Below are 60983 nucleotides of genomic sequence, written 5' to 3' on the forward strand. Positions count from 1 at the left end.
ACAGTCAACACTGTTTACAGTGGGGACGGGGCTTTGCTGACCTCAACTAGGGATGTTGTGAGTCGGTGGGGGGAGTACTTCGAGGAACTCCTCAATCCTACCAACACGTGCTCGGAAGAGGCAGAGTCGGAGAGCTCGGAGACGGGGCCTCCCATTTCTGGGGCTGAGGTTGCCGAGGTGGTCAAAAAGCTCCTCGGTGGCAAGGCCCCGGGGGTGGATGAGGTCCGTCCTGAGTTTCTCAAGGCTCTGGATGTTGTAGGGCTGTCTTGGCTGACACGCCTCTGCAGCATCGCGTGGACATCGGGGACAGTGCCTCTGGACTGGCAGATTGGGGTGGTGGTCCCCCTCTTTAAAAAGGGGGACCGGAGGGTGTGTTCCAACTATAGGGGTATCACACTCCTCAGCCTCCCTGGTAAGGTCTATTCGGGGGTATTGGAGAGGAGGATACGTCGGATAATCGAGCCTCGGATTCAGGAGATGCAGTGTGGCTTTCGTCCTGGCCGTGGAACAGTGGACCAGCTCTATACCCTCGGCAGGATCCTGGAGGGTGCATGGGAGTTCGCCCAACCAGTCTACATGTGTTTTGTGGACTTGGAGAAAGCGTTCGACCGTGTCCCTCGTGGAGTCCTGTGGGGGGTGCTCCGGGAATATGGAGTTCCGGACCCCTTGATAGGGTCCGTTCGGTCTCTGTATGACCGGTGCCAGAGTTTGGTCCGCATTGCCGGCAGTAAGTCGGATACGTTTCCGGTGAGAGTTGGACTCCGTCAGGGCTGCCCTTTGTCACCGATTCTGTTCCTAACTTTTATGGACAGAATTTCTAGGCGCAGCCAGGGCGTTGAGGGTGTCCGATTTGGCGACCTCAGAATCGGGTCTCTGCTTTTTGCAGATGATGTGGTTCTGTTAGCGTCGTCAGGCCGTGACCTCCAGCTCTCACTGGAGCGATTCGCAGCCGAGTGTGAAGCGGCTGGGATGAGAATCAGCACCTCCAAATCCGAGACTATGGTTCTCAGCCGGAAAAGGGTGGAATGCTCTCTCCGGGTCGGGAATGAGATCCTTCCCCAAGTGGAGGAGTTCAAGTATCTCGGGGTCTTGTTCACGAGTGAGGGACGAATGGAGCGGGAGATTGACGGGCGGATCGGTGCGGCGTCTGCAGTGTTGCGGGCTCTGCACCGACCCGTCGTTGTGAAGAGGGAGCTGAGCCAGAAGGCGAAGCTCTCTACTTACTGGTCAATCTACGTTCCCATCCTCACCTATGGTCACGAGTTGTGGGTAGTGACCGAAAGAACAAGATTGCGAATACAAGCGGCCGAAATGGGTTTCCTCCGCAGGGTGTCTGGGCTCTCCCTTAGAGATAGGGTGAGAAGCTCAGTCATCCGGGAGGGGCTCGGAGTAGAACCGCTGCTCCTCCGCATTGAGAGGAGTCAGATGAGGTGGCTCGGGCATCTGGTTAGGATGCCCCCTGGGCGCCTCCCTGGGGAGGTGTTCCGGGCACGTCCCACTGGGAGGAGACCCCGGGGAAGACCCAGGACACGCTGGAGAGACTATGTCTCTCGGCTGGCCTGGGAACGCCTCGGGGTCCCCCCGGAAGAGCTGGAAGAAGTGGCCGGGGACAGAGACGTCTGGGTTTCTCTGCTCAAGCTGCTGCCCCCGCGACCCGACCCCCGGATAAGCGGCAGATGATGGATGGATGGATGGGAGGAGAGGTCTTCGGATGAGAGTGGGTGAGAATTTCCTACCATACAAGTATGGTGGAGAGGAAGCTGTGATTGGCCGACAATAGTAAAAAGCAGGTGAGAAAAGGTGCGAATGTCAAAACATACATGATCAAAACAGGGAGCGGAGGTGTTTGGCTGCGACAAGGTGTGAATGTTCACCCATAATTAATGAAAAACGGGCAACAAGTAGGTTTGAATGCCCAACCATACATCATCAAAAGCAGGAGTGGATGTGTTCGGCTTCAAGAAGGTATGAATGTCCATCAATAATTGCTATAAAACATGAAAGAAAATTTTCGAATATCAAACCGCACATAATCATAAGCGGGAGAGGAGGTGTTCCGCTGCAAGAAGGTGTGAATATCCACCCATAATTACTGAAAAATGGGTAAGAAAAGGTGCGAATGCCCAACCATACATCATCAAAAGCAGGAGTGGATGTGTTTGGCTACAAGAAGTTTTGAATAACCGACCATAGTTTGTAAAAAGCGGGTAAGAACAGGTTTGTATGCCCGACTGTACACAATCAAAAGAGGGAGCGGAGTTGTTCAGCTACAAGAAGGTGTGAAAGTCCGACCATGGTTTGTAAAAAGCGGGTAAGAACACGTTCGTATGCCCGAATATACACCATCAAATGCGGGAGAGGAGCTGTTCGACTGCAAGTAGGTGTGAATGTCAGAGAATAATTTGCAAAAAGCTGATGAGAAAGGGTGAGAAATCCCGACTATACACCATCAAATGCGGTAGCGGAGTTGTTCGGCTGTGAGTAGGTGTGAATCTCCAACCATAATTGCTGAAAAATGTGTTAGAAAAGGTAAGAATGCCGGTCCATACATCATCAAAAGCGGGAGAGGTGGTGTTCGGCTGCAAGTAGGTGTGAATGTCCAGCCATAATTACTCACAAATGGGTAAGAAAAGGTAGTATTGCCAGACCATACATGATCAAAACAGGGAGCGGAGGTGGTTAAGCTGCAAGAAGGTGTTAATGTCCGACTAAAGTTTGTAAAAAGCGGGTAAGAAAAGGTGCGAATGCCCGACAATGTATGATCAAAAGAGGGAGCGGAGGTTTTCGGCTGAAAGAAGGTCTGACTGTCCAACCATAATTTGTAAAAACCGGGGAAGAAAAGGCTCGAAAGCCCGACTATACACCATCAAAAGCTGGAGCGGAGGTGTTCAGCTGCAAGAAGGTCTGAATGTCCATCAATAATTGCTAGAAAACATGAAAGAGAATTTTCAAATATCAAACCGCACATGATAATAAGCGGGAGAGGAGGTGTTCAGCTGCAAGAAGGTGTGAATGTCCACCCATAATTACTGAAAAATGGGTAAGAAAAGGTGCGAATTCCCAACCATACATCATCAAATGCACGAGTGGATGTGTTTGGCTACAAGAAGGTTTGAATGTCCGACCATAGTTTGTAAAAAGCGGGTAAGAAAAGGTTCGAATGCCCAAACATACACCATCAAAAGAGGGAGCGGAGGTGTTCCGCTGTAAGAAGGTGTGAATGTCCGACCATAGTTGGTAAAAAGCGGGTAAGAAAAGGTTAAAATACCCGACTGTACACAATCAATAGCGGGAGCGGAGTTGTTCGGCTACTAAAAGGTGTGAAAGTCCGACCCTGGTTTTAAAAAGTGGGTAAGAAAAGGTTCGAATGCCCGAACATACACCATCAAAAGAGGTAGCGGAGGTGTTCCGCTGTAAGACGGTGTGAATTTCCGACCATGGTTTGTAAAAAGCGGGTAAGAACACGTTCGTATGCCCGAATATACACCATCAAATGCGGGAGAGGAGCTGTTCGACTGCAAGTAGGTGTGAATGTCAGAGAATAATTTGCAAAAAGCTGATGAGAAAGGGTGAGAAATCCCGACTATACACCATCAAATGCGGTAGCGGAGTTGTTCGGCTGTGAGTAGGTGTGAATCTCCAACCATAATTGCTGAAAAATGTGTTAGAAAAGGTAAGAATGCCGGTCCATACATCATCAAAAGCGGGAGAGGTGGTGTTCGGCTGCAAGTAGGTGTGAATGTCCAGCCATAATTACTCACAAATGGGTAAGAAAAGGTAGTATTGCCAGACCATACATGATCAAAACAGGGAGCGGAGGTGGTTAAGCTGCAAGAAGGTGTTAATGTCCGACTAAAGTTTGTAAAAAGCGGGTAAGAAAAGGTGCGAATGCCCGACAATGTATGATCAAAAGAGGGAGCGGAGGTTTTCGGCTGAAAGAAGGTCTGACTGTCCAACCATAATTTGTAAAAACCGGGGAAGAAAAGGCTCGAAAGCCCGACTATACACCATCAAAAGCTGGAGCGGAGGTGTTCAGCTGCAAGAAGGTCTGAATGTCCATCAATAATTGCTAGAAAACATGAAAGAGAATTTTCAAATATCAAACCGCACATGATAATAAGCGGGAGAGGAGGTGTTCAGCTGCAAGAAGGTGTGAATGTCCACCCATAATTACTGAAAAATGGGTAAGAAAAGGTGCGAATTCCCAACCATACATCATCAAATGCACGAGTGGATGTGTTTGGCTACAAGAAGGTTTGAATGTCCGACCATAGTTTGTAAAAAGCGGGTAAGAAAAGGTTCGAATGCCCAAACATACACCATCAAAAGAGGGAGCGGAGGTGTTCCGCTGTAAGAAGGTGTGAATGTCCGACCATAGTTGGTAAAAAGCGGGTAAGAAAAGGTTAAAATACCCGACTGTACACAATCAATAGCGGGAGCGGAGTTGTTCGGCTACTAAAAGGTGTGAAAGTCCGACCCTGGTTTTAAAAAGTGGGTAAGAAAAGGTTCGAATGCCCGAACATACACCATCAAAAGAGGTAGCGGAGGTGTTCCGCTGTAAGACGGTGTGAATTTCCGATCATAGTTGGTAAAAAGCGGGTAAGAAAAGGTTAAAATACCCGACTGTACACAATCAAAAGAGGGAGCGGAGTTGTTCAGCTAAGAGAAGGTGTGAAAGTCCGACCATGGTTTGTAAAAAGCGGGTAAGAAAAGGTTCGTATGCCCGAATATACACTATCAAAACCGGAAGCGTAGGTGTTCGGCTGCAAGAAGGTGTGAACGTCCGACCAAAGTTTGTGAAAAAGCAGTTAAGAAAAGGTTCGAATATCTAACCAAACATAATCAAAAGCGGGAGCAGAGCTGTTCGACTGCAAGTAGGTGTGAATGTCAGAGAATAATTTGCAAAAAGCTGTTGAGAAAGGGTGAGAATGCCCGACTATACACTATCAAATGTGGGAGCGGAGGTGTTCGTCTGTGAGTAGGTGTGAATGTCCGACCATAATTGCTGAAAAATGTGTTAGAAAAGGTAAGAATGCCGGACCATATATCATCAAAAGCGGGAGAGGTTGTGTTCGGCTGCAACTAGGTGTGAATGTCCAGCCATAATTACTCACAAACGGGTAAGGAAAGGTACTATTGCCAGACCATATATGATCAAAACAGGGAGCGGAGGTGGTTCAGCTGCAAGAAGGTTTGAATGTCCGACTAAAGTTTGTAAAAAGCGGGTAAGACAAGGTGTGAATGCCCGACAATGTATGATCAAAAGAGGAGCGGAGGTTTTGGGCTGCAAGAAGGTCTGAATGTCCACCCATAATTACTGAAAAATGGGTAAGAAAAGGTGCGAAAGCCCAACCGCACATGATCATAAGTGGATGAGAAGGTGTTCGACTGCAAGTAGGTGTGAATGTAAGATCATAATTTGTAAAAAGCGGGTAAGAAAAGGTAAGAATGCCCAACCATAAATTATCAATTGCGGCAGCAGAGTTTCGGCTGGTATTTATCAATGTCTAGATAGATTTCAACAAAAAACAACGTTGTACTTTGCAGTAAAAGAAAGAGCCAATCAAAAGTTTTAGGAATCCGAGAATAAGCTTATTTTCATGAGTTCTGCACGATTTCGGATTTTATGTATAAAATGAATTAATTCACTCAAACCAAGTTAAAACTGCTTTTTCATTCATATTTATCAATGTCTAGATCGACTTCAACAAAGAACAACATTGTATTTTGCAGTAGAAGAAAGAGCAAAACTGAAGGATCAGGAATCCGAGAATAAGCTTATTTTCTTATGGGCAAGTGGGAACTGCTTTGTCCTTCATATTTATCAATGTGTAGATGGATTTCAACTTCTTCTACTGCAAAGTCCAATGTTTTTCTTTGTTGAAGTTGATCTAGACATTGATGAATATGGAAGGACAAAGCAGTTTTAACTTGGTTTGAGCAAAGCAATTCATTTTATAGCAAAATCCGAAATCGTGCAGAACTCATGAAAGCAGGCTTATACTCGGATTCCTGAAACTTTAGATTTGCTCTTTCTTTTACTGCAAAGTACAACGTTGTTTTTTTGTTTAAATCTTTCTAGACATGGTAAATATGAAGGACAAATCAGTTTTAACATAGTTTGAGTGAAGTAATGCATTTTATAAGCAAAATCCCAAATCATGCAGAACTCATGAAAAGCTTTTTCTCGCTTTTCACTGCTTTTTACAAACTTTGGTCGGACGTTCACACCTTCTTGCATCCGAACACCTCCACTTTCGCTTTTGATGATGTATATTCGGGCATTCGAACCTTTTATTACCCGCTTTTTACAAACCATTGTCGGACTTTCACACCTTCTTGCAGCCGAACACCACCTCTCCCGCTTTTGATGATGTATGGTCCAGTATTCTTACCTTTTCTAACACATTTTTCAGCAATTATGGTCGGACATTCACACCTACTCACAGCTGGACACCTCCGCTCCCGCTTTTGATCATACAATGTCGGGACATCGCTCCTTGTCTTACCAGCTTTTTACAAACTTTAGTCGAACATTCACACCTTCTTGCAGCTGAACACCTCTGCTCACGCTTTTGATGATGTATAGTCGGGCTTTCGAGCCTTTTCTTACCCGGTTTTTACAAATTATGATTGGACATTCAGACCTTGCAGCCGAACACCTCCGCTCTCTCTTTTGATCATACATTGTCGGGCATTCGCACCTTGTCTTACCCGCTTTTTACAAACTATAGTCAGACATTCACACCTTGCAGCTGAACCTCCGCTCCCTGTTTTGATCATGTATGGTCTGGCAATACTACCTTTTCTTCCCCCGTTTGTGAGTAATTATGGCTGGACATTCACACCTACTTGCAGTCGAACAGCTCTGCTCCCGCTTTTGATTATGTTTGGTTGGATATTCGAAAATTTTCTTAACTGCTTTTTACAAACCATGGTCGGACTTTCACACCTTCTTGTAGCCGAACAACTCCGCTCCCGCTATTGATTTTGTACAGTCGGGTATTTTAACCTTTTCTTACCCGCTTTTTACCAACTATGGTCGGACATTCACACCGTCTTACAGCGGAACACCTCCGCTCCCGCTTTTTATGGTGTATAGTCGGGCATTCGAACCTTTTCTTACCCGCTATTTACAAACTATGGTAGGACATTCAAACTTTCGTGTATCCGAAAACCTCCGCTCTCTCTTTTGATCATACATTGTCGGACATTCGCACCTTTTCTTACCCGCTTTTTACAAACCATGGTCGGACTGTCACACCTTCTTGTAGCCGAACACATCCGCTCCCGCTATTGATTGTGTACAGTCGGGTATATTAACCTTTTCTTACCCGCTTTTTACCAAGTATGGTTGGACATTCACACCTTCGTACAGCGGAACACCTCCGCTCCCTCTTTTGATGGTGTATGTTCGGGCATTCAAACCTTTTCTTACCCGCTTTTTCCAAACTATGGTCGGCTATTCACAGCTTCCTCTCCACCATACTTGTATGGTGGGATATTCACACCCACTTGCATCCGAAGACCCATCCATCCATCATCTGCCGCTTATCCGGGGGTCGGGTCGCGGGGGCAGCAGCTTGAGCAGAGAAACCCAGACGTCTCTGTCCCCGGCCACTTCCTCCAGCTCTTCCGGGGGGACCCCGAGGCGTTCCCAGGCCAGCCGAGAGACATAGTCTCTCCAACGTGTCCTGGGTCTCCCCCGGGGTCTCCTCCCAGTGGGACGTGCCCGGAACACCTCCCCAGGGAGGCGCCCAGGGGGCATCCTAACCAGATGCCCGAGCCACCTCATCTGACTCCTCTCAATGCGGAGGAGCAGAGGTTCTACTCCGAGCCCCTCCCGGATGACTGAGCTTCTCACCCTATCTCTAAGGGAGAGCCCAGACACCCTGCGGAGGAAACCCATTTCGGCCGCTTGTATTCGCGATCTTGTTCTTTCGGTCACTACCCACAACTCGTGACCATAGGTGAGGATGGGAACGTAGATTGACCAGTAAGTAGAGAGCTTCGCCTTCTGGCTCAGCTCCCTCCTCACAACGACGGGTCGGTGCAGAGCCCGCAACACTGCAGACGCCGCACCGATCCGCCCGTCAATCTCCCGCTCCATTCGTCCCTCACTCGTGAACAAGACCCCGAGATACTTGAACTCCTCCACTTGGGGAAGGATCTCATTCCCGACCCGGAGAGAGCATTCCACCCTTTTCCGGCTGAGAACCATAGTCTCGGATTTGGAGGTGCTGATTCTCATCCCAGCCGCTTCACACTCGGCTGCGAATCGCTCCAGTGAGAGCTGAAGGTCACGGCCTGACGACGCTAACAGAACCACATCATCTGCAAAAAGCAGCGACCCGATTCTGATGTCGCCAAATCGGACACCCTCAACGCCCTGGATGCGCCTAGAAATTCTGTCCATAAAAGTTAGGAACAGAATCGGTGACAAAGGGCAGCCCTGACGGAGTCCAACTCTCACCGGAAACGTATCCGACTTACTGCCGGCAATGCGGACCAAACTCTGGCACCGGTCATACAGAGACCGAACGGACCCTATCAAGGGGTCCGGCACTCCATATTCCCGGAGCACCCCCCACAGGACTCCACGAGGGACACGGTCGAACGCTTTCTCCAAGTCCACAAAACACATGTAGACTGGTTGGGCGAACTCCCATGCACCCTCCAGGATCCTGCCGAGGGTATAGAGCTGGTCCACTGTTCCACGGCCAGGACGAAAGCCACACTGCATCTCCTGAATCCGAGGCTCGATTATCCGACGGATCCTCCTCTCCAATACCCCCGAATAGACCTTACCAGGGAGGCTGAGGAGTGTGATACCCCTATTATTGGAACACACCCTCCGGTCCCCCTTTTTAAAGAGGGGGACCACCACCCCAATCTGCCAGTCCAGAGGCACTGTCCCCGATGTCCACGCGATGCTGCAGAGGCGTGTCAGCCAAGACAGCCCTACAACATCCAGAGCCTTGAGAAACTCAGGACGGACCTCATCCACCCCCGGGGCCTTGCCACCGAGGAGCTTTTTGACCACCTCGGCAACCTCAGCCCCAGAAATGGGAGGCCCCGTCTCCGAGCTCTCCGACTCTGCCTCTTCCGAGCACGTGTTGGTAGGATTGAGGAGTTCCTCGAAGTACTCCCCCCACCGACTCACAACATCCCTAGTTGAGGTCAGCAAAGCCCCGTCCCCACTGTAAACAGTGTTGACTGTGAGCCGCTTCCCCCCCCTGAGACGCCGGATGGTGGACCAGAATCTCTTCGAGGCCGTCCGGAAATCGTTCTCCATGGTCTCACCGAACTCCTCCCAGGCCCGAGTTTTTGCCTCAGCAACCGCCGAAGCCACAGCCCGTCTGGCCTGTCGGTACCTATCAGCTGCTTCCAGGGTCCCACTGGCCAAAAAGGCCCGATAGGACTCCTTCTTCAGCTTGACGGCTTCCCTCACCACTGGTGTCCACCAGCAGGTTCGAGGGTTGCCGCCACGACAGGCACCGACCACCTTACGGTCACAACTCCGATCAGCTGCCTCGGCAATGGAGTCATGGAACATGGCCCATTCGGACTCAATGTCCCCCACCTCCCCCGGGATATGGTTGAAGCTCTGCCGGAGGTGGGAGTTAAAGCTCCTTCTGACGGGGGATTCTGACAAACGCTCCCAGCAGACCCTCACAATACGTTTGGGCCTGCCAGGTCTGATCGGCATCCTCCCCCACCAGCGGAGCCAACTCACCACCAGGTGGTGATCAGTTGACAGCTCCGCCCCTCTCTTCACCCGAGTGTCCAGCACATACGGCCGCAAGTCCGATGATACAACCACAAAGTCGATCATCGAACTGCGGCCAAGGGTGTCCTGGTGCCAAGTGCACATATGGACACCCTTATGTCTGAACATGGTGTTCGTTATGGACAGTCCATGACCAGCACAGAAGTCCAACAACATAACACCACTCTGGTTCAGATCGGGGGGGCCGTTCCTCCCAATCACACCCCTCCAGGTCTCACTGTCATTGCCCACGTGAGCATTGAAGTCCCCCAGCAGAACGAGGGAGTCTCCGGTAGGAGCATTCTCCAGTGCCTCCCCCAGAGACTCCAAAAAGGGTGGGTACTCTGAACTGCTGTTTGGCGCATAGGCACAAACAACAGTCAGGACTCGTCCCCCCACCCGAAGGCGGAGGGAGGCTACCCTCTCGTTCACTGGGGTAAACCCCAATGTACTGGCACACAGCCGGGGGGCAATAAGTATGCCCACACCTGCTCTGCGCCTCTCACCACGGGCAACTCCAGAGTGGAAGAGAGTCCAACCCCTCTCAAGAGGACTGGTTCCAGAGCCCAAGCCGTGCGTCGAGGTGAGTCCGACTATATCTAGCCGGAACCGCTCAGCCTCGCGCACCAGCTCCGGCTCCTTCCCCAACAGAGAGGTGACATTCCACGTCCCAAGAGCTAGCTTCAGTAGCCGAGGATCAGACCGCCAAGGCCTCTGCCTTCGGCTGCTACCCAGCTCACATCGCACCCGACCCCCTTGGCCCCTCCCACGGGTGGTGAGCCCGTCGGAAGGGGGACCGACGTCATCATTTCGGGCTATGCCCGACCGAGCCCCATGGGCACAGACCCGGCCACCAGGCGCCCGCTGCCGGGCCCCACCCCCGGGCCTGGCTCCGGGGGGAGGCCCCGGTGTCCCATATCCGGGCAAGGGATCACGAGGTCCAAATTTTTTGTTCATCATAAGGAGTCTTTTGAGCTGTTCTTTGTCTGGTCCCTCATCTAGGATCTGTTTGCCTTGGGTGACCCTACCAGGGGCTTAAAGCCCCGGGCAACATAGCTCCCAGACTCATTGGGGCACGCAAACTCCCCCACCACGATAAGGTGACAGCTCAGGGGGGAGGCATCCGAAGACCTCCGCCCCAGATTTTGTTGATATTTAGTCGGACATTCGCACCTTACCCGCTTTTGGCAAACTATGGCCTTCTTGCAGCCAAACAACTCTGATCTTGCTTTTGATGATGTAAGGTTGGGCATTCAGACCTTGCTTCACCTGCTTTTCACCAAATATAGTCGGACATTCACACCTTCTTGCAGCCGAACACTTCCGCTCCACCTTTTAGTGTTCTATCACACCTTTTTTTTCACCGCATTTTATACATTATGGTTGGAAATTTTCAACCACTCTCATCCGAAGACCTCTCCTCCAGCTTTTGTTAATATATTTGAACTTTAGTTTGACATTCAAACCTTCTTGCAGCTGAACCACCTCCGCTCCCTGTTTTGATCATATATGGTCTGGCAATACTACCTTTTCTTACCCGTTTGTGAGTAATTATGGCTGGACATTCACACCTACTTGCAGTCGAACACAACCTCTCTCGCTTTTGATGATGTATGGACCGGCATTTTTACCTTTTCTAACACATTTTTCAGCAATTATGGTCGGAGATTCACACCTACTCACAGCCGAACAACTCCGCTCCCGCATTTGATGATGTATAGTCGGGCATTCTCACCCTTTCTCATCAGCTTTTTGCAAATTATGATCTGACATTCACACCTACTTGCAGTCGAACAGCTCTGCTCCCGCTTTTGATTATGTTTGGTTGGATATTCGAACCTTTTCTTAACTGCTTTTTACAAACTTTGGTCGGACGTTCACACCGTCTTGCAGCCGAACACCTCCGCTTCCGCTTTTGATGGTATATAGTCGGGCATTCGAACCTGTTCTTACCCGCTTTTTACAAACCATGGTCGGACTTTCACACCTTCTTGTAGCTGAACAACTCCGCTCCCTCTTTTAATTGTGTACAGTCGGGCATACAAACCTGTTCTTACCCGCTTTTTACAAACTATGGTCGGACGTTCACACCTTCTTGTAGCCGAACACATCCACTCCTGCTTTTGATGATGTATGGTTGGGCATTCGCACCTTTTCTTACCCATTTTTCAGTAATTATGGGTGGATATTCACACCTTCTTGCAGCGGAACACCTCCTCTCCCGCTTATGATTATGTGCGGTTTGATATTCGAAAATTTTCTTTCATGTTTTATAGCAATTATTGATGGACATTCATACCTTCTTGAAGCCGAACACATCCACTCCTGCTTTTGATGATGTATGGTTGGGCATTCGAACCTACTTGTTGCCCGTTTTTCATTAATTATGGTTGGACATTCACACCTTGTCGCAGCCAAACACCTCCGCTCCCTGTTTTGATCATGTATGTTTTGACATTCACACATTTTCTCACCTGCTTTTTACTATTGTCGGCCAATCACAGCTTCCTCTCCACCATACTTGTATGGTAGGAAATTCTCACCCACTCTCATCCGAAGACCTCTCCTCCCGCTTTTGTTAATATTTAGTCGGGCATTCGAACCTTTTCTTACCCACTTTTTACAAATTATGGTCGAACATTCACACCTACTTGCAGCTGAATACTTCCGCTCCACCTTTTAGTGATGTATGGTTGGCATTTGCACCTTTTGTTACCCTCTTTTTATACTGATTGCTGAAGATTAAGTTGTTCTTTCTCAAACTACAATTTTTTTTTAATTGTTGAAACTTGATTTGAAGTGGATAAATAAGGAGGACAAACAGTTTTAAGTCACGCTGATAGAAGAAATTAATTTTATAGCAAAATCTGTATTTCGTCATATGTCGAGAGATGCTTATTGCTGAAGAAGTTCTTTCTCATTCTACAAAGTACAACGTTGTTTATCGTTGAAACTTGATTAGACATGAATAAATATGAAGGACAAAGCAGTCTTAACTTGGTTTGAGTTAATTAATTCGTTTTATAGGAGAATCCGAATTCGTGCTTATTTTCGGATTCCTGAAGAATGAGTCTGGTTCTTTCTCATAATACAAAGTTTGTTGTTTATTGTTGAAACTTCATCAGAAGTGAAGAAATAAATGAATGCCTATCAACAAATGTGGGATCTAAACTCTACTGCTTCCTCTAAAATAATTTCTTTTCTCAATTCAGAAATGTGTGTGTGTAAGTCACAACACCCGTGACACCAAAACGGCTTTCTTTTCTCTCTTTTCTCTACACTCTGCACTATGAGCACACACACCAAATCAGAAAGGCTTTTTTCTCTCTTTTCTACATTATGGACTGTGGGGACGCTCTCTCTTTTTTTTTTTGATTGTGTGCCAGGGCGTTGTCTCACGTATTAGATTATGCTTAAGATACGAATGGGTTTATCAGTCACATCAGAATCCATACATATTGATCCTCCCGTAATAAAATGGTCGGATCTTATCAAACACACTTTGTTTCTTGTGACAATCAAGTCAGCGAAACAGCGTATACACGTCAAGACACTGAATCAAGTTTGCCACGAGAACTCATAAGTTTGGCAGTATTGCTCTGCCGTCAGCAATCATACACCCATTTTATTTTCGTGAGACATGTGCAAGCACCTGTTCATCTACTGTTCTATCACTATGAATTAGTGATCTATTATCAATAAAGATACTTCTACAACTACTATCAAAGTATGTCCGGGCTTCTTATGTTGTCAGTTGCTATATATGAATAAGTGGGTAGCTACTGACAAGCATTAAGCATGTCACACAGCCCAAACATATAACATTTCAGGACACACCACACAGTTAACAACCACAGTGAAGTGTCAAAGCCCAAACATTCAACAGGACACTTACACAACACATTCAAATCAAACAGTCAGACAACATACAAGAACATACACCCCAGCCGGCATTGCTCCCTGCCTATTTTCCTACAGCTCACTATGTGTGCGCACACCTTTATTCACAAACTCTTCAACTTATACTCTTTTACCGAAGCTGCTACAGCTCGATTGGCCGAATACCCTTAGATCCTATTTCGGTGAATTTGACATCTGCCTTACATGTAACAGATTAGCGGTTTAGCAGTTTTAATTTAGTTTGAGTGAAGGAATTCATTTTATAGCAAAATCCGAAATCGTGAAGCACTCATGAAAGTAAGCTTATTCTCGGATTCCTGAAACTTTAGATTTGCTCTTTCTTTTACTGCAAAGTACAACGTTTTTTTTTTGTTTAAATCTTTCTAGACATGGTAAATATGAACGACAAAGCAGTTTTAACATAGTTTGAGTGAAGGAATTCATTTTATAGATAAAATCCCAAGAGTCTGCAGAGAAAAGAGAGTGAATGCGAAGTGGACTTTAACACGGCTATGGGAGCGAGCCGAGTGTCGGCTAACCGGGAGAATTGCTTGAAAGAAACGCGACACCGAATGAGCGGTCAGAACAAAGCCTCAATACGGTGTTCCCGTGGTGTTTGTGGCTGCCTTGTCTTTTGCACAGAGTAAAAGACAAGGCAGCCATCGAATAGATTGTTTCTACTTGGTCAGCCGAGGAGCAGGGGGGGGGGGCAAGCGTCTCAACCAAGCAAAGCTCACCAAGTAGGAACAATCGGGCCCTTTTCGATGGCTGCAACACCTGAAAGAGATATTGATGCGAGACCCGATCAAATGCTTTTTCAAAGTCTAAATTTAAGATGACAAGCCGGGTGTTTCTGTCTCTAGCGTAATCAATGATGTCTCGAATCAGTACGAGGCTGTCGGTGAGTTGTCTCCCTGAGATGGCACAAGATTGGTCTGGGTGAATTACCTCCTCTAAAACAGAGGACATCCGTGTCGCTAAAACCTTGCTAAAAAGTTTACAGTCAAAGTTTAAAAGTGTGATGGGCCTCCAATTCTTTAGGTCAGTCTTATAATTTTTTTTATAAAGTAGAGTCACTATTCCCACTCTAAAACTGTCAGGCAGTCGGTCGAGTTTTTCAAAATCTTTAAAAACATCTAAAATGTCTGATGATAAAAGGTCCCAATAGGTCAGATAGAATTCTGCAGGAAGCCCGTCTAAACCCGGAGCTCGACTTCTCTTAAAACCTGTTAGGCATTTTTTAAACTCTAAAGCAGTAAAATTCTGTGTCAAGTGTGCATTCTCTTTTACGGTTTTGTCAACGAATTTTAAGATTTCTGCCGATGTTTCCAAGTGCACTGGTTTCTCTTTGTACATGTTACTAAAAAAGGTATGTACAGTTTCAATCATCTCTTGTGTGGATTTTGTTAAAAACCCATCTTCTCTTTTTAGATTTTGAATACACTCCTTTTTATTTATAACTTTCTTTCTTTTTCACCTTCCTCAATTTCCTGCTCCCTGCTTCTTACAAAAATTCCTTTACTCTTTATTTCTGCTAAAACTGACATTTCCTTTTTGACATCTTTGATTTCTTCTTTAAAGTCTATGCCACACTGATTTAGTTTAAAGTAGCGCTGTAAGCGTTTATGTAGTCCCATCATACATCTATTCTCTTTCCTTTTTTTATGTTTACCTTGCTGTTTAAAAAGTCTGGGTCATTTCCTTCACCATTTCCCACCATTGTGCATGTGTTTTGTAGAGGTCTTGAAGGGTCTGCCACTCTTTATAACATTCCCTGTACTGACTGACTATGATTTCATCCTCCAACAGGGAACAGTTGAGTTTCCACAGACCACTTCCTACCGTCACACCAGAAGGGGGTGAAAGGGTGCAGGAGAGCATAAGGTGGTCTGAAAAGAAAACAGGGGTTAATCTAACATCGGTGGGTGGGCAATCTCTAGTAAAGAAATAATCAATGCGAGAGGCTCTGGTGCCATCATGACTAAACCAGGTGAAGCCCTCCTCTCTGGGATGCATGGTTTTAAAACAGTCAGTAAGCTTAAAATCCCTGCATATGCCCTGAAGTAAAATTGAAGTCTTATCCACTTTAAAATCTACCCCTGCTCTTTTTCTATCTTTCCTGCTCAAGATACAGTTAAAATCCCCTCCTACAACTAAAGGTACTTGCCCTAGCATGTAAAGCTGTATATCTTCTAAAAGGTCATACCTTTCATTTTTTCCATTGAAACCATAAATATTTAAGAGGTTAAAGTCTTGCCCCATAAAATTCAAGTGTGCTAAAAGTGCCCGTCCGTCTCTCACCACTGTGCTACCTTTCACCAGAACATGCGGATTTTTAATTAGAATGGCCACACCATCATTTTTATTTTGATTTGAGCCACTCCATATCGATAAATGGGGCCACATTTCCTCCCACTGTCTATGGTTTTTTAAAAAAGGTAGTCCACATTCTTGTATTAAAAACACATCTGATTTTATGGAGTCTAAGAAGGATAAAATACTCTGGGCTCTTGTCTTTGATTTCACACTTCTCACATTTAGTGTTAAGAAGGTGAGAACCATTAAAAGCATAAAGGAAAGTAGGTATGTCATTTTCGTTTTTCTAAGTTATCCAAACAAATTACACACAGGTTATTTCTTGGGAAACTAGCTCTTCCTTCATTTCTTTAGGTGAAAAGTGAGTAGGGTGATCTATATTTCCTTTTCGGACTCTCGGTGTTGGCCTCTGACGCAATGTTGCATTTAACTTTGAGTCCCTGGGGGTTGATTGCAGAGCTGAAGTTAAAAAGGAGACCTCATTTGGTGAGTCGGAGGGGAAGACTCTAGGTTCTTCCACTGAAGAACTGTCTGAAAGGGACCTAACCCTTCCCCTCTTCTCTGATACCACTGGGGAATCAGAGGCTCAGATGCCGTCCTCTTCGGCTGTTGACCTTCGGGGAGGTGAGTATCTTCACTAGACTCACCTGTCTGCTCTTCCTCCTCATTTAGCGTAGCTCCACCCTCTGCCTGTGAATTCTCACAGACTTCAACACTGAGTGGTGAGGCCTCTACAGGCCCCTCCCCTTTTTGCTCCTCACTTCCAATCCAAGCTTTTGGCGGGAAGTTTGAATTTATTGGGTCAACCTCTTCACTTTGTTCACCAACTGCCACCTTTGGTCCTTCTCTTTGTTGGCTTGACTGTGGCTTTACCGTCTTTAATTTGTTGGCAAAAGATTTAGGGCAATCTCTGAAGAGGTGATTTAATTCTCCACAGAGATTACATTTCCTGCCATTTGGACACTCTCCAAAAGTTTGCCCAATTTCTCTGCTCTTCCCACATAACACCTTGGTACAAGCCTCAACCAGGTGCCCATGCTCACCACACTTGCGGCAGAACTTGGGCTGCCCCTGGTAGTGGATGTAACCTCGGTTTTCAAGGTGGCCAGAGTGTCGCCCACCCGCTGCACTGAGCACTCTTCAGCCCTTTTAAATGGTATAACTTTGCACTCCCGCACGCTCCAGCAAGCACCATTCAAGCAACAACTTTGCACTCCAGCTTCGAACATCGGCACAGTCGCAACAAGTAAGGCGACTCTACTCAGAGAAGTCACTCTGCACAGTAAGAAGATTTCTTTTGCACTGACAGAAAGGGCTTCACCCGCAAAGGTAAAGCCTGCCAAAAATAGAAACAACTCATTAGTGCTGCTCTCCACAGAAATCTTTAGTAAAAGGCGAAAGACTTGTACGTTATGAAGAGAAACCAGAGTACGATTATCCGTCACTGCGGGAGCAGGGCATCAGGCTAGTTGGCATAGCCACCTTCCCCATGGTGAGCTTTGCTTGGTTGAGACGCTTGCTCCCCCCCCCCTTGCTCCTCGGCTGACCAACTAGGAACAATCGGGCCCTATTCGATGGCTGCCTTGTCTTTTACTCTGTGCAAAAGACAAGGCAGCAACAAAAACACCACGAGAATCCCGTATTGAGGCTTTGTTCTGATCGCTCATTCGGTGTCGCGTTTCTTTCAAGCAATTCTCCCGGTTAGCCCACACTCGGCTCGCTCCCATAGCCGTGTTAAAGTCTACTTCGCATTCACTCTCTTTTCTCAGCAGACTCTTGGGATTTTATCTATAAAATGAATTCCTTCACTCAAACTATGTGGAAACTGCTTTGTCCTTAATATTTACCATGTCTAGAAAGATTTAAACAAAAAAAACAACGTTGTACTTTGCAGTAAAAGAAAGAGCAAATCTAAAGTTTCAGGAATCCGAGAATAAGCTTACTTTCATGAGTTCTTCCCGATTTCGGATTTTGCTATAAAATGAATTCCTTCACTCATACTAAATTAAAACTGCTAAACCGCTAATCTGTTATATGTAAGGCAGATGTCAAATTCACCGAAATAGGATCAAAGGGTATTTGGCCAATCGAGCTGTAGCAGCTTCGGTAAAAGAGTATAAGTTGAAGAGTTTGTGAATAAAGGTGTGCGCACACATAGTGTGCTGTACGAAAATAGGCAGGGAGCAATGCCGGCTGGGGTATATGTTCTTGTATGTTGTCTGACTGTTTGATTTGAATGTGTTGTGTAAGTATCCTGTTGAATGTTACATGTTTGGGCTTTGACACGCTTCACTGTGGTTGTTAACTGTGTGGTGTGTCCTGAAATGTTATATGTTTGGGCTGTGTGACATGCTTAATGCTTGTCAGTAGCTACCCACTTATTCATATATAGCAACTGACAACATAAGAAGTCCGGACATACTTTGATAGTAGTTGTAGAAGTATCCTTATTGATAATAGATCACTAATTCATAGTGATAGAACAGTAGATGAACAGGTGCTTGCACATGTCTCACGAAAATATAATGGGTGTATGATTGCTGACGGCAGAGCAATACTGCCAAACTTATGAGTTCTTGTGGCAAACTTGATTCAGTGTCTTGACGTGTATACGCTGTTTCGCTGACTTGATTGTCACAAGAAACAAAGTGTGTTTGATAAGATCCGACCATTTTATTACGGGAGGATCAGTATGTATGGATTCTGATGTGACTGATAAACCCATTCGTATCTTAAGCATAATCTAATACGTGAGACAACGCCCTGGCACACGATAAAAAAAAAAAAAGAGAGAGAGCGGTTTTGTGTCCCCACAGTCCATAATGTAGAAAAGAGAGAAAAAAGCCTTTCTGATTTGGTGTGTGTGCTCATAGTGCAGAGTGTAGAGAAAAGAAAGCCGTTTTGGTGTCACGGGTGTTGTGACTTACACACACACATTTCTAAATTGAGAAAGGAAATTATTTTAGAGGAAGCACTAGAGTTTAGATCCCACATTTGTTGATAGGCATTCATTTATTTCTTCACTTCTGATGAAGTTTCAACAATAAACATTGTTTTATGAGACTTTGTATTATGAGAAAGAACCAGACTCATTCTTCAGGAATCCGAAAATAAGCTCTATTTTATGAGTTATGCACGAATTCGGATTCTCCTATAAAACGAATTCATTAACTCAAACCAAGTTAAGACTGCTTTGGCCTTCATATTTATTCATGTCTAATCAAGTTTCAACGATAAACAACGTTGTACTTTGTAGAATGAGAAAGAACTTCTTCAGCAATAAGCATCTCTCGACATTTGACGAAATACAGATTTTGCTATAAAATTAATTCCTTCTATCAGCCTGACTTAAAACTGTTTGTCCTCCTTATTTATCCACTTCAAATCAAGTTTCAACAATTAAAAAAAATTTGTAGTTTGAGAAAGAACAACTTAATCTTCAGCAATCAGTATAAAAAGAGGTGCAAATGCCAACCATACATACCTAGAAGGTGGAGCGGAAGTATTCAGCTGCAAGTAGGTGTGAATGTTCGACCATAATTTGTAAAAAGCGGGTAAGAAAAGGTTTGAATGCCCGACTATATATTAACAAAAGCGGGAGGAGAGGTCTTCGGATGAGAGTGGGTGAGAATTTCCAACCATAATCTATAAAATACGGTGAAAAAGAATATGTGAATGCCTCACAGAACACTAAAAGCGGAAGTGTTCGGCTGCAAGAAGGTGTGAATGTCCGACTATATTTGGTGAAAAGCAGGTGAAGCAAGGTCTGAATGCCCAACCTTACATCATCAAAAGCGAGATCAGAGGTGTTTGGCTGCAAGAAGGCCATAGTTTGCCAAAAGCGGGTAAGGTGCGAATGACCGACTAAATATCAACAAAAGTGGGGGCGGAGGTCTTCGGATGCAAGTGGGTGTGAATATCCCACCATACAAGTATGGTGGAGAGGAAGCTGTGAATGGCCGACCATAGTAAAAGGCGGGTGAGAGAAGGTGCGAATGTCAAACCATACATAATCAAAACAGGGAGCGGAGGTGTTCTGCTGTAAGAAGGTGTGAATGTCCAACCATAGTTGGTAAAAAGCGGGTAAGAAAAGGTTAAAATACCCGACTGTACACAATCAATAGCGGGAGCGGAGTTGTTCGGCTACTAAAAGGTGTGAAAGTCCGACCATGGTTTGTAAAAAGCGGGTAAGAAAAGGTGCGAATGCCCGACAATGTATGATCAAAAGAGGGAGTGGAGGTTTTCGGCTGCAAGAAGGTCTGAATGTCCAACCATAATTTGTAAAAACCGGGGAAGAAAAGGCTCGAAAGCCCGACTATACACCATCAAAAGTGGGAGCGGAGGATTTCAGCTGCAAGACGGTCTGAATGTCCATCAATAATTGCTAGAAAACATGAAAGAAAATTTTCGAATATCAAACTGCACATGATCATAAGCGGGAGAGGAGGTGTTCAGCTGCAAGAAGGTGTGAATGTCTACCCATAATTACTGAAAAATGGGTAAGAAAAGGTGCGAATGCCTAACCATACATCATGAAAAGAGGGAGCGGAGGTGTTCTGCTGTAAGACGGTGTGAATGTCCGACCATAGATGGTAAAAAGCGGGTAAGAAAAGGTTAAATTACCCGACTGTACACAATCAAAAGAGGAAGCGGAGTTGTTCAGCTAAGAGAAGGTGTGAAAGTCCGACCTTGGTTTGTAAAAAGCGGGTAAGAAAAGGTTCGTATGCCCGAATATACACCATCAAAAGCGGAAGCGGAGGTGCTCGGCTGCAAGATATTGTGAACGTCCGACCAAAGTTTGTAAAAAGCAGTTAAGAAAAGGTTAGAATATCTAACCAAACATAATCAAAAGCGGGAGCAGAGCTGTTCGACTGGAAGTAGGTGTGAATGTCAGATCATAATTTGCAAAAAGCTGATGAGAAAGGGTGAGAATGCCCGACTATACACCATCAAATGCGGTAGCGGAGTTGTTCGGCTGTGAGTAGGTGTGAATCTCCAACCATAATTGCTGAAAAATGTGTTAGAAAAGGTAAAAATGCCGGTCCATACATAATCAAAATCGGGAGAGGTGGTGTTCAGCTGCAAGAAGGTCTAAATGTCCATCAATAATTGCTAGAAAACATGAAAGAAAATTTTCGAAAATAAAACCACACATGATCATATGTGGGAGAGGAGGTGTTCAGCTGCAAGAAGGTGTGAATGTCCACCCATAATACCTGAAAAATGGGTAAAAAAAAGGTGCGAATGCCCAACCATACATCATCAAAAGCAGGAGTGCATGTGTTCGGCTACAAGAAGGTTTTAATGTCCGACCATAGTTTGTAAAAAGCGGGTAAGAAAAGGTTTGAATGCCCGAACATACACCATCAAAAGAGGGAGCGGAGGTGTTCCACTGTAAGAAGGTGTGAATGTCTGACCATAGTTGGTAAAAAGCGGGTAAGAAAAGGTGAAAATACCCGACTGTACACAATCAATAGCGGGAGCGGAGTTGTTCGGCTACTAAAAGGTGTGAAAGTCCGACCCTGGTTTGTAAAAAGCGGGTAAGAGAAGGTGCGAATGCCCGACAATGTATTATCAAAAGAGGGAGCGGAGGTTTTCGGCTGCAAGAAGGTCTGAATGTCCAACAATAATTTTGTAAAAACCGGGGAAGAAAAGGCTCGAAAGCCCGACTATACATCATCAAAAGTGGGAGCGGAGGTGTTCAGCTGCAAGAAGGTCTGAATGTCCATCAATAATTGCTAGAAAACATGAAAGAAAATTTTCGAATATCAAACCACACATCATCATAAGCCGGAGAGGAGGTGTTCAGCTGCAAGAAGGTGTGAATGTCCGACCAAAGTTTGTAAAAAATGGGTAAGAAAAGGTGCGAATGCTCAACCATACATCATCAAAAGCAGGAGTGGATGTGTTCGGCTACAAGAAGGTTTGAATGTCCGACCATAGTTCGTAAAATGCGGGTAAGAAAAGGTGCGAATGCCCGAACATACACCATCAAAAGAGGGAGCGGAGGTGTTCCGCTGTAAGACGGTGTGAATGTCCAACAATAGTTGGTAAAAAGCGGGTAAGAAAAGGTTAAAATACCCGACTGTACACAATCAATAGCGGGAGCGGAGTTGTTCGGCTACAAGAAGGTGCTAAAGTCCGACCATGGTTTGTAAAAAGCGGGTAAGAAAAGGTTCGAATGCCCGAATATATACCATCAAAAGCGGAAGCGGAGGTGTTCGGCTGCAAGAAGGTGTGAACGTCCGACCAAAGTTTGTAAAAAGCAATGAAGAAAAGTTTCGAATATCCAACCAAACATAATCAAAAGCGGGAGCAGAGCTGTTCGACTGCAAGTAGGTGTGAATGTCAGATCATAATTTGCAAAAAGCTGATGAGAAAGGGTGAGAATGCCCGACTATACACCATCAAATGCAGGAGCGGAAGTGTTCGGCTGTGAGTAGGTGTGAATGTCAAACCATAATTGCTGAAAAATGTGTTAGAAAAGACTAGAATGCCGGACCATACATCATCAAAAGCGGGAAAAGTGGTGTTCGGCTGCAAGTAGGTGTGAATGTCCAGCCATAATTACTCACAAACCGGTAAGAAAAGGTAGTATTGCCAGACCATACATTATCAAAACAGGGAGCGGAGGTGGTTAAGCTGCAAGAAGGTGTTAATGTCTGACTAAAGTTTATAAAAAGCGGGTAAGACAAGGTGCGAATGCCTGACAATGTATGATCAAATGAGGGAGCGGAGGTTTTCCGCTGCAAGGTCTGAATGTACAACCATAATTTTTAAAAACCGGGGAAGAAAAGGCTCGAAAGCCCGACTATACACCATCAAAAGCGGGAGCGGAGGTGTTCGGCTGCAAGTAGGTGTGAATGTTCGACCATAATTTGTAAAAAGCGGGTAAGAAAAGGTTTGAATGCCCGACTATATATTAACAAAAGCAGGAGGAGAGGTCTTCGGATAAGAGTGGGTGAGAATTTCCAACCATAATCAATAAAATGCGGTGAAAAAAAAGGTGTGAATACCCCATAGAACACTAAAAGGTGGAGCAGAAGTTTTCGGCTGCAAGAAGGTGTGACTGTTCGACTATATTTGGTGAAAAGCAGGTGAAGCAAGTTCTGAATGCCCAACCTTACATCATCAAAAACGAGATCAGAGGTGTTTGGCTGCAAGAAGGCCATAGTTTGCTAAAAGCGGGTAAGCTGCGAATGACCGACTAAATATCAACAAAAGTGGGGGCGGAGGTCTTCGGATGCAAGTGGGTGTGAATATCCCACCATACAAGTATGGTGGAGAGGAAGCTGTGAATGGCCGACCATTGTAAAAAGCGGGTGAGAAAAGGTGCGAATGTCCAATCATACATGATCAAAACAGGGAGCGGAGGTGTTTGGCTGCGACAAGGTGTGTATGTCCACCCATAATTAATGAAAAGCGGGCAACAAGTAGGTTTGAATACCCATCATCAAAAGCAGGAGTGGATGTGTTCGGCTACAAGAAGGTTTGAATGTCTGACCATAGTTTGTAAAAAGCGGGTAAGAAAAGGTTCGAGTGCCCGAACATACACCATCAAAAGAGGGAGCGGAGGTGTTCCGCTGTAAGACGGTGTGAATGTCCAACAATAGTTGGTAAAAAGCGGGTAAGAAAAGGTTAAAATACCCGACTGTACACAATCAATAGCGGGAGCGGAGTTCTTCGGCTACAAGAAGGTGTGAAAGTCCGACCATGGTTTGTAAAAAGCGGGTAAGAAAAGGTGCGAATGCCCGACAATGTATGATCAAAAGAGGGAGTGGAGGTTTTCGGCTGCAAGAAGGTCTGAATGTCCAACCATAATTTGTAAAAACCGGGGAAGAAAAGGCTCGAAAGCCCGACTATACACCATCAAAAGTGGGAGCGGAGGTGTTCAGCTTCAAGACGGTCTGAATGTCCATCAATAACTGCTAGAAAACATGAAAGAAAATTTTCGAATATCAAACTGCACATGATCATAAGCAGGAGAGGAGGTGTTCAGCTGCAAGAAGGTGTGAATGTCTACCCATAATTACTGAAAAATGCGTAAGAAAAGGTGCGAATGCCTAACCATACATCATCAAAAGAGGGAGCGGAGGTGTTCCGCTGTAAGACGGTGTGAATGTCCGACCATAGTTCGTAAAATGCGGGTAAGAAAAGGTGCGAATGCACGAACATACACCATCAAAAGAGGGAGCGGAGGTGTTCCGCTGTAAGACGGTGTGAATGTCCAACAATAGTTGGTAAAAAGCGGGTAAGAAAAGGTTAAAATACCCGACTGTACACAATCAATAGCGGGAGCGGAGTTGTTCGGCTACAAGAAGGTGCTAAAGTCCGACCATGGTTTGTAAAAAGCGGGTAAGAAAAGGTTCGAATGCCCGAATATATACCATCAAAAGCGGAAGCGGAGGTGTTCGGCTGCAAGAAGGTGTGAACGTCCGACCAAAGTTTGTAAAAAGCAATGAAGAAAAGTTTCGAATATCCAACCAAACATAATCAAAAGCGGGAGCAGAGCTGTTCGACTGCAAGTAGGTGTGAATGTCAGATCATAATTTGCAAAAAGCTGATGAGAAAGGGTGAGAATGCCCGACTATACACCATCAAATGCAGGAGCGGAAGTGTTCGGCTGTGAGTAGGTGTGAATGTCAAACCATAATTGCTGAAAAATGTGTTAGAAAAGACTAGAATGCCGGACCATACATCATCAAAAGCAGGAAAAGTGGTGTTCGGCTGCAAGTAGGTGTGAATGTCCAGCCATAATTACTCACAAACCGGTAAGAAAAGGTAGTATTGCCAGACCATACATTATCAAAACAGGGAGCGGAGGTGGTTCAGCTGCAAGGTGTGAATGTCTGACTAAAGTTTATAAAAAGCGGGTAAGACAAGGTGCGAATGCCTGACAATGTATGATCAAATGAGGGAGCGGAGGTTTTCCGCTGCAAGGTCTGAATGTACAACCATAATTTGTAAAAACCGGGAAGAAAAGGCTCGAAAGCCCGACTATACACCATCAAAAGCGGGAGCGGAGGTGTTCGGCTGCAAGTAGGTGTGAATGTTCGACCATAATTTGTAAAAAGCGGGTAAGAAAAGGTTTGAATGCCCGACTATATATTAACAAAAGCAGGAGGAGAGGTCTTCGGATAAGAGTGGGTGAGAATTTCCAACCATAATCAATAAAATGCGGTGAAAAAAAAGGTGTGAATACCCCATAGAACACTAAAAGGTGGAGCAGAAGTTTTCGGCTGCAAGAAGGCCATAGTTTGCTAAAAGCGGGTAAGCTGCGAATGACCGACTAAATATCAACAAAAGTGGGGGCGGAGGTCTTCGGATGCAAGTGGGTGTGAATATCCCACCATACAAGTATGGTGGAGAGGAAGCTGTGAATGGCCGACCATAGTAAAAAGCGGGTGAGAAAAGGTGCGAATGTCCAATCATACATGATCAAAACAGGGAGCGGAGGTGTTTGGCTGCGACAAGGTGTGTATGTCCACCCATAATTAATGAAAAGCGGGCAACAAGTAGGTTTGAATACCCATCATCAAAAGCAGGAGTGGATATGTTCGGCTACAAGAAGGTTTGAATGTCTGACCATAGTTTGTAAAAAGCGGGTAAGAAAAGGTTCGAGTGCCCGAACATACACCCTCAAAAGAGGGAGCGGAGGTGTTCCGCTGTAAGACGGTGTGAATGTCCAACAATAGTTGGTAAAAAGCGGGTAAGAAAAGGTTAAAATACCCGACTGTACACAATCAATAGCGGGAGCGGAGTTGTTCGGCTACAAGAAGGTGTGAAAGTCCGACCATAGTTTGTAAAAAGCGGGTAAGAAAAGGCTCGAAAGCCCGACTATACACCATCAAAAGTGGGAGCGGAGGTGTTCAGCTTCAAGACGGTCTGAATGTCCATCAATACCTGCTAGAAAACATGAAAGAAAATTTTCGAATATCAAACTGCACATGATCATAAGCAGGAGAGGAGGTGTTCAGCTGCAAGAAGGTGTGAATGTCTACCCATAATTACTGAAAAATGGGTAAGAAAAGGTGCGAATGCCTAACCATACATCATCAAAAGAGGGAGCGGAGGTGTTCCGCTGTAAGACGGTGTGAATGTCCGACCATAGATGGTAAAAAGCGGGTAAGAAAAGGTTAAATTACCCGACTGTACACAATCAAAAGAGGGAGCGGAGTTGTTCAGCTAAGAGAAGGTGTGAAAGTCCGACCTTGGTTTGTAAAAAGCGGGTAAGAAAAGGTTCGTATGCCCGAATATACACCATCAAAAGTGGAAGCGGAGGTGTTCGGCTGCAAGATATTGTGAACGTCCGACCAAAGTTTGTAAAAAGCAGTTAAGAAAAGGTTAGAATATCTAACCAAACATAAGAATGAGTCTTTTCCGCTGTAGAATGCCCGACTATACACCATCAAATGCGGGAGCGGAGGTGTTCGGCTCTGAGTAGGTGTGAATATCCGACCATAATTGCTGAAGAATGTGTTAGAAAAGGTAAGAATGCTGGACCATACATCATCAAAAGCGGTAGAGGTGGTGTTCGGCTGCGAAAAGGTGTGACTGTTCGACTAAAGTTTGTAAAAAGTGGGTAAGACAAGGTGCGAATGCCTGACAATGTATGATCAAAAGCGGGAGCGGAGGTGTTCAGCTGCAAGAAGGTCTACATGTCCATCAATAATTGCTAGAAAACATGAAAGAAACTTTTCGAAAATCAAACCGCACATGATCATAAGTGGGATAGGAGGTGTTCAGCTGCAAGGTGTGAATGTCCACCCATAATTCCTGAAAAATGGGCAAAAAAAAGGTGTGAATGCCCAACCATACATCATCAAAAGCAGGAGTGGAAGTGTTCGGCTACAAGAAGGTGTGAACGTCCAACCAAAATATGTAAAAAGAAGTTAAGAAAAGGTTCGAATATCCAACCAAACATAATCAAGAGCGGGAGCAGAGCTGTTCGACGGCAAGTAGGTGTGAATGTCAGATCATAATTTGCAAAAAGCTGATGAGAAAGGGTGAGAATGCCCGACTATACACCATCAAATGCGGGAGCGGAGTTGTTCGGCTGTGAGTAGGTGTGAATCTCCGACCATAATTGCTGAAAAATGTGTTAGAAAAGGTAAAAATGCCGGTCCATACATCATCAAAAGCGAGAGAGGTTGTGTTCGGCTGCAAGTAGGTGTGAATGTCCAGCCATAATTACTCACAAACGGGTAAGAAAGGGTAGTATTGCCAGACCATATATGATCAAAACAGGGAGCGGAGGTGGTTCAGCTGCAAGAAGGTTTGAATGTCAAACGAAAGTTCAAATATATTAACAAAAGCGGGAGGAGAGGTCTTCGGATGAAAGTGGTTGAAAATTTCCAACCATAATGTATAAAATGCAGTGAAAAAAAAGGTGTGATAGATAAAAGGTGGAGCGGAAGTGTTCGGCTGCAAGAAGGTGTGAATGTCCGACTATATTTGGTGAAAAGCAGGTGAAGCAAGGTCTGAATGCCCAACCTTACATCATCAAAAGCAAGATCAGAGTTGTTTGGCTGCAAGATGGCCATAGTTTGCCAAAAGCGGGTAAGCCTGCTTTCATGAGTTCTGCACGATTTCGGATTTTGCTATAAAATGAATTGCTTTGCTCAAACCAAGTTAAAACTGCTTTGTCCTTCCATATTCATCAATGTCTAGATCGACTTCAACAAAGAAAAACATTGGACTTTGCAGTAGAAGAAGTTGAAATCCATCTACACATTGATAAATATGAAGGACAAAGCAGTTCCCACTTGCCCATAAGAAAATAAGCTTATTCTCGGATTCCTGATCCTTCAGTGTTGCTCTTTCTTCTACTGCAAAATACAATGTTGTTCTTTGTTGAAGTCGATCTAGACATTGATAAATATGAAGGGAAAAGCAGTTTTAACTTGGTTTGAGTGAATGAATTCATTTTATACATAAAATCCGAAATCGTGCAGAACTCATGAAAATAAGCTTATTCTCGGATTCCTAAAACTTTTGATTTGCTCTTTCTTTTATTGCAAAGTACAACGTTGTTTTTTGTTTAAATCTATCGAGACATTGATAAATATGAAGGTAAAAGCCGTTTTAACATAGTTTGAGTGAAGGAATTGATTTTATAGATAAAATCCCAAATCATGCAGAACTCCTCAAAAGGGGCGTATGGCTTAATCACAAGTGTGGTTCTTTCTCATTCAGGGTAGTATGAGGAAGTTTATGCTTGAAATATATGTAGAAATGGGTACATATGAAGGACAAAGCAGTGTTAACTTAGTTTGAGTGAAGGAATTCATTTTATACATAAAATCCCAAATCATGCAGAACGTATGAAAAGAAGCTTATTCTCGGATTCCTGATCCTTCAGTTTTGCTCTTTCTTCTACTGCAAAATACAATGTTGTTCTTTGTTGAAGTCGATCTAGACATTGATAAATATGAAGGAAAAAGCAGTTTTAACTTGGTTTGAGTGAATGAATTCATTTTATACATAAAATCCGAAATCGTGCAGAACTCATGAAAATAAGCTTATTCTCGGATTCCTAAAACTTTTGATTTGCTCTTTCTTTTATTGCAAAGTACAACGTTGTTTTTTTGTTTAAATCTATCGAGACATTGATAAATATGAAGGTAAAAGCCGTTTTAACATAGTTTGAGTGAAGGAATCCCATTTTTCAGTAATTATGGGTGGACATTCAGACCTTCTTGCAGCCGAAAACCTCCGCTCCTCTTTTGATCATACATTGTCGGGCATTCACACCTTGTCTTACCCGCTTTTTACAAACTTTAGTCGGACATTCACACCTTATTGCAGCTGAACCACCTCCGCTCCCTGTTTTGATCATATATGGTCTGGCAATAGTACCTTTTCTTACCCGTTTGTGAGTAATTATGGCTGGACATTCACACCTTCTTGCAGACGAACACCTCCGCTCCCACATTTGATAGTGTATAGTCGGGCATTCTCACCCTTTCTCATCAGCTTTTTGCAAATTATGATCTGATATTCACACCTACTTGCAGTCGAACAGCTCTGCTCCCTCTTTTGATTATGTTTGGTTGGATATTCAAACATTTTCTTAATGCTTTTTACAAACTTTGGTCGGACGTTCACACCGTCTTGCAGCCGAACACCTCCGCTTCCGCTTTTGATGGTGTATAGTCGGGCATTCGAGCCTTTTCTTACCCACCTATTACTTACTATGGTTGGACATTCAAACCTTCTTGTAGCCGAACGCATCCGCTCCTGCTTTTGATGATGTATGATTTGGCATTCGCACCTTTTCTTACCCATTTTTCAGTAATTATTGGTCGGACATTCAGACCTTCTTGCACCTGAACACCTCTGCTCCCGCTTTTGATGGTGTATAGTCGGGCTTTCGAGCCTTTTCTTCCCCGATTTTTACAAATTATGGTTGGACATTCAGACCTTGCAGCCGAAAACCTCCACTCCCTCTTTTGATCATACATTGTCGGGCATTCGCACCTTTTCTTACCCGCTTTTTACAAACCATGGTCGGACTTTCACACCTTTTAGTAGCCGAACAACTCCGCTCCCGCTATTGATTGTGTACAGTCGGGTATTTTAACCTTTTCTTACCCGCTTTTTACCAACTATGGTTGGACATTCACACCTTCTTACAGCAGAACACCTCCGCTCCCTGTTTTGATTATGTATGGTTTGACATTCGCACCTTCTCTCACTCGCCTTTTACTATGGTCGGCCATTCACAGCTTCCTCTCCACCATACTTGTATGGTGGGATATTCACACCCACCTGCATCCGAAGACCTCCGCCCCCACTTTTGTTGATATTTAGTCGGTCATTCGCACCTTACCCGCTTTTGGCAAACTATGGCCTTCTTGCAGCCAAACACCTCTGATCTCGCTTTTGATGATGTAAGGTTGGGCATTCAGACCTTGCTTCACCTGCTTTTCACCAAATATAGTCGGACATTCACACCTTCTTGCAGCCGAACACTTCCGCTCCACCTTTTTGTGTTCTATCACACCTTTTTTTCACCGCATTTTATACATTATGGTTGGAAATTTTCAACCACTATCATCCGAAGACCTCTCCTCCCGCTTTTGTTAATATATTTGAACTTTAGTCGGACATTCAAACCTTCTTGCAGCTGAACCACCTCCGCTCCCTGTTTTGATCATATATGGTCTGGCAATACTACCTTTTCTTACCCGTTTGTGAGTAATTATGGCTGGACATTCACACCTACTTGCAGCCGAACACAACCTCTCTCGCTTTTGATGATGTATGGACCGGCATTCTTACCTTTTCTAACACATTTTTCAGCAATTATGGTTGGAGATTCACACCTACTCACAGCCGAACAACTCCGCTCCCGCATTTGATGGTGTATAGTCGGGCATTCTCACCCTTTCTCATCAGCTTTTTGCAAATTATGATCTGACATTCACACCTACTTGCAGTCGAACAGCTCTGCTCCCGCTTTTGATTATGTATGGTTGGATATTCGAACCTTTTCTTAACTGCTTTTTACAAACTTTGGTTGGACGTTCACACCTTCTTGTAGCCGAACACTTCCACTCCTGCTTTTGATGATGTATGGTTGGGCATTCGCACCTTTTTTTTTACCCATTTTTCAGGTATTATGGGTGGACATTAACACCTTCTTGCAGCTGAACACCTCCTCTCCCACTTATGATCATGTGTGGTTTGATTTTCGAAAATTTTCTTTCATGTTTTCTAGCAATTATTGATTGACATTTAGACCTTCTTGCAGCTGAACACCACCTCTCCCGATTTTGATGATGTATGGACCGGCATTTTTACCTTTTCTAACACATTTTTCAGCAATTATGGTTGGAGATTCACACCTACTCACAGCCGAACAACTCCGCTACCGCATTTGATGGTGTATAGTCGGGCATTCTCACCCTTTCTCATCAGCTTTTTGCAAATTATGATCTGACATTCACACCTACTTGCAGTCGAACAGCTCTGCTCCCGCTTTTGATTATGTATGGTTGGATATTCGAACCTTTTCTTAACTGCTTTTTACAAACTTTGGTTGGACGTTCACAATATCTTGCAGCCGAACACCTCCGCTTCCGCTTTTGATGGTGTTTATTCGGGCATACGAACCTTTTCTTACCCGCTTTTTACAAACCAAGGTCGGACTTTCACACCTTCTCTTAGCTGAACAACTCCGCTCCCTCTTTTGATTGTGTACAGTCGGGTAATTTAACCTTTTCTTACCTGCTTTTTACCATCTATGGTCAGACATTCACACCGTCTTACAGCGGAACACCTCCGCTCCCTCTTTTGATGATGTATGGTTAGGCATTCGCACCTTTTCTTACCCATTTTTCAGTAATTATGGGTAGACATTCACACCTTCTTGCAGCTGAACACCTCCTCTCCCGCTTATGATCATGTGCAGTTTGATATTCGAAAATTTTCTTTCATGTTTTCTAGCAATTATTGATGGACATTCAGACCGTCTTGCAGCTGAACACCTCCGCTCCCACTTTTGATGGTGTATAGTCGGGCTTTCGAGCCTATTCTTCCCCGGTTTTTACGAATTATGGTTGGACATTCAGACCTTCTTGCAGCCGAAAACCTCCACTCCCTCTTTTGATCATACATTGTAGGGCATTCGCACCTTTTCTTACCCGCTTTTTACAAACCATGGTCGGACTTTCACACCTTTTAGTAGCCGAACAACTCCGCTCCCGCTATTGATTGTGTACAGTCGGGTATTTTAACCTTTTCTTACCCGCTTTTTACCAACTATGGTTGGACATTCACACCTTCTTACAGCAGAACACCTCCGCTCCCTGTTTTGATTATGTATGGTTTGACATTCGCACCTTCTCTCACCCGCCTTTTACTATGGTCGGCCATTCACAGCTTCCTCTCCACCATACTTGTATGGTGGGATATTCACACCCACTTGCATCCGAAGACCTCCGCCCCCACTTTTGTTGATATTTAGTCGGTCATTCGCACCTTACCCGCTTTTGGCAAACTATGGCCTTCTTGCAGCCAAACACCTCTGATCTCGCTTTTGATGATGTAAGGTTGGGCATTCAGACCTTGCTTCACCTGCTTTTCACCAAATATAGTCGGACATTCACACCCACTTGCATCCGAAGACCTCCGCCCCAAATTTTGTTGATATTTAGTCGGACATTCGCACCTTACCCGCTTTTGGCAAACTATGGCCTTCTTGCAGCCAAACACCTCTGATCTCGCTTTTGATGATGTAAGGTTGGGCATTCAGACCTTGCTTCACCTGCTTTTCACCAAATATAGTCGGACATTCACACCTTCTTGCAGCTGAACCACTTCCGCTCCACCTTTTAGTGTTCTATCACACCTTATTTTCACCGCATTTTATACATTATGGTTGGAAATTTTCAACCACTATCATCCGAAGACCTCTCCTCCCGCTTTTGTTAATATATTTGAACTTTAGTCGGACATTCAAACCTTCTTGCAGCTGAACCACCTCCGCTCCATGTTTTGATCATATATGGTCTGGCAATACTACCTTTTCTTACCCATTTGTGAGTAATTATGGCTGGACATTCACACCTACTTGCAGCCGAACACAACCTCTCTCGATTTTGATGATGTATGGACCGGCATTCTTACCTTTTCTAACACATTTTTCAGCAATTATGGTCGGAGATTCACACCTACTCACAGCCGAACAACTCCGCTCCCGCATTTGATGGTGTATAGTCGGGCATTCTCACCCTTTCTCATCAGCTTTTTGCAAATTATGATCTGACATTCACACCTACTTACAGTCGAACAGCTCTGCTCCCGCTTTTGATTATGTATGGTTGGATATTCGAACCTTTTCTTAACTGCTTTTTACAAACTTTGGTTGGACGTTCACACCTTCTTGTAGCTGAACACATGCACTCCTGCTTTTGATGATGTATGGTTGGGCATTCGCACCTTTTTTTTACCCATTTTTCAGGTATTATGGGTGGACATTCACACCTTCTTGCAGCTGAACACCTCCTCTCCCACTTATGATCATGTGTGGGTTGATTTTCGAAAATTTTCTTTCATGTTTTCTAGCAATTATTGATGGACATTTAGACCTTCTTGCAGCTGAACACCACCTCTCCCGATTTTGATTATGTATGGACCGGCATTTTTACCTTTTCTAACACATTTTTCAGCAATTATGGTTGGAGATTCACACCTACTCACAGCCGAACAACTCCGCTACCGCATTTGATGGTGTATAGTCGGGCATTCTCACCCTTTCTCATCAGCTTTTTGCAAATTATGATCTGACATTCACACCTACTTGCAGTCGAACAGCTCTGCTCCCACTTTTGATTATGTATGGTTGGATATTCGAACCTTTTCTTAACTGCTTTTTACAAACTTTGGTTGGACGTTCACACCTTCTTGTAGCCGAACACATGCACTCCTGCTTTTGATGATGTAGGGTTGGGCATTCGCACCTTTTTTTTACCCATTTTTCAGGTATTATGGGTGGACATTCACACCTTCTTGCAGCTGAACACCTCCTCTCCCACTTATGATCATGTGTGGTTTGATTTTCGAAAATTTTCTTTCATGTTTTCTAGCAATTATTGATGGACATTTAGACCTTCTTGCAGCTGAACACCACCTCTCCCGATTTTGATGATGTATGGACTGGCATTTTTACCTTTTCTAACACATTTTTCAGCAATTATGGTTGGAGATTCACACCTACTCACAGCCGAACAACTCCGCTACCGCATTTGATGGTGTATAGTCGGGCATTCTCACCCTTTCTCATCAGCTTTTTGCAATTTATGATCTGACATTCACACCTACTTCCAGTCGAACAGCTCTGCTCCCGCTTTTGATTATGTTTGGTTAGATATTCGAACCTTTTCTTAACTGCTTTTTACAAACTTTGGTCGGACGTTCACAATATCTTGCAGCCGAACACCTCCGCTTCCGCTTTTGATGGTGTATATTCGGGCATACGAACCTTTTCTTACCCGCTTTTTACAAACCAAGGTCGGACTTTCACACCTTCTCTTAGCTGAACAACTCCGCTCCCTCTTTTGATTGTGTACAGTCGGGTAATTTAACCTTTTCTTACCCACTTTTTACCATCTATGGTCGGACATTCACACCGTCTTACAGCGGAACACCTCCGCTCCCTCTTTTGATGATGTATGGTTAGGCATTCGCACCTTTTCTTACCCATTTTTCAGTAATTATGGGTAGACATTCACACCTTCTTGCAGCTGAACACCTCCTCTCCCGCTTATGATCATGTGCAGTTTGATATTCGAAAATTTTCTTTCATGTTTTCTAGCAATTATTGATGGACATTCAGACCGTCTTGCAGCTGAATACCTCCGCTCCCACCTTTGATGGTGTATAGTCGGGCTTTCGAGCATTTTCTTCCCCGGTTTTTACAAATTATGGTTGGACATTCAGACCTTCTTGCAGCCGAAAACCTCCACTCCCTCTTTTGATCATACATTGTCGGGCATTCGCACCTTTTCTTGCCCGCTTTTTTACAAACCATGGTCGGACTTTCACACCTTTTAGTAGCCGAACAACTCCGCTCCCGCTATTGATTGTGTACAGTCGGGTATTTTAACCTTTTCTTACCCGCTTTTTACCAACTATGGTTGGACATTCACACCTTCTTACAGCAGAACACCTCCGCTCCCTGTTTTGATTATGTATGGTTTGACATTCGCACCTTCTCTCACCCGCCTTTTACTATGGTCGGCCATTCACAGCTTCCTCTCCACCATACTTGTATGGTGGGATATTCACACCCACTTGCATCCGAAGACCTCCGCCCCCACTTTTGTTGATATTTAGTCGGTCATTCGCACCTTACCCGCTTTTGGCAAACTATGGCCTTCTTGCAGCCAAACACCTCTGATCTCGCTTTTGATGATGTAAGGTTGGGCATTCAGACCTTGCTTCACCTGCTTTTCACCAAATATAGTCGGACATTCACACCTTCTTGCAGCCGAACACTTCCGCTTTTAGTGTTCTATGAGGCATTCACATATTTTTTTTCACCGTATTTTATAGATTATGGTTGGAAATTCTCACCCACTCTCATCCGAAGACCTCTCCTCCCGCTTTTGTTAATATATAGTCGGGCATTCGAACCTTTTCTTACCCGCTTTTTACAAATTATGGTCGAACATTCACACCTACTTGCAGCTGAATACTTCCGCTCCACAGCCTCTGATTCCCCAGTGGTATCAGAGAAGAGGGGAAGGGTTAGGTCCCTTTCAGACAGTTCTTCAGAGGAAGAACCTAGAGTCTTCCCCTCCGACTCACCAAATGAGGTCTCCTTTTTAACTTCAGCTCTGCAATCAACCCCCAGGGACTCAAAGTTAAATGCAACATTGCGTCAGAGGCCAACACCGAGAGTCCGAAAAGGAAATATAGATCACCCTACTCACTTTTCACCTAAAGAAATGAAGGAAGAGCTAGTTTCCCAAGAAATAACCTGTGTGTAATTTGTTTTGATAACTTAGAAAAACGAAAATGACATACCTACTTTCCTTTATGCTTTTAATGGTTCTCACCTTCTCAACACTAAATGTGAGAAGTGTGAAATCAAAGACAAGAGCCCAGAGTATTTTATCCTTCTTAGACTCCATAAAATCAGATGTGTTTTTAATACAAGAATGTGGACTACCTTTTTTAAAAAAACATAGACAATGGGAGGAAATGTGGCCCCATTTATCGATATGGAGTGGCTCAAATCAAAATAAAAATGATGGTGTGGCCATTCTAATTAAAAATCCGCATGTTCTGGTGAAAGGTAGCACAGTGGTGAGAGACGGACGGGCACTTTTAGCACACTTGAATTTTATGGGGCAAGACTTTAACCTCTTAAATATTTATGGTTTCAATGGAAAAAATGAAAGGTATGACCTTTTAGAAGATATACAGCTTTACATGCTAGGGCAAGTACCTTTAATTGTAGGAGGGGATTTTAACTGTATCTTGAGCAGGAAAGATAGAAAAAGAGCAGGGGTAGATTTTAAAGTGGATAAGACTTTGATTTTACTTCAGGGCATATGCAGGGATTTTAAGCTTACTGACTGTTTTAAAACCATGCATCCCAGAGAGGAGGGCTTCACCTGGTTTAGTCATGATGGCACCAGAGCCTCTCGCATTGATTATTTCTTTACTAGAGATTGCCCACCCACTGATGTTAGATTAACCCCTGTTTTCTTTTCAGACCACCTTATGCTCTCCTGCACCCTTTCACCCCCTTCTGGTGTGACGGTAGGAAGTGGTCTGTGGAAACTCAACTGTTCCCTGTTGGAGGATGAAATCATAGTCAGTCAGTACAGGGAATGTTATAAAGAGTGGCAGACCCTTCAAGACCTCTACGAAACACATGCACAATGGTGGGAAATGGTGAAGGAAACAACCCAGACTTTTTTTAAACAGCAAGGTAAACGTAAAAAAAGGAAAGAGAATAGATGTATGATGGGACTACATAAACGCTTACAGCGCTACTTTAAACTAAATCAGTGTGGCATAGACTTTAAAGAAGAAATCAAAGATGTCAAAAAGGAAATGTCAGTTTTAGCAGAAATAAAGAGTAAAGGAATTTTTGTAAGAAGCAGGGAGCAGGAAATTGAGGAAGGTGAAAAAGAAAGAAAGTTATAAATAAAAAGAAGTGTATTCAAAATCTAAAAAGAGAAGATGGGTTTTTAACAAAATCCACACAAGAGATGATTGAAACTGTACATACCTTTTATAGTAACATGTACAAAGAGAAACCAGTGCACTTGGAAACATCGGCAGAAATCTTAAAATTCGTTGACAAAACCGTAAAAGAGAATGCACACTTGACACAGAATTTTACTGCTTTAGAGTTAAAAAAATGCCTAACAGGTTTTAAGAGAAGTCGAGCTCCGGGTTTAGACGGGCTTCCTGCAGAATTCTATCTGACCTATTGGGACCTTTTATCATCAGACATTTTAGATGTTTTTAAAGATTTTGAAAAACTCGACCGACTGCCTGACAGTTTTAGAGTGGGAATAGTGACTCTACTTTATAAAAAAAATTATAAGACTGACCTAAAGAATTGGAGGCCCATCACACTTTTAAACTTTGACTGTAAACTTTTTAGCAAGGTTTTAGCGACACGGATGTCCTCTGTTTTAGAGGAGGTAATTCACCCAGACCAAGCTTGTGCCATCTCAGGGAGACAACTCACCGACAGCCTCGTACTGATTCGAGACATCATTGATTACGCTAGAGACAGAAACACCCGGCTTGTCATCTTAAATTTAGACTTTGAAAAAGCATTTCATTTGGTCTCGCATCAATATCTCTTTCAGGTGTTGCAGCCATCGAAAAGGGCCCGATTGTTCCTACTTGGTGAGCTTTGCTTGGTTGAGAGGCTTGCCCCCCCCCCCCCCCCCCCTGCTCCTCGGCTGACCAAGTAGAAACAATCTATTCGATGGCTGCCTTGTCTTTTACTCTGTGCAAAAGACAAGGCAGCCACAAACACCACGGGAACACCGTATTGAGGCTTTGTTCTGACCACTCATTCGGTGTTGCGTTTCTTTCAAGCAATTCTTCCGGTTAGCCCGCACTCGGCTCGCTCCCAGAGCCGTGTTAAAGTCCACTTCACATTCACTCTCTTTTCTCAGCAGATTAAAAGAAAGTTTCATCTTGGGCTCCCTGAAACTTCCATCCTGCACCGCTGTTTGCTTTTTCACAAGAGCAGAGGAGAGCGCACCGTTCCCAGCGGCACTGCAGTACCGGGTCGAGGCTTGGAGTGAACGGAGCAAGCTTCTTTTTCAACTCCTATTCTTAAAAATCCATTTAATATGTTGTCCTCGTATAGAGGACATATTAAACTGATAAGAACAGATACTACACTTGATCTTAGCCAAAAGGCCGAGAAGCGATAACTGTCCACTGTTTCAGGTCCGAGGGCCCTTGCTGGCACAATGCGCACTTGTAGCAGTGTTCTTTTTATGGCCATAGGTGGCCAGAGTGTCACGTTGCACCTCCGCCCACCCGCTGCACTGAGCACTCTTCAGCCCTTTTAAATGGTATAACTTTGCACTCCCGCATGCTCCAGCAAGTACCATTCAAGCAACAACTTTGCACTCCAGCTTCGAACATCGGCACAGTCGCAACAAGTAAGGCGACTCTACTCAGAGAAGTCACTCTGCAAAGTAGCAAGATTTCTACAGAAAGGGCTTCACCCGCAAAGGTAAAGCCTGCCAATAATAGAAACAACTCATTAGTGCTGCTCTCCACGGAAGTCTTTAGTAAAAGGCGAAAGACTTGTATGTTATGAAGAGAAACCAGAGTACGATTATCCGTCACTGCGGGAGCAGGGCATCAGGCTAGTTGGTATAGCCACCTTCCCCATGGTGAGCTTTGATTGGTTGAGACGCTTGCCCCCCCCCCCCTTGCTCCTCGGCTGACCAAGTAGGAACAATCGGGCCCTATTCGATGGCTGCCTTGTCTTTTACTCTATGCAAAAGACAAGGCAGCAACAAAAACACCACGAGAATCCCGTATTGAGGCTTTGTTCTGACCACTCATTCGGTGTCGCGTTTCTTTCAAGCAATTCTCCCGGTTAGCCGACACTCGGCTCGCTCCCATAGCCGTGTTAAAGTCTACTTCGCATTCACTCTCTTTTCTCTGCAGACTCTTGGGATTTTATCTATAAAATGAATTCCTTCACTCAAACTATGTTAAAACTGATTTGTCGTTCATATTTACCATGTCTAGAAAGATTTAAACAAAAAAAACAACGTTGTACTTTGCAGTAAAAGAAAGAGCAAATCTAAAGTTTCAGGAATCCGAGAATAAGCTTACTTTCATGAGTGCTTCACGATTTCGGATTTTGCTATAAAATGAATTCCTTCACTCAAACTAAATTAAAACTGCTAAACCGCTAATCTGTTACATGTAAGGCAGATGTCAAATTCACCGAAATAGGATCTAAGGGTATTCGGCCAATCGAGCTGTAGCAGCTTCGGTAAAAGAGTATAAGTTGAAGAGTTTGTGAATAAAGGTGTGCGCACACATAGTGAGCTGTAGGAAAATAGGCAGGGAGCAATGCCGGCTGGGGTATATGTTCTTGTATGTTGTCTGACTGTTTGATTTGAATGTGTTGTGTAAGTGTCCTGTTGAATGTTTGGGCTTTGACACTTCACTGTGGTTGTTAACTGTGTGGTGTGTCCTGAAATGTTATATGTTTGGGCTGTGTGACATGCTTAATGCTTGTCAGTAGCTACCCACTTATTCATATATAGCAACTGACAACATAAGAAGTCTGGACATACTTTGATAGTAGTTGTAGAAGTATCCTTATTGATAATAGATAAACTAATTCATAGTGATAGAACAGTAGATGAACAGGTGCCTGCACGTCTCACGAAAATAAAATGGGTGTATGATTGCTGACGGCAGAGCAATACTGCCAAACTTATGAGTTCTTGTGGCAAACTTGATTCAGTGTCTTGACGTGTATACGCTGTTTCGCTGACTTGATTGTCACAAGAAACAAAGTGTGTTTGATAAGATCCGACCATTTTATTACGGGAGGATCAGTATGTATGGATTCTGATGTGACTGATAAATCCATTCGTATCTTAAGCATAATCTAATACGTGAGACAACGCCCTGGCACACAATCAAAAAAAAAAAGAGAGAGCGGTTTTGTGTGAGAAAAGGTGCGAATGTCAAAACATACATGATCAAAACAGGGAGCGGAGGTGTTTGGCTGCGACAAGGTGTGAATGTCCACCCATAATTAATGAAAAACGGGCAACAAGTAGGTTCGAATGCCCAACCATACATCATCAAAAGCAGGAGTGGATGTGTTCGGCTTCAAGAAGGTATGAATGTCCATCAATAATTGCTATAAAACATGAAAGAAAATTTTCGAATATCAAACCGCACATAATCATAAGCGGGAGAGGAGGTGTTCGGCTGCAAGAAGGTGTGAACGTCCGACCAAAGTTTGTAAAAAGCAGTTAAGAAAAGGTTTGAATATCCAACCGAACATAATCAAAAGCGGGAGCAGAGCTGTTCGACTGCAAGTAGGTGTGAATGTCAGATCATAATTGCTGAAAAATGTGATAGAAAAGACTAGAATGCCGGACAATACATCGTCAAAAGCGGGAGAGGTGGTTTTTCGGCTGCAAGTAGGTGTGAATGTCCAGCCATAATTACTCACAAACGGGGGAAGAAAAGGTAGTATTTCCAGACCACACATGATCAAAACAGGGAATGGAGGTGGTTCAGCTGCAAGGTGTGAATGTCTGACTAAAGTTTGTAAAAACCGTGTAAGACAAGGGGCGAATGCCCGACAATGTATGATCAAAAGAGGGAGCGGAGGTTTTCGGCTGCAAGGTCTGAATGTCCAACCACAATTTGTAAAAATCGGGGAAGAAAAGGCTCGAAAGCCCGACTATACACCATCAAAAGCGGGAGCAGTGGTGTTCAGGTGCAAGAAGGTCTGAATGTCCGACCAAAAATTACTGAAAAATGGGTAAGAAAAGGTGCGAATGCCAAATCATACATGGTCAAAACAGGGAGCGGAGGTGTTTGGCTGCGACAAGGTGTGAATGTCCACCCATAATTAATGAAAAACGGGCAACAAGTAGGTTCGAATGCCCAACCATACATCATCAAAAGCAGGAGTGGATGTGTTCGGCTTCAAGAAGGTATGAATGTCCATCAATAATTGCTATAAAACATGAAAGAAAATTTTCGAATATCAAACCGCACATAATCATAAGCGGGAGAGGAGGTGTTCCGCTGCAAGAAGGTGTGAATATCCACCCATAATTACTGAAAAATGGGTAAGAAAAGGTGCGAATGCCCAACCATACATCATCAAAAGCAGGAGTGGATGTGTTCGGCTACAAGAAGGTTTGAATGTCCGACCATAGTTTGTAAAAAGCGGGTAAGAACAGCTTTGTATGCCCGACTGTACACAATCAAAAGCGGGAGCGGAGTTGTTCAGCTACAAGAAGGTGTGAAAGTCCGACCATGGTTTGTAAAAAGCGGGTAAGAACAGGTTCGTATGCCCGAATATACACCATCAAATGCGGGAGAGGAGGTGTTCGGCTGTGAGTAGGTGTGAATCTCCAACCATAATTGCTGAAAAATGTGTTAGAAAAGGTAAGAATGCCGGTCCATACATCATCAAAAGCGGGAGAGGTGGTGTTCGGCTGCAAGTAGGTGTGAATGTCCAGCCATAATTACTCACAAATGGGTAAGAAAAGGTAGTATTGCCAGACCATACATGATCAAAACAGGGAGCGGAGGTGGTTAAGCTGCAAGAAGGTGTTAATGTCCGACTAAAGTTTGTAAAAAGCGGGTAAGAAAAGGTGCGAATGCCCGACAATGTATGATCAAAAGAGGGAGCGGAGGTTTTCGGCTGAAAGAAGGTCTGAATGTCCAACCATAATTTGTAAAAACCGGGGAAGAAAAGGCTCGAAAGCCCGACTATACACCATCAAAAGCTGGAGCGGAGGTGTTCAGCTGCAAGAAGGTCTGAATGTCCATCAGTAATTGCTAGAAAACATGAAAGAGAATTTTCAAATATCAAACCGCACATGATAATAAGCGGGAGAGGAGGTGTTCAGCTGCAAGAAGGTGTGAATGTCCACCCATAATTACTGAAAAATGGGTAAGAAGAGGTGCGAATTACCAACCATACATCATCAAATGCACGAGTGGATGTGTTCGGCTACAAGAAGGTTTGAATGTCCAACCATAGTTTGTAAAAAGCGGGTAAGAAAACGTTCGAATGCCCAAACATACACCATCAAAAGAGGGAGCGGAGGTGTTCCGCTGTAAGAAGGTGTGAATGTCCGACCATAGTTGGTAAAAAGCGGGTAAGAAAAGGTTAAAATACCCGACTGTACACAATCAATAGCGGGAGCGGAGTTGTTCGGCTACTAAAAGGTGTGAAAGTCCGACCCTGGTTTTAAAAAGTGGGTAAGAAAAGGTTCGAATGCCCGAACATACACCATCAAAAGAGGTAGCGGAGGTGTTCCGCTGTAAGACGGTGTGCATTTCCGATCATAGTTGGTAAAAAGCGGGAAAGAAAAGGTTAAAATACCCGACTGTACCCAATCAAAAGAGGGAGCGGAGTTGTTCAGCTAAGAGAAGGTGTGAAAGTCCGACCATGGTTTGTAAAAAGCGGGTAAGAAAAGGTTCGTATGCCTGAATATACACTATCAAAACCGGAAGCGTAGGTGTTCGGCTGCAAGAAGGTGTGAACGTCCGACCAAAGTTTGTGAAAAAGCAGTTAAGAAAAGGTTCGAATATCTAACCAAACATAATCAAAAGCGGGAGCAGAGCTGTTCGACTGCAAGTAGGTGTGAATGTCAGAGAATAATTTGCAAAAAGCTGATGAGAAAGGGTGAGAAATCCCGACTATACACCATCAAATGCGGTAGCGGAGTTGTTCGGCTGTGAGTAGGTGTGATTCTCCAACCATAATTGCTGAAAAATGTGTTAGAAAAGGTAAAAATGCCGGTCCATACATCATCAAAAGCGGGAGAGGTGGTGTTCGGCTGCAAGTAGGTGTGAATGTCCATTAATAATTGCTTTAAAACATGAAAGAAAATTTTCGAATATCAAACCTTACATGATCATTAGCGGGAGAGGAGGTGTTCAGCTGCAAGAAGGTGTCAATATCCACCCATAATTACTGAAAAATGGGTAGGAAAAGATGCGAATGTCCAACCATAAATCATCAAAAGCAGGAGTGGAGTTGTTCAGCTACAAGAAGGTATGAAAGTCCAACCATGGTTTGTAAAAAGCGGGTAAGAGAAGGTTCGAATACCCGAATATATACCATCAAAAGCGGAAGCGGAGGTGTTCGGCTGCAAGAAGGTGTGAACGTCCGACCAAAGTTTGTAAAAAGCAGTTAAGAAAAGGTTTGAATATCCAACCGAACATAATCAAAAGCGGGAGCAGAGCTGTTCGTCTGTGAGTAGGTGTGAATGTCCGACCATAATTGCTGAAAAATGTGTTAGAAAAGGTAAGAATACTGGACCATACATCATCAAAAGCGGGAGAGGTGGTGTTCGGCTTCAAGAAGGTGTGAAAGTCCGACAATGGTTTGTAAAAAGCGGGTAAAAAAAGGTTCGAATGCCCGAATATACATCATCAAAAGCGGAAGCGGAGGTGTTCGGATGCAAGAAGGTGTGAACGTCCGACCAAAGTTTGTAAAAAGCAGTGAAAAGCGAGAAAAAGTATTTCGTGAGTTCTGCATGATTTGGGATTTTGCTTATAAAATGCATTACTTCAATCAAACTATGTTAAAACTGATTTGTCCTTCATATTTACTATGTCTAGAAATATTTAAACAAAAAAACAACGTTGTACTTTGCAGTAAAAGAAAGAGCAAATCTAAAGTTTCAGGAATCCGAGAATAAGCTTACTTTCTTCTTTCTTCTTCATGATTTTGGATTTTGCTATAAAATGAATTCCTTCACTCAAACTAAATTAAAACTGCTAAACCGCTAATCTGTTAAATGCAAGGCAGATGTCAAATTCACCGAAATAGGATCTAAGGGTATTTGGCCAATCGAGCTGTAGCAGCTTCGGTAAAAGAGTATAAGTTGAAGAGTTTGTGAATAAAGGTGTGCGCACACATAGTGAGTTGTAGGAAAATAGGCAGGGAGCAATGCCGGCTGGGGTATATGTTCTTGTATGTTGTCTGACTGTTTGATTTGAATGTGTTGTGTAAGTGTCCTGTTGAATGTTACATGTTTGGGCTTTGACACGCTTCACTGTGGTTGTTAACTGTGTGGTGTGTCCTGAAATGTTATATGTTTGGGCTGTGTGACATGCTTAATGCTTTTCAGTAGCAACCCACTTATTCATATATAGCAACTGACAACATAAGAAGTCCGGACATCTTTGATAGTAGTTGTAGAAGTATCCTTATTGATAATAGATAAACTAATTCATAGTGATAGAACAGTAGATGAACAGGTGCCTGCACATGTCTCATGAAAATAAAATGGGTGTATGATTGCTGACGGCAGAGCAATACTGCCAAACTTATGAGTTCTTGTGGCAAACTTGATTCAGTGTCTTGACGTGTATACGCTGTTTCGCTGACTTGTCACAAGAAACAAAGTGTGTTTGATAAGATCCGACCATTTTATTACGGGAGGATCAGTATGTATGGATTCTGATGTGACTGATAAACCCATTCGTATCTTAAGCATAATCTAATACGTGAGTCAACGCCCTGGCACACAATCAAAAAAAAAAAAAGAGAGAGCGGTTTTGTGTCCCCACAGTCCATAATGTAGAAAAGAGAGAAAAAAGCCTTTCTGATTTGGTGTGTGTGCTCACAGTGCAGAGTGTAGAGAAAAGAGAGAAAAGAAAGCCGTTTTGGTGTCACGGGAGACAGAACAGCAAAGGGTTTCATCGAACATTTAAAAAAGATTCAGATTGTTAGAATATCCAGAATTTATAGAAATGGTGGTGATTACTCTTATTTTCTAGAATGGAAATAACTGCACCATGTCTGTTTTATGAATTTAAGGGGCTAAAAAGTTTTGTTCTCGTTTTTCTATGATTAACCGAATGTATGTGAGAGTCCAAACAGACAGAAGGGTTACGGCCGAGCGCTGGACCTTCCAAAAAAGATGAGACAGGCTGGACCCGTGCCATACTAGTTAAGACCTGCCTGTGGATAACAGGTTCTTTAAACTCTCACAAACTCACACACGTTCGCACACATACACCCATACACACACACATTCTTGAACTTGCTGCAAGATTAAACCTTTGCATTAACTGACTCCAGCAACTCTGAGTCTCATTGAGAGACTTTTCTCAACAATTGGGTCCTCAAACCAGATCTCAACGTTTTTTCCGCTGTCCAGGGTCGGAGCTGAAACCGTCCACGGGGGAGTCAAGTACTCCTAATGAAAGACCCCCTGCTGAATTGCGGTAATTAGGGGCCAGTGTCCACTGAAAGGGGGAAAAAGGGACGAGATCGTACTTTTGAATCAATGGCCAGAAGCCATTGGCAGTGCAGGCATCAACAATAATGGTGTTATTTCACCCATTAACACTTAAGGTACCTCATGCAGTGGCTGTGATATGGTTACTTAATAAAATATCTTTACCAGACATCTCTCCTACATAACAGTTCTTCTTTCACAGCCACACCTTGTTGTCGAGAGATGTGCTACACTTAATCCATTCACACTGCTACCTACCCCACAGATGGAAAGCCTCATGATTGCATGTCAGAAATAACCATCAGTGTTTTACCCAGGCCAGACTTAACTGATATACGTTATGAAAATGCAGAAATAACTATATTTATTCAACAGGTCACGCAAAAAACCCTGATGGCACAAATGCTACAGGATTTACAGTAGTAACAGAAACTGAAGTTTTCTTAAAACAACCACTACCAAAAAATTACTCTGTTCAAGCAGTCGAATTGGTAGCTTTAACTGAAGCTTGTAAATTAAATAACAAAAAGGTTGTTAACGTTTACACTGACAGTCAGTATGCCTTCTCAACTGTACATGTGTTAACACAGCATTGGAAAAACAGGTATGTTGACATCCACAGCTAAATGTATAAACTACAAATATTTTAGCATTATTAGATGTTATTCAATTGCCATCTACAATAGACTCGTATGAATGACCGGAAGGAAAACCATACTGCCAAAGAATTTGTTTAAATATGCTGCAGTATTGAGCCACGGACCATGTCATGTCTCAACAGGAGGGATGGAAGCAATAATGAACAAGGTTTTTACAGCATATGGTTTTACTAATTATTGAATTTTTTTTTTTAGAATAAATAAATGAATAAAGTTTTGTCTAGCAGGTCAAATATGTGCAAAATACATTCCACAGGGCAATCTAAGACCAAAACGAAGATAATTCCCTAAGCCAGTGTATCTTTTTCAACATATTTGTTTGTATTTCATTATTTCATTATTGTGTAGATTTCATTGAACTAAATTAATGTTAAGAGAAACGATTCTGCTAAGTGACAACAGAGGTTTTTACCAAATGGTCTGAAATATTTCCATGTGCACAAGCAGATGCACTCTCAGTAGCAAAATCACGCGTAAAATAACTCATTTCTAGATTTGAAATTCCTGAAAAGATCTTCAGTGATAATTTGACACACTTTGTAAACTATGTCATCTCACTGATGGCAAAGAACTTAAAATAGATCTTAGAAACCACTGTGATATAGAAGGTTTCGCTAACACATTGGAATTGTTTTACTATTTACATATGCATGTGCAGTGAAGAATTGCTTGCTGCTGATAAATGCAAAGAAGAACAGCTTACACATAGATGCTCACATATAGGCTGCTGAATGCAATGAAGACCTGCTTATCCAGTAAAGTTCAATGTCAATGTGTAATATTCAATTAGGATTTGCAAAACAGTGAAGTTAAACAATGAATGGGTCCATAGTCGGTATGAGAAGACTACAGGAATATTTACCTGGGTGTACGTTCAAACAGAGATGAGAAAATTGCGATAAATTATTGTTTGTTTGTTTGTTAGTATGTATATGAATGTTATGTGTATAAACTGTGTTGAGTTGTAGTTACTCAGTAGTGTCTCAGTGAAACAACCGACGGGGGAAGCCTTGCGGTGACAACAAAAGCAGTGTTTTACTGATCAGTCAAGTTGCTCCAGTGTACTCCATACAAACTGGTTGGCTACTGAAGGGATAGAAAATGGGGAATACTTGTTTTAAAGCAAACAAGGAATTAGATGGGAAAAATACATGTTTTAACGGGACCCAGACAATATTATATAGATGTCGCCACTGAAGTAAAGAACATTTACGTGGGATGGTGTGAGGGTCCTCGTTTGGCTGACGTTCGCCGATATGCTCGCCATGCTCAGAACCAAGTTGAGACGCGTAAGACAACCAAAAGGGACAAGTGTGAGAAGGAGCTGCATTTGGCAACCATGACCATGTATTACGCAGTCGGTGTAAACAGAGGACGAGGCCGAAGTCGAAGACGTGGACGTGTGGGAGAGGAGCCACGCCAGAGCTATGATCCGAATAATTGTTTTTACTGTGGCCAGACTGGACACTGGAAGAAGGACTGTCCACAGCTAAAAAGTGATGAAATTGGGCAAAAGGCTGACTGAGGGTGGGAGGCAGGTTCTGGACGTCACGCGGCAGCGGAGCCTCCACTAATGGGTGATAGCACAAACACACTCACACATTTTTCCTGCTCTGTGTAGTGAAGCAACGCTTGTCGACTGTGATTCACGTAGTAAAGTTTTGCATGCTATTTCCGTCCTAGAGCAAAGATATTTCTCTCAGAATATAGGAACTTATGTTCATCAGTAGTGACGTCAGGGGAGTTTGATTGTCCTCCAAAGTTAAGTGGAAACCACGTTTACTGTATGTCTGCATCAGGCCAGGTTGTGAAGGAGAAAATGACAATGCCCATTGCGTGTTGTCACTCCCGATGAGCTCTCCTTCAAACACTCATTTTTGTTATCAGAGTTGTGTCCCATTAACCTGATGGGCTGTGATCTCATGTGTAAATTAGGCATTATTTTAACTTCTACACCAGAGGGTGTTAAGGTTATGTTACAGCCTGACAAAGTTTTCACAGCAGTGCAGTTTGATTCATCGGCACTTACATATGCTTATGAGTGGAAACTTCCCAGCTCTCCTTTTTCACAACAACTAGTGGAAGAAGCAAAAGCGTTAGTTTCACCCCTTTCTGATTTCATGCAACCTACTGATTTGCACTGCACATCACACATTTCTTTGGGGCCTGACAATGACTATGAGAAGAAATGAAAAAATATGTGCGCCTACTTTATTGGCTGTGTCGCTCACTCCAGAGCACTTCGATTTTTTTAATGTTTGTGGTACTCGCCCTCACATTTCCTTGGCCAAACGTACACACTGGCAGTGACAAGGTGTGGGAGAGTTTGTTGCTACATGTCAGAAAGAAATGGAGTGGACTGTTTCACCTGCTGATCCAAATTTGAAGTTTTCTGAACGATTGTCAGCATACAAAAAAAACATTTTTGAGTACAATGCATTGTCAAAGAACTGTGGACTTAATTCCTACCACAGAATCACATTTTGAAGCATGTTTTTTATCTGAAACAGATTTGTCTTCGATACCCATGTTGGCTGAAGTGCCCAATGATCTTTGGGCTAAGAGCAAATATGATGTGGGGTTGATAAAAGGCTGTGAACCAGTAATTGTCACCCCTAAATCAGACTTTTGTCCATGTAAAAAACAATACCCTTTTAAGCCTGAAGCAATTAAAGGGATTAAACCTGTTTTTCAATCTTTTCAGAAAACAGGCGTTATTGTTCCTTTTGAAAATTCACCTGTGCTTACTCCATTGTTTCCTGTTAAAAAGATTAAAGATGCTGGCCAGCCAGATGAATGGCGTTTTGTACAGGACCTCCAAGCGGTGAATGCTGCAGTTCAGCCACATGCTCCTACTGTGCCCAACCCACACACTATTTTGTCTCAAATTACATCAGATGCACAGTTTTTCTCAGTGGTTGACTTGTCGCCAGTGCACCCTGATAGCCCATTTTGGTTTGCTTTTTAGTTTGAAGGGAGATCTTGGACTTTTACCCGGTTATGCCAGGGGTACTGTGAAAGTCCCACTATTTACAATGCTGCCCTCAAAGCTAGTCTGGATTAACTTCAATCAACCACAGGCTCTGCTCTTTTGCAGTATGTGGATGACATCATTTTATGTAGTCCATCTAAACAACAGTGTGAAAAAGACCAAATGACTCAAATAACTTTCTTGCTTTCAAAATTTTTCCTCTAGTGACGCTGACTTAGAGAGGGATGAAGATAATCATGTTTAATTGTTCATGTTTTGATTGTTTATCATTGGACCCTTTATTACTATGATGCCTGCATTTTAAACTCACGTTGTGTGCAAATGCAGGCTGATGTTTTACAGATAAAGTTATTATTTTCCTTGTTTCTTTTGGGTTGATTAATATAATGGTATTATTATAATCAAAAGGGAGGAATGTAATGGAAAATAATTCTTATATGCATTGTATTGAGTGTTACTGTGTATAACCTGCAAATGACCGAGCTGCAAGGTACCACCCTGCCCTGTTTTCTTAAATTCCTCTTTACAATGGTGGGCTTGTTATAATGAGATAGCTGCACTTTAGGGGGGACAGGGTTAGGCTGGTATTTACGAGTGTGTCTGGGTAACCTCAACTGATGGTTGGGGAGGAAAGTTAGAAGAACAATCAATTATACCCAAAAACAGATGACGTGATGAGCGGGCAATATAACTGTGTGTTTTTGCTTCAGTGGTCAGAGCAACTCTGTATTCTGTACTGTGTTGTTCTCTCTTGCAAGATATTATTATTAAAGTCTCTTATCTCCTCACAAGAAAATAACTGACTCCCCAAATGCAAGTGTCAGGACAAATGATCAAACTTCTCCAAGCTTCAGTCTGCAGAGAAGTACAAGACAGGGTTGCTCACTTTCTCCCTCACTTTTTGCTATTTTCATCAAACCTTTAGCAGCTGCTATCAGACAAGATAGAAATATTAAAGACATCCAACCCCAAAATATTGAGCATAAAATAAGTCTTTATGCTGATGATGTATTACTTTTCCTTCAGAACTCACAGACGTCTCTCACTCACACGATCACACTCATAAATAAATTCTCAGCACTTTCTGACTACTCTATCAATTGGTCTAAGACCACAGTTCTGCCCATTAACTGTAGGGTCCAGAATATACCTGCGATCACTTTACAGTCAGGAAATATTAGATATTTAGGCATAAACATTTCCTCCAGGCTCTCAGAGCTAACAAAGCTAATTTATGTGCAATTATTAAAGACAGTAGAGGACAATCTCTCTCGTTGGAAGTCCTTACCTATATCACTTATGGGGAGAGTTACAACCATTAAAATGATGATACTACCAAAAGTTAACTATTTGTTCTCAATGATCCCCATAAAACCAACCTGCTACTTGGTTTAAGTCACTAGATTCATGCATCTCCAAATTTCCGTGGAAAAACAAACCACCACGTATTAGTTTAAAAACCCTACAGAAGACCAAGGACAGTGGTGGATTAGATTTACCTAATTTTCAGCACTATTCCTTAGCCAATAGGTTACGGTATATATCAAAATGGTTTAAACCTAGCCCAATAGATGAACATGGATAAATATAGAACAAGCATTGTGTGATAATCTGGAAATCTCTGACCTGCCACTTATTAGTCAAAACGTAAAAAATCACAAATATTTCAAAAGCATTAACATCAGCACCTCTCTGACAGCCTGGTGGGAATTTCTTAAAATAACAAAGTCTTCACTTGTCCCGTGTAAGCTTACACCCATCTGGAACAATCCTGACATCCTGCAAAACAAAAAAATGCTAAACTTTACTCTGTGGAAGATCAAAGGAATCAAACATCTGGAACATATAATCCAAAATGGACATTTTATTTCATTTGATGAGCTCATATCACAACATGAGATAGGCAGCAATAAATTCCTAGAATATCAACAACTTAAGTCTATAATAACAAAGAAATATATCCTCCACCAACCAGACTTACAACTCCCGATTAGGGTAGCAGAATTTCTAAGCATCTGCACCCCAAAACTACTATCAAAAATATATAAATTATTGTCTAAGATAGATGACACAATGTCTCTACCGTCCTCAAAATGGGAGGCAGATTTATCCATCAGTTCTAGTCATAGCTTCTGGCCACAAATATGTTTGAACACCTTCAGAATGACTCAAAATCCTAATTTACAGCTCATACAATACAAAATTCTTCATAGAACACACTATACAGGACAAAGGATGTTCAGGATGGGTCTAACACACTCAAACATCTGCTCACATTGCACAGATAACACACCTGATGATTATGCACACGCTTTGTGGTTTTGTGCGCCTGTCCAGAAGTTCTGGCTTGAAGTCTGTGCGGACCTATCAACATGGCTAAAGTGTAGCATTCCTGCATGCCCCACACTGTGCATACTGGGTGACTTAGACAACATCAACGTGGAATTTAGCTTAGCACACATGATCCTCACAGTGTTATGTATAGCAAAGAAAACTATTCTCATGAACTGGAAAGCGAAGAACAATCTGTGTATTAACCAGTTTAGAAATTTTCTTTTAGATTATATTAGCATGGAAACAATGTCTGCCTCCTCAAAACATCAATTGGCTGAATTTAATTCTCTCTGGTCCCCTCTGATTAGCTTGATCACATAGTGTTGGTGGTGGGTTGCTGTCCCGTCGCTCTGGGCGGTTGGGTGTGTGCTGGGGGGGGCTGTGTGGCTTCGGGCGTCTGGTGGTCTCTCGGGTCGTGGGGACCGGGTTGGTCATTGCTGGGGGGGACTGTGTGTCGGGCTTGGAGGGCAGTTTTGGGGGCTTGCGGGTGGGGCTGTCTTGCGGTGTGGGGCGGGGTCCCTTAGGGGCCTTGGGGTGGTGGCTGCTGGCTCTGTACCGGGTGACCGGGCCGCTCTGGCGTGGGTGGTGGAGCTGGGCCTGGACCTGGTGGCTTGCCGCTGCCTTGCGCCCGGGGCGGGGCCCTGCCTGTGCCTGGGGGGTCTGGGTTGCCCTGGACATGCCACAATATGCGTGGGTTGGTGCAGATCCTGGTGCCGGCCTTGTTGCTCTGGGAACTCCAAGGTGTCCGCAGGTGGTTATTTTTTTTAGGGTGTTGGGGCGTGCGGTGAGGGGGAGGGGGTCTGTGTGGGGGTGTGCTTTTCCCCTGTTGGGGGGGGCCTGGGTGATGGTGGGTCTCGCTGCTGCGACTGGTGTGACCGGGTGATTTGTTTGTTTGTTTGTTTGATTTTTGTTGTTGTTTGTTTGTTTTTGTAGAGGTCCTCCGGGGTGGAGTTGGGTTGAGTGGGGTGGGGCGGGATGGGTTCCTTCTGGGGGTACAGTAGCTCCCGGAATATGGTGACTGCAGGCCCCGAGCCTGGTGGACATCAGGCCCTCCTGCCCTGTGTTGGGTCCCAGGATGCCTATTGCAGCCAGTCTCTGGCTGCCCTCTCCGGGGTGGGAGGGACCAGGAGGATGAATTAATTATTCTGCTAGTTTATATATTGTAAACATAAACAATAAACATTTATAAAACTTCCCTTGGCAAAGCAAATCTGTTTGGCATAAAGGTATTCAGACTACAATTCTGCTGCCATAATGCACAATTCCGGAATTTGATATAAAATGAATTCCTTCACTCAAACCAAGTTAAAACTGCTTTGTCCTTCATATTTTTGCATGTCTAAATAGGTTTCAGGCATAAAATTCTTCATATTACCCTGTATGTGAAAGAAGCATACTTGTGATGGAGCAATACACTCCTTTTGGGTAACCTAAACTGATGGTTGGGGAGGAAAGTTAGAAGAACAATCAACTATCAACCAAAGACAGATGATGTGATGAGCGGGCAATATAACTGTGTGTTTTTGCTTCAGTGGTCAGAGCAACTCTGTATTCTGTACTGTGTTGTTCTCTCTTTCAAGATATTATTATTAAAGCCTCTTATCTCCTCAGAAGAAAATAACTGACTCTGTGCGTTACTAAATTTCCACCACAATTTTGGCGTCACGAACAGGATCCCTCGACTGGTGTCTCTGGACCGGATCGCAGTGCATGGCCAGCCTGGACTGAAGTAGCTGTTCCAGCCTCATACCTCCAAGGCCTTTTCTGAGAGAGAGGACTGGCAGGTCCTTTTCTTGAATACCAGCGCTGGGATCATTTTTGAAATATGATAGTCTGAGACGATAGGACTGCTTTTTAGTTTTTATTTGAATAAAAGAGTGTTTCCCGGTTGTGTCATCAGTGAGACAGAGATTTCATGGGTAAGTGAAACTTTTGAAGCAGTCCGAAGAAGTGTGAAGTACTCCGAAGAAGTGTGAGTACAGATTAAGGTCCTCATTGGAGACGTCCTTTGAGTGAAGGAATATATTTCCCCATTCCAAGTCTGAGAATGGGAAACAGTAGGTCTCAGACTTTTGACCCTACCGGGAGACCTAAGCATGATGAAATGAAAAAGACATATGGTCCAGAGGTTTTCCACCTGAAGGTTCTTTTAGTATGTTAGAAATAAGAAAATTAGAAGAAAAGTTTTGCAAATATGAGAAAGAGATGAAGCAAAAAAAAGAAAATTAAGTTTAAATAAGAAATAAGAAAGGTATAGAATTTTGGAAAAAATAAAGTGTATTAAGAGAAAGAAAGGAAAATGTTAAACAAATGCCATGACGGAATGATGATAATAATTTAGTATTAGCTGTGCCGGATCCAGACCTGGACTCCTGCCCTGCAACAACAACAGCCAGCCCTGCCACAAGCCTCTGGCTCTCGGGAAGAAGGGACTTCTTCCATCCTCCCTCGGGAAGAAATTCCATCATTCTCACAACATCAGTTACATAGGTCTGATGATGAGGAAAAGGAAGACGTTTGGTTCTCCAGCGTACCTGCCCAAGAACTTTTAACGCAAGTGACAAAAATCCTTTACCCACAATCTGGACTTCAGAGATCTAAACGTGAGAAAAAACAAAACCAGATTCAAACCATGCCTATGGTTAAAGTTGCAGTTCCCACTGGACCATTACTGGTTTATCGACCCTGGACTGAGACTGACATCATGGAAGTATAACAATGCTTACCAGATCCAGAGATTTCTGGACCCCATTTTGCTGACGAGTTGCGAGATTTCTGCGCACATTCTGCCCGACTGGGGTTGAATTGCGTTGCACATTGGCAAAAAAGTTCAAACCGACGACCTCTGCAAAATAGAGGCCAGTATGCTACAACTGGATTTGCGACCTACCAACAGTGAACGAGGACATAATGATAACGCTCAATATGAAGCAGCCATCCAAAGACTGTGTCAAGCCATCACCACTCAATTTCCAACCAAAATCAATATGTCCCACATTTACACCTGCAAACAGAAACCCGGTGAAGGGACTGATGATTTTGTACACCGCATCCTTGAGGAAGTCAGCAAGCACAGCGGTCATCAGAGACCAAGGGATTTGGGTAATGAATCAGGACCATGGGAGAGTATTGCATGCAATGCAATAATTAAAGGCCTCATGCCAGATGTCGCCACTGAAGTAAAGAACATTTACGTGGGATGGTGTGAGGGTCCTTGTTTGGCTGAAGTTCGCCGATATGTTTGCCATGCTCATAACCAAGTTGAGACGCGTAAGACAACCAAAAGGGACAAGTGTGAAAAGGAGCTGCATTTGGCAGCCATGACCATGTATTACGCAGTTGGTGTAAAAAGAGGACGAGGCCGAAGTTGAAGACGTGGACGTGTGGGAGAGGAGGTCGAAATGGGCCACGCCAGAGCTATGATCCGAATATTTGTTTTTACTGTGGCCAGACTGGACACTGGAAGAAGGACTGTCCACAGCTGAAAAGTGATGAAATTGGGCAAAAGGCTGACTGAGGGTGGGAGGCAGGTTCTGGACGTCACGCGGCAGCGGAGCCTCCACTGATAGGTGATAGCACAAACACACTCACACATTTTTCCTGCTCTGTGTAGTGAAGAAACGCTTGCCGACTGTGATTCACGTAGTAAAGTTTTGCATGCTATTTCCGTCCTAGAGCAAAGATATTTCTTTCAGAATATAGGAACTTATGTTCATCAGTAGTGACGTCAGGGGAGTTTGATTGTCCTCAAAAGTTAAGTGGAAACCACGTTTACTGTATGTCTGCCTCAGGCCAGGTTGTGAAGGAGAAAATGACAATGCCCATTGCGTGTTGTCACTCCCGATGAGCTCTCCTTCAAACACTCATTTTTGTTATCAGAGTTGTGTCCCATTAACCTGATGGGCTGTGATCTCATGTGTAAATTAGGTATTATTTTAACTTCTACACCAGAGGGTGTTAAGGTTATGTTACAGCCTGACAAAGTTTTCACAGCAGTGCAGTTTGATTCATCGGCACTTACATATGCTTATGAGTGGAAACTTCCCAGCTCTCCTTTTTCACAACAACTAGTGGAAGAAGCAAAAGCGTTAGTTTCACCCCTTTCTGATTTCATGCAACCTACTGATTTGCACTGCACATCACACATTTCTTCGGGGCCTGACAATGACTATGAGAAGAAGTGAAAAAATATGTGCGCCTACTTTATTGGCTGTGTCGCTCACTCCAGAGCACTTCGATTTTTTTAATGTTTGTGGTACTCGCCCTCACATTTCCTTGGCCAAATGTACACACTGGCAGTGACAAGGTGTGGGAGAGTTTGTTGCTACATGTCAGAAAGAAATGGAGTGGACCGTTTCACCTGCTGATCCAAATTTGATGTTTTCTGAACGATTGTCAGCATACAAAAAAACATTTTTGAGTACAATGCATTGTCAAAGAACTGTGGACTTAATTCCTACCACAGAATCACATTTTGAAGCATGTTTTTTATCTGAAACAGATTTGTCTTCGATACCCATGTTGGCTGAAGTGCCCAATGATCTTTGGGCTAAGAACAAATATGATGTGGGGTTGATAAAAGGCTGTGAACCAGTAATTGTCACCCCTAAATCAGACATTTGTCCATGTAAAAAACAATATCCTTTTAAGCCTGAAGCAATTAAAGGGATTAAACCTGTTTTTCAATCTTTTCAGAAAACAGGCGTTATTGTTCCTTTTGAAAATTCACCTGTGCTTACTCCATTGTTTCCTGTTAAAAAGATTAAAGATGCTGGCCAGCCAGATGAATGGCGTTTTGTACAGGACCTCCAAGCGGTGAATGCTGCAGTTCAGCCACATGCTCCTACTGTGCCCAACCCACACACTATTTTGTCTCAAATTACATCAGATGCACAGTTTTTCTCAGTGGTTGACTTGTCGCCAGTGCACCCTGATAGCCCATTTTGGTTTGCTTTTTAGTTTGAAGGGAGATCTTGGACTTTTACCCGGTTATGCCAGGGGTACTGTGAAAGTCCCACTATTTACAATGCTGCCCTCAAAGCTAGTCTGGATTAACTTCAATCAACCACAGGCTCTGCTCTTTTGCAGTATGTGGATGACATCCTTTTATGTGGTCCATCTAAACAACAGTGTGAAAAAGACAGTGAATCTGTTGAAACATCTTCCTTCTTATGGCCATAAAGCCAGCCTTTCTAAGTTACAGTTTGTACAGGACGAAGTCACCTTTTTGGGTCATGTGATTTCTAAGGATGGGCGCTCACTTTCTCCTAAACGTGTTGCTGCAGTTCAGATCATTCCTAAACCGGTTACTAAAAAACAGCTTATGTCATTCTTAGGTATAACATCTTACTGCAGGAACTTTATTCCTAACTACTCTTTTCTCGAAGCTCTCTTAGGTGCTCTTATCCATGGTAAAGGCAGCTGCAGTTCTGACATGCAGCTCCAGCCTTTAGTCAGCTTAAGCTGGCTCTTCAAACAGCACCAACACTTGGCATTCCAGATCCTCATAAACCTTTCATACAGGCAGTTGATGAGAAGCATGGTTGTATGACATCTGTTCTTATGCAGGAACATGGGGCAGGCAAAGGCCAGTGGCTCATTTCTCAGCAAAACTGGACTCTGTGGCTGCAGGCCTGCCTGGTTGTCTTCGTGCTGTTGCAGCTGCAGAGAAAGCTGTCCTGGCCTCCCAAGATATTGTGGGCTACGCTAATTTGACTGTTTTGGTTCCTCATGCTGTTGCCTTTATTCTTCTCGAGCAGAAAACTTCACATCTTTCAACTGCTCGTTGGCTCAGATACACCTCTGTGATATGCCAAATGTCACTGTTAAACGTTGTACTGTTCTGAATCCTGCTACTTTGCTTCAGACTCCTGAGGATGGGGAGCCTCAAGACTGTGAAGCTGTTTTGGAACAAGTTTGTACACCCCGACCTGATCTTTTAGAGACTCCTCTTCCAAACTCTGACATGATTCTCTTTGTAGATGGATCAGCTTTGCGTGATCCAGCCACAGGTACTAACTGTGTTTGGTTTGCAGTATGTTCTTCACATGACACTTTGTTGTCTGGTTCTCTTCCTAAACATTTCTCTGCTCAAACTACTGAGCTTATTGCACTTACTGAAGCTTGTAAGTTGGCAGCTGGTAAGTCTGTCACTATTTACACAGATTCCAGATATGCTTTTGGTGTTGTTCATGACTTTGGTGCGCTGTGGAAACACAGGCATTTCCTTAAATCAGATGGTAAAACTATTCTGAACTCCAAGCAGGTTTCTGATCTTCTTGATGCGATCCTTTTGCCTACAGCAATCTCGGTCTGTAAGTGTGCGGCTCACACTAACTCAGACAATCCTGTTGCTTGTGGCAATGCCAGAGCTGATGCTGCAGCTAAGCAAGCAGCTAAATCTTTTCCTGTTTTCGCTTCCCTCTCTTTGCAGGCAGAAGACTCCCTCACAGATCTCCATGCTTTGCAAACTTTTGCCTCTGCAGATGAAATTTGGTCCTCTGGACGCATTTGGTCCTCTGTGGGTGCAACTTATATGGATGGTGTTTGGATGGGACCTGATGGTAAACCCTGTCTACCTAAACATTTTTTTCCTCATTTTTCAAAATTGACACATGGGTTGAACCATGTGTCAAAAGGGGGGATGCTGAATGCACTCACTGCTCAGTGGTTTACAAAAGGGTTCAGTTCATATGCGCAAAAATACTGTCAGTCATGTATGGTTTGTGCCACACATAATGTAGGAAAGGCATTACACACATCGCAAGTTGCACACCCTCCACCAGAGAAACCTTTTGAACATTTGATGATGGATTTTGTTGAACTCACACCAGCTGAAGGAAAGAAATATGCACTAGTAATAGTGGACGTGTTTAGTAAATGGGTTGAAGTTTTCCCTGCAAAACATGCAAACAGTAATGCAGTGACTAAAGCACTGCTAAACAGAAATCATTCCTAGATGGGGCATTCCAGAGAAGATCAGCAGTGATAATGGCACACATTTTGTAAACACTGCATTGACTGAGGTTGGTAAATTCCTGGGAATAAGCTTGCGCACACATTGTGCTTATCATCCACAGAGTGGAGGTGCTGTGGAAAGAGAAAATGGTACATTAAAGTCCAAGTTAGCCAAATGTTGTGAAGAAACAGGTCTGCCATGGACAAAAACATTACCTATTGTGCTTACCTACATGAGAATGAGAATCAGAGCTCAAGTGAATCTCAGCCCATTTGAAATTTTATTTGGCAGACCTCCTAACCTGGGATTGGGACCTGTAACCAGACCCCTCCCTTCCACAACTGTTTGTGATGATGCTATGTTGTCTTACTGTCGAAACCTTTCCACTGTTCTATCTCAAGTTTCACAGACAGTAAAAGCAGCCCTTCCAGCCACAGAAAACACACCACTCCAACCAGATGACAGGTGGTGAAGGAACTTCGCAGGAAACATTGGAAGTCCAAACGTTGGCAAGGCCCGTTCCAGGTGCTACTGGTCACTCATACAGCTGTTAAAGTTGCAGAGAGAGCAACCTGGATTCATGCCAGTCACTGTAAGAAGTTACCAGAACCAGTAGATGACTTCCACCCTGACATACATCAGCCTAACCAACACGCCCGGAAGGACAAAGATAAGAGTCAGCAGTAAAAGCTGTACTCCACCGGTGTGTTAAGTGCTAGTAACCTCTGACACCGAAGATTGAAACATCCTTACTGAGACCTGTGATGAAGATGATCATACACATGCTGTGAACCATGGAAGAAACTGTTTGTTGTTTGTATTTTCTTATTTGTAACCAGCATGTGCACATTGTATCTTGATTTCACAGGAAGCAATAATACAGGGCTGCTGTATTTTTCCCTGTGTGAAAGGCCTCATTGTATGTATCTCACCAAATGATTCAAATGACTCAAAGAACTTTTTTGCTTTCAAAATTTTTCCTCTAGTGACGCTGACTTAGAGAGGGATGAAGATAATCATATTTAATTGTTCATGTTTTGATTGTTTATCATTGGACCCTTTATCACTATGATGCCTGCATTTTAAACTCACGTTGTGTGCAAATGCAGGCTGATGTTTTACAGATAAAGTTATTATTTTCCTTGTTTCTTTTGGGTTGATTAATATAATGGTATTATTATAATCAAAAGGGAGGAATGTAATGGAAAATAATTCTTATATGCATTGTATTGAGTGTTACTGTGTATAACCTGCAAAACACTGAGCTGCAAGGTACCACCCTGCCCTGTTTTCTTAAATTCCTCTTTACAATGGTGGGCTTGTTATTATGAGATAGCTACACTTTAGGGGGGACAGGGTTAGGCTGGTATTTACGAGTGTGTCTGGGTAACCTCAACTAATGGTTGGGGAGGAAAGTTAGAAGAACAATCAACTATACCCAAAAACAGATGACGTGATGAGTGGGCAATATAACTGTGTGTTTTTGCTTCAGTGGTCAGAGCAACTCTGTATTCTGTACTGTGTTGTTCTCTCTTGCAAGATATTATTATTAAAGCCTCTTATCTCCTCAAAAGAAAATAACTGACTCCCCAAGTGCAAGTGTCAGGACAAATGATCAAACTTCTCCAAGCTTCAGTCTGCAGAGAGGTACAAGACAGGGTTGCCCACTTTCGCCCTCACTTTTGCTATTTTCATCGAACCTTTAGCAGCTGCTATCAGACAAGATAGAAATATTAAAGGCATCCAACCCCAAAATATTGAGCATAAAATAAGTCTTTATGCTGATGATGTATTACTTTTCCTTCAGAACTCACAGACGTCTCTCACTCACACGATCACACTCATAAATAAATTCTCAGCACTTTCTGACTACTCTATCAATTGGTCTAAGACCACAGTTCTGCCCATTAACTATAGGGACCAGAATATACCTGCGATCACTTTACAGTCAGGAAATATTAGATATTTAGGCATAAACATTTCCTCCAGGCTCTCAGGGCTAACAAAGCTAAATTATGTGCAATTATTAAAGACAGTAGAGGACGATCTCTCTCGTTTGAAGTCCTTACCTATATCACTTATGGGGAGAGTTACAACCATTAAAATGATGATACTACCAAAAGTTAACTATTTGTTCTCAATGATCCCCATAAAACCATCTGCTACTTGGTTTAAGTCACTTATTTCAGGTTCATGCATCTCCAAATTTCTGTGGAAAAACAAACCACCACGTATTAGTTTAAAAACCCTACAGAAGACCAAGGACAGGGTGGATTAGATTTACCTAATTTTCAGCACTATTCCTTAGCCAATAGGTTACAGTATATATCAAAATGGTTTAAACCTAGCCCAATAGATGAACCATGGATAAATATAGAACAAGCATTGTGTGATAATCTGGAAATCTCTGACCTGCCACTTATTAGTCAAAACGTAAAAAATCACAAATGTTTCAAAAGCATTAACATCAGCACCTCTCTGACAGCCTGGTGGGAATTTCTTAAAATAACATAGTCTTCACTTGTCCCGTGTAAGCTTACACCCATCTGGAACAATCCTGACATCCTGCAAAACAAAAAAATGCTAAACTTTACTCTCTGGAAGATCAAAGGAATCAAACATCTGGAACATATAATCCAAAATGGACATTTTATTTTATTTGATGAGCTCATATCACAACATGAGATAGGCAGCAATAAATTCCTAGAATATCAACAACTTAAGTCTATAATAACAAAGAAATATATCCTCCACCAACCAGACTTACAACTCCCGATTAGGGTAGTAGAATTTCTAAGCATCTGCACCCCAAAACTACTATCAAAAATATATAAATTATTGTCTAAGATAGATGACACAATGTCTCTACCGTCCTCAAAATGGGCGGCAGATTTATCCATCAGTTCTAGTCATAGCTTCTGGCCACATATATGTTTGAACACCTTCAGAATGACTCGAAATCCTAATTTACAGCTCATACAATACAAAATTCTTCATAGAACACACTATACAGGACAAAGGATGTTCAGGATGGGTTTAACACACTCAAACATCTGCTCACATTGCACAGATAACACAC

The 60983-nt window shown here is 43.4% G+C and overlaps 3 non-coding genes across 3 annotated transcripts; all 3 read right to left on the reverse strand.

Moving 5' to 3' along the window:
* Positions 1 to 17303: 17303 nt before the first annotated feature.
* LOC140265950 (U5 spliceosomal RNA) lies at positions 17304 to 17417 on the reverse strand. Its single transcript, XR_011906630.1, has one exon. It is a non-coding gene; the product is annotated as a U5 spliceosomal RNA (small nuclear RNA).
* A 20302-nt stretch (positions 17418 to 37719) lies between these two features.
* Positions 37720 to 37903, reverse strand: LOC140320584 (U2 spliceosomal RNA). Its single transcript, XR_011918418.1, has one exon. It is a non-coding gene; the product is annotated as a U2 spliceosomal RNA (small nuclear RNA).
* A 299-nt stretch (positions 37904 to 38202) lies between these two features.
* Positions 38203 to 38316, reverse strand: LOC140265912 (U5 spliceosomal RNA). The gene has a single exon (XR_011906594.1). It is a non-coding gene; the product is annotated as a U5 spliceosomal RNA (small nuclear RNA).
* Positions 38317 to 60983: the final 22667 nt, after the last annotated feature.

The sequence above is a fragment of the Leuresthes tenuis genome, unplaced genomic scaffold, assembly GCF_036924035.1.
Source record: "Leuresthes tenuis unplaced genomic scaffold, fLeuTen1.0.hap1 SCAF_12, whole genome shotgun sequence".
NCBI classification, from domain to species: domain Eukaryota; kingdom Metazoa; phylum Chordata; class Actinopteri; order Atheriniformes; family Atherinopsidae; genus Leuresthes; species Leuresthes tenuis.